Below are 70,475 nucleotides of genomic sequence, written 5' to 3'. Positions count from 1 at the left end.
TGGTGGATCCACGAATTCAAGTTACCAGGGGCGAACATTTAACTTAAAAAATATGAAGGCACTTGCACTCCGGAAACCAACATAACTTGAGAAATGTGAAGCTACATGCACTTTGAAAACCAGCTAATCATCCAAAGTAGTTCAGATTATAAACACTAAATGATGCAAGCACCAAAAAACACAAAATGCAACATGGTGGACTACAAACATGGTCTGTACCTGCTTGAATTATTCGTTCTCTGGCTGAAAATATCGAAGTGTAATTGCACCTATAACCAGTGCGCAAACTGCATATCAATATATCTATCCTGCACAAGTATGCCAATAGTTTCAAACAACAGATTAGAAAAGTATTTATGCTATGTTGTCATGATACGGGGACTTTCTGGTAGATGGCCTCGACGTTCCTCAAGCTATGAAAATGCACTATAATTTGCTTGTCATCAATGCCTGCAAATCTCTGTCTCTCTCAACATAGCAGATCATCATTAGACACTAAATCCTTCAATGAGCTTGCAAAATGCTTGCATTAGATCCCTCATTAGACACTATATGTTCATCACCAGGAGCATGTAAAATGTTTGCATCAAATCCTTCATTAGCAGTCTGTTCATTAGACACTTCAGGCTCAAGAACAACATGAGCTTGTATGTTTGCACCGGAAACTTGATTAGATACATCAGATTCAGTCAGTTCAGTATTGATTGGGGAGTTATAAAATAAGTAGAAATTGGTTTCATTTCTCATAGATTCCCTACATACAAGCAGTTTTACAACACCGTCAGGTTTAACTATTGGCCAGAAATTGAAGAGTTGAATTAGATATAATCAGGGATGTGATGTACCTGCTCGTTGCGCATGCTACTCTTGCAAGCTGCGACTGTCTGTTTAAGCAAGCTCGATGCCATGCCCGTGCTGCCGCCGCTGCCTCCCACGCAGGCTACACCCAGGGTTGGATCTTCATCTTCTTGTCCTTCCGTTCGCTTGAAGCCCGGCGACCGCCCTCCAACGAGGGTGCGAGGAAGTGCTGTGTCGGTCTGTCCAGTGGCAGCTAGGTTAGGAGCGAACCAGACTGGAGGCTGGAGCGAATGAATTCGGATTTTTTCCTGCTATCGATCGATATGGGAGGCACTCGTTTGGGCCGCGAGCCTGCTATAGGGCCTGCCTTGCACTTATGTTATTGGCCCATCCAAATTGAAACATTTTTCTTCATTTTTTACATTGCCTGCTCGTGCGTTGGGACGAACAAAACTAGCATGGGCCAACCTGGACGACTCAAACTAGGTGCACACTTTCCAGCCACCTGAGGCGGCCGCCCATACCAGCCCCTATGGTGGCATCACCCCTTTTTGCATGTATGATTGGGTAGTGAAAAATATTGCAGTGGTGCTTTTGATTTACCCACAGAATGGTTAAATTTCTTGTTTCTATTAACTGAGTTCACCAATAATGTGAAGGATGCCAGTCTTTTCATCCTATTGTAGATTGCTTAGATCTTGATATGCCAAAAGTAATCACATGAAATATACAGTAAAAGCCAGTGTGATGTGTGTGGCTACAACTAGTCTGACTACACGTCCTCATATAACATATCGAGGGTGCACCATCTTACCAGATTAACCATTCGACTTACCAATGCATTGTGGGAAGAAAGAAGTATTGGGACTGCGTATCCAAGCAATTGATGCCATGGACTCCTTCGTACAACCTTGTAAGTGAAAAAGAAGTTGTAGTGTGCCTGTACAAAGAACTAGCATAAGTTCAGTTACCTACTTCTCGGAATTTTAGTTAGCCACTTATTGAAAAATTGTTCAATTACGTTGCTTGGCTTAATTTAGTTTGCTACTGATTACATAATGCCACAGCCTGTTAATTCCTATTGTAGACTGCGCCTATCTATGTGTTTGATACTTACTGTTAAGAATTACCTGTTTGCCTTAACTTAAATAGCTACATGTTTGTTTAACTTCTTTGCTGCTGCAACAGCGGGTTACAATGATGTTAATAACTACTTTTCATCATCCAATTGAAACTCTTTATTCCTTGTTTGTTTAACTGGTTTTTGTTATAACTCCCAGTTGAGATGTTTTGCTAACTTCAACTTTTCTGAATCCAATCAGAACTTTAATGGCAAAACAGGTTAGCCCAAGATCAAAGAGCGAGGTCCCCATGGACGTTGCATCATCCCACAGCAGTGGCACCGGCCCAATCATGCATTATGAATTTCCAACTGCTGATGCTCTAGAGGCTAAACTAGTGGTAGAAAGAGATTCTGCTTTTGCACTTAGAGATGAAGTTGACATGTTGAGGAAGCAAACAACACAATCACAAGCAGTACTCAAGACAACCATTAAATATTTGGTGGATTTCAAAATGAAGCAAGCTGAGACTGACCAGATTGTTAAGGTCCTGAAGGAAAAAAGGAAATTAAATTCCTACTTGGTAAATCATAGGTGAAATGTTCTTTCCATCGTTGAATAACCTTTGTGTTGTTTGTTCATGTAATCAATCAAACCATTTGTTTTAGAGATCATGTAATAATTGTTTTTTTTTTGTTTTTTGGTTTGTAATTTTATTTGAGCACAAGTCTGTATTAATTGATAAGACTCGGAGACATTTCATTTGGATTGCTGTGCCAGACCTACAAATATGCCAATCGGGCTGAATGTGCATTCAGCAATAATAGTAGTATAGATGGACCATAAGTGGCACGCATCGGAAAGGGCCAAGATGCTGGCTAAAAAAGGATGTTGTTGTAGCCAAAAAAAGTACAGCGGCCTGGCTTATGTATGTTAGTTGATATTATTGATCCATATACTCTATAAGTGTTTATATGTCTGTTAGTTCTGTACATTCTTGGTTGATTGACTCGGTATTTGAATCTTGATACATCGCTTGTGTACATATCTAAATGGGAGTACACATTATGCTGCGTGTGACATTTGAGTTGGACATGAAGTGTTCCAAATATTCGAATTCACCTTAAACTGGATTCTAGCTTCTGAATTTGAGTATCGGCATTTGTAAACCATATTCATATATGACAGTGGAATACATCTTTGTCGTCCTTTTGAAGATATATAAAAACACATAGAATGATTTATAAAGATTCATATAGGAATACAAAATGGATTCGAATTTAGTTGCCAGGGTAAACGTGGATGCTTATTGTCCCAAAATTCGAAAGAAGCGGCAAAATGTCCACTCCCACGTCGGCTGCCCGAAGCCAAGTGTTTGGGAGATGGAAATTACTGTCTACCCATTACACGGACAATCCATCGGCCGATTTCCACTGCTCTAAATAGGGGTAGGTTAGTAACTTCAATTAGACGTGACACGACCGCCTCTGAGCCCATTCTGACACGGTGGGCGTCAAACATGGGCGGCAAAACACATTTGATTCAAGCTTGTCCGAAAGACCTCTGTTTCTCCCTCCATTCCCCATTCATACACGGTGGGCGGCAAAACAAACTTGACTCGGCCGAAATCGATGTAGGCAAATATTTTCAATAGGGGCAGGTTTGTAACTTCACTCAAACGTGACACAACCGCCCTACCTGTCAGCCCCGTTCATACACCGTGGGCGCCAACCATGGGCGCCAACCACCCTCTCCTCGCCTGAAATCGCTCTGGGTAAATATTGGCGAGATGCGAGATTACCGTCCTATCCCCAACCGACGAGACGTCCAAATTTTAAACTGGGGCTAAGTTCGTAATTTCCCATATTTCAGATAGGCGCGTCCCAAAAACATGGTTCCCCGTACCTCTTCGTCCATTTTCCCATTCATACACCGTCTATGCTAGAACACCATCCCCACACCAGCCTCCGTCCGCCACCCCATCCATTGCCGCCGTCCTCCACCACATCCATCGCCACCGTCCTCCACCATGCTGGAGCGCCTACCAAGACTGCGTCGTCCACTGCTAGAGATGGACGTTTCTCATCCATGGCGACGAACCAATAGCCTTGCATCGCGTCCTCTCGCTTCATCAGTGCCATCGTCCTCTTTGCCAGGGCCGCTCACACGACCTTCTCTTCCACCGCAATGGGACTTATCCCCCGATGCACCCATCTACCGTCGCAGATCTGCTTCAATGCCACCGATAGACATCGCAGCCCAGATGCCTACACAGCGCCGCAAGAGAGGTGGTACTTCTTATCTCCTCAATTTTTGATCACAACTAGAAAATAGATCTTAACTTGGTTACCCTACTTTCTTTTCAGCTCTTAGAATTTAGTTCTTAGTTCGAAGCAAACAATGGGTGCTAAATATCATTTCTCCGGTTTGCAGCTTCAAATCTGCCATGGCACAGTCATAATACGGTTTAATTGATCATGCTTAGGGCTTAATTGATCATGTTGGTTCCATGGTGGTTTTTTTAATAGAAATCGGAGGGGAAACCCTCTTTTGCTAAAAAAATATGCTTAGAGTTTCCCCCTTTTATGATCACTATACGATTAGAATACGTGCTTCGTGTCATAATAACACTGCTCCACCCATAAAGCTAAACAAGCTTAGTTGTTCAAATATGAATCTGATATTATTAAAATAGAGTCGTTTAATTGGTCAGCTAAATGTTCCTAAATTAGTTTTGAAAATGCATGTTCGCTGCTCGGGTGTGTATCTCTATAGGGTGCCCACGGTGGGCTGGCCCACCCTGGGATTTTGGGTTGTCCCAGGCCCCGATTCCCCTCTGTTCCACTGCGCGCTTCCGATCTCTACTCGCCCCCAGCCGCCTGCCTCGCCGGCGACTTGCCGTCCCCAGACGGCATGACTCTAGGAGGAGACGCCGGACTAACAGGAGGTCAGGAGCCGCTCGCCCAACAGCGTTACCGCTGCCCGGGTGTGCCGCCGTGCCTACCTTCCCAGTCTGTTCAGGGCTCAGGCGTGCAACACCCACCAAGCCAACCCGATTTATCCTGAGATACGTCCTCAACACTCAGCAGCCACTCCTCATCACCCATTTTCTAATTGATTCATTACTCATTAGGCAGGATTGTCATTAGGGTTTGTTGTGTGCTGAGTGCTACCTACACTTAATGGTTCAGATGTATTTTGGTAATCTTTAGTACCTCCAAAGTTCACAGGGTTTTCAAAATTCTGGCCCTCGGAACAGACACTAGTAATTTTGGGTTGTTGGTCGTAGTGACATTGACCCAGATTACTATTGCAAGCCAGGTTTGTTGACAATTTTACTTTTCTTTCTTACTCATTCGATATTATAACTGAGACCCAGAATTGACAATTTTACTGCAGTTACAATTCTGCATACTTGTCCTAGTAAGCTCACAAGTAAATGATTGATTCACTACATCTATGCTTGCCTTGTCATATTTGTTGTCAATATTCTTTTAGGGTGGACCACCCTGTTTTTAAATACTGGAACCATAGACATGAGTGAATAGTATTTCTCTATGTGATCTCTTCCATCATGTGTGGGCAATGAACACTGCATTGTATAGAAAGAAAGTGTCATTTCCATCTTTTACATAGGTTTCGATCTTTTACATGGAATACAATTTGCCTACTTGCTTGGTGTCGCACTACCAACACTCCACCCTTGAAGCTAAACATTATACCACTCATAATTCCTTAGTTTATTTGTTCAAATACGAATTTCATATGATTCTAATGTTCCTACTTCAGTTTTGAAATGTGTGTCTGCTTGTTATAGAGACATAAGGGGTTTGTATTTCTCTGTGTGGTCTGGTCAGCACGGTTGGGGGTGAACTTTGCATATGCAGGGGTTTATAGGGAGACACTCTTCGAGTTGAATCCGCAATGCTTTCCATAGATAATCTGACTACTTTTTATGTTTTCATGAATCTCAGATTCTGAACAACATCATAATGATTATGAGCTTGCGCGCATGAAAAGAATAAAGTAGAACAATGCCATGGCTGTCAAACTTGGCATTAAGGGACTGAAATCAAGTCTGGATGCAATGCAATGCAAGTGCTCTCAACCTACAGATTCATGCTCAGAATATGATCCTAACAGTGATTCTGAGCTAGAGGGAGACCTAAGTCAATGTAGCACCCTAGTGGAGGAGTCAGAGGAAGATGCCCTATATTATTCACCCATCAAGGTGCTTGCTCTAACTTTCCAAGGTTGCATTGGTCGCATATATCTCGCAACTGATGCTTTGCATTGCTTCTACTTTGTTGAACTGCCATTAGCTTAGTTTACACATCGTGTATGTGAATATGCCTTGCCTATCCATTTTTAGTACATATTCCATCTGTCATCATACCATATTTATCCATTCAAATTATGTTGTTCTTGTGTATCAGACGTTTAAAAGGAAGAGGGCGATTGCTGATCGGGGAGGAGCACAAGCAAAGTATTTGGAAAAGGTAGTGGCACCTGATAAATCAAATAGCCCATTAGGTGTAGTTGCAATATCACCTGACCCACAAAACACCCCAACTCTAGCAGACTCTAGCCCTACTACACTGGTCATTTCTGATGCCCCAACTAAGCAGACCTGAACTGCAGCAAACAGTATGATTATGCCAGTTGACATAGCACCAGCTCTACGATGCAAAACCCCCATTCCAGCAAAGAGTACACCAAATCCAGTTGCCAGATCCCTTTTCGAACCAGAGAGAGCCCCAATTACAACAAATAGGACCCATGTTCCATTTCTTCCCAGTTTAGAAGACGAAGCTTATGTTGTTGTCAGGAACTTTGTGCGCATCTTTCCTTCATGGGAAGATTATACCGCAGACACAGAAAAATTTCCAGCCTTCCTCCGCAACTTACGCGTAAGTAATATACTAATATTATTCATGGTCATTATTGCATATATTTCTGCTGACAGAAGACACAAGATTTCATTCTTTTAAATAGGCGAGGAGCAAACTGGATTGTGAAGATGAGCAAGGGTTGGTTGCGCTTTTCAAGCACTCGTCGATGAAGTATCGTACCTACCTGAGGCAAGCGCACTTCGATGGTAATCCTCTGAACGAAATTTCTGTAAAGTATCCGGTGCTACATTTATCCTACGGTGACTGGAATAATCTTGTTACACATTGGTCTCGGCTGCAGCGTCAGGTACTGTCTATGATATCACATCACAATTTGAACTACATTTCTGCATTTTCCTTAATGTCTCACTTGTACGAAAACTATTAGCAGAAGAACATTCGTTCTCAAGGACCACAGAATCTCGCAACTATAGTGCACACTGCATTGCTCTTGTGAGTACCTCTTGCCCTGTATGACCATACTTACTTTCATAGCTGTTTGATTATGTAGCATCACTGCACATGTTAGCCTCATAATCGTCCATTTGGTGGACATTATAAGATCCGTATGGACTCTTACATAAATTTAGAATGAAGCCAATGCTTTTGATGAGGTTTAGCTCTGCAGTCCTCTTGTAAGGACTGAACATGGTCTATCAATGTACTTACATTAACAGCTACTCCCTCTGTCCCATAATATAAGAACGTTTTGTATAGTACACCAGTGTTCAAAACACTCTTGTATTATGGGAAGAGGGATTGGTTCATTGTGTAGAATTCTGCATCTTATCTCTCTCGCCCACTGTCGGTGTCAAAACCGGCGGATCTCGGGTAGGGGGTCCCGAACTGTGCGTCTAGGCAGATGGTAACATGAGACAAGGGACGCGATGTTTTTACCCAGGTTTGGGCCCTCTCGATGGAGGTAAAACCCTACTCTTGCTTGATTAATATTGATGATATGGGTAGTACAAGAGTAGATCTACCACGAGATCAGAGAGGCTAAACCCTAGAAGCTATCCTATGGTACGATTGTTGTTCGTCCTACGGACTAAAACCCTCCGGTTTATATAGACATCGGAGAGGGCTAGGGTTATACAGAGTCGGTTACTGTCGGCGTTCTGGGAATGGGGGTCCCCAAACTTGCCTGCCTGCAGCCTGCGGCGTGGCTCAAGGGGCGGCCCAGCACGGCCCATCTTCATCAGCACGAGCTCAAGACCCCCGCGAGGGACTGAGCCTCGCGGGGTGGACGACAGGGAGCTTCCTCAGGCACGGCCTCATCAGGCTGGCTCGCGAGGAGGCAGAGAGATCAAGGTGGGGTACCTCACGAGGTGCCCATGACGCAAGCCATGACGACCAAGGGCGCCAGGCGGGTGCTAGCCCGCGCAGTGTCCTCCTTTCCTCTTTGGTGCAAAGGGAGCAAGCGCAGGCGAGAGCATCAAGCAAAGGCATCCGTTTCGGTGCAACAAGACCAAGACCGTCGCAACGGCAGGAAGGAAGTCATTGTGGAGCCCAAGCCGACATCACCACCAGAGCCTTTGACAGGCGAGGACCAACTTTATTCAGGATAAGTGTACTGGATGTTCCCCTTCAAAATGGCCAATTGTTGGCGCCCTTCCCGCTCAATATTTGGGAAGAGGCCCAGGGCCTTTGCCTATAAATAGGACTAGCCACCCACAAGGTAGAGGCATCATCTGAAAACCAGCAGAAAGAGCGACTGAACTCCCCCTAGCAGTTCATCGCACCAGCCAAGAACAGGCCCTCGCGAGGCTGTTCTTCCTTGTATTGTTCATCATCAGCCCAAGAGGCAATCCACCACACCACAAACTAGAGTAGGGTTTTACACCACAATGGTGGCCCGAACTAGTATAAACCATGTGTCTCTTGTGTTGTTCCTTTCATAGCTTAGATCCTAGCGAGGCAACGAGGTGCAGGTAGGTAGAGGGCGAGATCTCTGTGTGCACCCCAGTGTTCGAACCTAGAGGGTCTGCCGGAACCCAAAATCCGACATTTGGCGCGCCAGGTAGGGGTGCGCTAGAATTCATCTTCTGCCGCCCTGTTCTTCACCGACCATCGCATCCATGTCAGACCCTCATCGGGCCCGCGCCGAGCGCCGAGCCGCTCTCACTTCCTGTGTCGCCTAGACGGCCCCCGTCGGCGGCCGTCCCCGCCGTTCCCTGTCACCTGGCATCAACGCCATCACCGGCCCGGCGGGGAACGAGCAGAAAGCATCGTCCCAGCATCCGTCCGTCAGGCGAGACGGCCGCACTGCTACTCCCTCACTCGCCCCAGCTGGTTCTTCGTCCCGCGTACTCCGCGCACCCATGGAGGCTCGAGCTGCGCTCATCGCGGCAAACGAGCTCCTGCACTACCGCCCAGTCGACGACGTCTACGAAGAGTGGCTCGGCCGCGTCGCCGAGCTCGTCCATGCCGCGGGGGGCTCCCCCGTGCCGTCCTTCTCGCTGCACCGCACCCCGCCCTGCGCGGGCAATGAAGCTCCAGGGACGCCTCAGCCGCCTCCCCCTCAAGAAGGCACCCTGGTCCCAAGGCACGTGGCCCCTGGGCGGAACCCACCCCGTCCGGCGCCAACGCAGCAAGAGCAGAGTTGCCGAGAGGTCCCTCGCCCCCAAGAAGCTGCCCGAGTGCTACCTGCTCCGGCCCGTCGCGACCACGCTCCTGTTCCAGCACGCCAAGACCCTGCATTGCTCCCAGCTGCATCGCATGGGGACCCACAAGACCAAGCTCTTCGTCACCAAAGGCCTCCCGTGGCCATAGCAGGCTGCCGCGCCTTCACCACCGAGCTGCGCAGCGTCGCGTGGCCCGGCAAGTTCAAGCCAGACCTGCCTCCTCGCTACGACGGCACGGCCGACCCTGCGGAGTTCCTCCAGCTCTACGAGCTGGGGATCGAAGCCGCCAACGGGGACGAGAAGGTCATGGAGAACTGGTTTCCCATGGCACTCAAGGACGGGGCCCGCACTTGGCTCCTGAACCTGGCTCCTGGCACGATCTCCTCCTGGGACGAGATGCGCACCCGCTTCATCACCAACTTCCAAGGTACTCGCGACCGGCCACCTGCCGTGAGCGACATGCACCGCATCAAGCAGCAACCAGGGGAGACCCTGCAGAAGTACATCTAGCGCTTCAACAACGCACGCCTCAAGATTCCCAAGGTGACCGAGGAGGCCATCATATCAGCCTTCTCTGACGGTGTGCGTGACGTCAAGATGAAGGAAGAGCTGGTGATGCATGAAGATCTGTGCACTTCCTTGGAGTTGTTCAACTTGGCGACCAAGTGCGCCAGGGCTGAGGAAGGGCGCCTTTCCCTCCTCGAGCTGCCAGCCACAGACCCAGAAGAGAAGAAATCCAAGGCCAAGGACGTGAAGCGCAAGGGGGCTGCCGTGCTCGCGGCAGAACCAGACACCAAGCGGGGCAGAGATCAGCCCGAGTCTTCCAAGGGCAGCCGGTACTGTGTGTACCATGACCTCCACACCCACAACACCAACGAATGTCAAGAGCTCCGAGCCGTGCGAGAAGGGAGGATCGGCCGACACCCTGACCGCAACGATCGAGGCTACGGCGCGTGACCCACCTCACGAGGATTGCTGGCAGGGTCAGCCTCACGAGGGAGACTGGAGGGATCAGCCTTGCGAGGATCGTCCGCAAGGAAACGCAGGCATCCCTCCTCTGCCGCCGCAGCCAAGGAGAAACAAGGACCATCATCAGGATGAGGGGCCTGGGGGCTTCCAGGAGCCGCGCGCGATCGCCTGCATCCTGGGCGGAGCTCAAGCCCCATCCTCTCAATGCATCTTCAAGCAGTTCGCCCGCGAAGTGAATGCAGTCCTCCCCAAGCTCGAAGCCACGCGCCCTCTCAGGTGGTCAGCGTGCGCCATCACGTTCAGCTCAGCACATCAGCTCAAGTGCGCGGCCACAGCCGGAGTCCTCCCGATGCTTTGCTCCCCAATCATCAGCAACGTGCAAGTCACCTGGACCCTCATCGACAGTGGGGCAGAGCTCAACGTTCTGTCCATAGAGACATTCAACAATCTCCAAGTGCCTTACAATCTGCTTCAGCCAACCAAGCCTTTCTCCGGAGTCACCGATGGCTCCACGGTTCCGATTGGGCAGGTCCGCCTCCCTGTCACCTTCGGGGAGTGCAACAACTACCGCACCGAGCTCATCGACTTCGACGTCGCCCACATTCTCCTGCCATACAACGCCATCCTCGGGTACCCAGCTCTCGCCAAGTTCATGGTCGTGACTCACCACGGCTACAACGTCCTCAAGATGCCAGGAAGCGGTGGAGTCATCACGGTGCCTTGTGAAGAAAGAGACGCAGTGTGCTCCCTGGAGCGAGCTTTTCAGGCTGCATCACTTGAAGACCTAGATCGCGGGAGCGGGAGGTTCCCTGAGACCGCTCCCAAGAAGAAGAAGACATCGCCAGGCCCGACCCCTCAGGAGGCAGGCCCCTCAAGGTCTGCGCCTGCTCAGGGGGCACCTCCTTCTGTCGCATAGGAAGGTGCGCCCAGCGCCCTCCTCAAGCAAGGCTCGGGGGCTCCCTCCTGGAGGGCCACCGACCTTGCTAAGGTCACGAGGGAGGCGCTTGGGCACCACTTGGAGGCGTGTTTCAAAGCATGTTTCCCTCAGGAAGGAGCAAGGCAAGGAGGGCAAAACCCTTAGGAGTTCGTCAGCCAGATCACGCAGGAGTTGCAGGAGTCAAGAGTCATGAGTGGCAGCCGCCGCTTACCCGCTACAGCTCCCCATCCAGGCGAGGATGGTGGGCTGCGCATCTGCATCGACATCCCAGGGCTCAACCGGGCCGCCTCTCAGGAGCGCTTCTGTCCCTCACGCGCGGGGCGCTGCGAAGGCCCACCCCACAGCTATGTTCGCATGCCCTACGGCTTGCCGAATGCGGCCGCCACGTACCAGCGCCTCATGAGGAGCATCCTGGAGGCTCAGGAGGCCAGGCGTTCCGCAGTCCTGGCAGAGATGGAGATGGTCCACGAGGAGCCACCAGCGCCCCCGGAACCTCCCGAGGCTCCTGGGCCTGGGGGCTTGTGAAGATCGGCTTCCGCAGGCCACGACGTCCGCTACTTCAGCATCCCTTCGTCTTCAACACTATGACGTGACATCCTTCAAGTTTCATTTCTAGCTGGGAGCGTCCCCCAGGGCTGCATTATTCCCAGGCCGCGTGGGTCCATCCCTGCGGCATGTATCCCCTTTTTACTTTATGTTCCTAGCTTACTTTGTTGGGGGCGCCCCAAGGGCTGCATCATCCCCCAGGTCGCTCGGGCCAGACCCAGCGATGCCTGCCTTCCCTGCATCTATCTAAATGAACTCGCTTCTTCATGATTAACGTGCTTGACCTAGTTGCCCGCTCAACTGACACCAACCGAGGGAGCTGCTCCCCGACGGCACAACGCTTGCGCATGGGTCCATCCCTGCAATGCTGAAAAACCTGAATGGCTGAGCTCTGGCCGCGGCAGCCCCGCACAACGCCACCTCGTCAGGCCTTCAGTGCCTCATCACCTCTCCAAAGCAACCAACGGCTGACCGCCGCTTGTCATAGCGGACTCTTGTTCTTGTGGTGGGCCTGCAGGATCCCTTCAAGGAGCAGCGCCAGGCGAGGCCCTCACGGCGTCTTCTTCACTCTCGTCCATGCGAACCGCTTGCACGTTAAAGGGGGGCACCTGAGCATCGCGACTCATGCGCTCCTACTGGCTCTCCAGCCCTCACCCTTTGGCCTTGTCCACGGCATCGCGACCTGGCATACCAGCGACGGCTGAGACCCGCTCGAGGGCCGGGACCCGAGGACATAGAGCAGAAAGGGGAGCAAAGGCGAGAGGGAAGAGGCACGCGGGGACCTCGCCAGGCAACCCCTCGCCGGCCGATGCGCGGACCTAGCGCCGCACCAGGAAGCGGTTCCTGACTCTCGAGATAAGTCACCCTCTGGAAACACTAGCTATCGCAGCACCGTCCCCGCATCCAATGCAATCCCGTGTTAGCAACATCGAGCTCCTTTCTCACCGAATGATGGCTGCTTGAGCGCTAAAGGGGACACCTCCTAAGCATCGCGACTCAGGGGCTCTTACTGGACCCCGGGCCGTTCACCTCCTGGCCTTGACCACGGCATCGCGACCTGGCATACCAGCGACGGCTGAAGCCTGCCTTGGGACCGGGACCTGTGGGCGCAGAGCACCAAGCCCTCGTGAGGTTCGAAAGGAAGAACTAAGCTAAGACAGAATAAGCATCTCGCACTACTTCATGGCAAGGACTATATTAAACAGAACCACAGGCATCTTACAAGCCCCCACGGGGCGCGCTTTCTGATTCCTCGCAGGGAACAGAGGGAACAGGTCCTAGAGAACGCTAACTACGCGTGCCTCCGCAAGAGAAGCCATCATCAACAGTGGGCCGTCAGGCACCGGCGCCAACCTCATCCAGATCAGAGGCGGCGGTGGCCTAACGAGCCCGTCCTGCTCCGAGAGCGGCGCAGGCTCGGGGGCTCGTAGCTGTCATCGCTCGTCTCCGGAGTCGCGAAGAGCTCGGCGGAGTCGCTGGATCCTCCGGCGCCCCTGCCGCCTGAGGAGCCGTTGAGGGAACGAACGGCGAGCCTGGTCCTTGCCGCGGCAGGGCCCCGACCACCTCTCTCTGGGCAGCACTCCAGCCGACATCTGTCCGCGTCGAAGACCTTGAAGAGCATCATGGAAGCGCTGTCGTACTCCATGTGGATCACGAGGGCGCCCCTCGTCCTACAAACCCGGGCAATCTCGCCCCAGCCTCGAGTCATGAAGACTTTGCCCGGGGCGACGATCGCGACCTCAACTTTAGTCGCGAGGGTATTGCAGTCGGCGTGCTACAACCAGAGCTCAAAGTATCCCCCCTGCAGCATCACGAAGGCGAAGGAGGGAGGAAGGCGAATCCAAGACTGAGGAGGCATGGCGGCATGGAGCACAAACTCTCGGGAGGAGCCCTCGACAATAACTCCAGGAGGGACAACGCGCACCACCGTGACCCGCCGGCGTCGACAGCGGCGTCGTCCATGGCGCCCGACATCAACTCCTGCAGGGCCCTCAAGGTGGGCGTACAAGGGCAGCGGGAACCCTGGCGGCGGCCGCTCGCACCAAGGCCTCGACACCTCCTGCAGGACGCCCTCACCTCGACAGCACAGGGCTAGCCGTTTCTTCGGCGGAAGCGGGTGGGGACCCTCTCGGGGAGCCTTTCCCTTCTCTTCCACGGAGAACCGGCGGATCGGAGCCATTGCGGCAAGGTGGAGCAAGGACGGAGAAGAAGGAGAAGCAAGAAGAGATGGACTGGAAGGGCACGCGCCATTCCGTACTTATAGCCGGAGGAGGCCAACCGCCGGCCTCCACGATCGCAGGTAATCATGACCCGCTCTCCATACTGGGACTTGTCAATTCGTGCAGTCACCGAGGCGTCGTGGGGAAGCAGGGCCACCCATGACCAACCAACCGCCATGCGGCGCCCGAGGCCGCAGGCTGTTAGGGCCCGTCGCGCTTCGCACTTGCCCCTTCGCTTCTCCGCTCAGCCAAGTCCGGGCGCGCCTTGGGCCCGGGGGCTACTGTCGGTGTTCTGGGAACGGGGGTCCCCAGACTTGCCTACCTGCGGCCTGCGGCGTGGCTCAATGGGCGGCCCAGCACGGCCCATCTTCATCAGCATGAGCTCAAGACCCTCGCGAGGGACCGAGCCTCGCGGGGTGGACGACAGGGAGCTTCCTCAGGCACGACCTCGTCAGGCTGGCTCGAGAGGAGGCGGAGAGATCAAGGCAGGGTACCTCACGAGGTGCCCATGACGCAAGCCATGACGACCAAGGGCGCCAGGCGGGCGCCAGCGCGCGCAGTGTCCTCCTTTCCTCTTTGGTGCAAAGGGAGCAAGCACAGGCGAGAGCATCAAGCAAAGGCATCCGTTTCGGTGCAACAAGACCAAGACCGTCACAACGGCAGGAAGGAAGTCATTGTGGAGCCCAAGCCGGCGTCACCACCAGAGCCTTTGACATGCGAGGACCAACTTTATTCAGGATAAGTGTACTGGATGTTCCCCTTCAAAATGGCCAATTGTTGGCGCCCTTCCCGCTCAATATTTGGGAAGAGGCCTAGGGCCTTTGCCTATAAATAGGACTAGCCACCCACAAGGTAGAGGCATCATCTGAAAACCAGCAGAAAGAGCGACTGAACTCCCCCTAGCAGTTCATCGCACCAGCCAAGAACAGGCCCTCGCGAGGCTGTTCTTCCTTGTATTGTTCATCATCAGCCCAAGAGGCAATCCACCACACCACAAACTAAAGTAGGGTTTTACACCACAATGGTGGCCTGAACTAGTATAAACCCTGTGTCTCTTGTGTTGTTCCTTTCATAGCTTAGATCCTAGCGAGGCAGCGAGGTGCAGGTAGGTAGAGGGCGAGATCTCCGTGCGCACCCCAGTGTTTGAACCTAGAGGGTCTGCCGGAACCCAAAATCCGACAGTTACAATGGGAGGAGATCTACATATCTGTATCGCCAAGCTTGCCTTCCACGCCAAGGGAAGTCCCATCCGGACACGGGACGAAGTCTTCAATCTTGTATCTTCATAGTCCAGGAGTCTGGCCAAAGGTTATAGTCCGGTCATCCGGACACCCCCTAATCCGGGACTCCCTCAGTAGCCCCTGAACCAGGCTTCAATGACGACGAGTCCGGCGCGCTGATTGTCTTCGGCATTGCAAGGCGGGTTCCTCCTCCGAATACTTCATAGAAGATTTTGAACACAAGGATAGTGTCCGGCTCTGCAAAATAAGTTCCACATACCACCATAGAGAGAATAATGTTTATATAAATCTAATCTGCTGACGTATTCTGCAGTGTGACATCATGCCACGGCCAAGCTTTTATTCGAATCGTTTTACTATCCCACCTCAGCGCGTTTAGCGAGGCGGTTTCCTTGGCACGTCTTGTCAAAGCAGAGATCGTGTCCCCTTATTCCGGGATTCTCGTCAATATGGGCGTGGGTAACCCAACCGCGCAATTAATCACGGCGCTTGGAAGATAAGCGAGTTTTACCACGCTGGTGGGGGTACATAGTTTCGTCCGCCCATATAAGGGGATAAGGATCCACTCTTTCCATTTACGCCTTCTTCCTCCTTTGCTTATCCATATCCGTGCACTCGAGCTCCAGCGCCCAAGTCCGCACTTCCCACCTTAACCTTCTCCAGCCATTTCCGGAGCGGGAGGCACGTGGATGGCCTCCTCCGTCATAGAGGGGAACATCAAAAAGTTGAGGAAAGCCGGATACTTGTCCAACGACATCACGCACCGGCTCCCAGATGAGGGGCAACTCATCCCCACCCCTAGGCCCCATGAGAGGGTGGTGTTCCTCCCCCATTTCCTCCGCGGACTAGGCTTCCCACTCCACCCATTTGTCCGGGGGCTCATGTTCTACTATGGCCTAGATTTCCACGATCTGGCCCCAAACTTCATCCTCAACATCTCGGCGTTTATCGTCGTGTGCGAGGTCTTCCTCCGCATCAAGCCCCACTTCGGCTTATGGTTGAAGATCTTCAATGTCATGCCGAAGGTAGTGGGTGGCCAGCAGGCAGAGTGCGGAGGCGCCATGGTGGGCAGGATGGCCGACGTCACATGGCTCGAGGGCTCCTTTGTGGAAACCATCAAAGGGTGGCAATTGGGGTGGTTCTACATCACCGAGCCGCGTGACCCTGAATGGGCAGCGGCCCCCGAATTCCGATCTGGCATCCCCACATGGCTCACCTCCTGGAAAGAGACGGGCCTGTCGTGGGGTAATTCGGCAGAGCTGACCGGACTCCAAACCTGCGTCAAAGACCTGATTGACAAGAAGGTTAAACTTGTCACCGTAGTCTAGGTCATGCTCTTCCGTCGGATCCTCCCGTGTCAAAGACGGGCTTTTAACTTGTGGGAATTCGACCCGGCCTAGCACCAAACTTTGTCCAGGCTCTTCGACACAACACATGAAGATGCCTGGAAGGTGCTATTCAAGGGCTCCGAGGTTCACCCTCCCACTACCGAGGATCATGGATTCTGCGGGAAGCGCCAAGCCAGCGCGGTAAGTTTTTTTTTACCCATCACAGGATATTTGTTTTTCATAGTTTGACTCTATGCGGGATCTAAGCTCCCATTCCTTTAACACGACTGGCAGAAGAAGTCCGGACAGATCGACTGTCCGGCTCCTTTGCCCGAAGACCCAGCAAATGCCCGCTTGGCGAAGCTGCTTGTCCCGGCACCTCACGTGGTGTCGGAGAAGAAGGCCAAGAAGAAGGCCACAGGAAATCGAAAGAGTTCCCGACGCCTGGTAGTGTCGGATTCCTCGTCCGATGACTCTGAAGCACACTCCTCCCACGAAGGCGAGGAGGAGGAAGAAGAGGCCTCTCCCCCTCCAACGGGGGGAGGAAAGAAAAGGAAGGCCACCCCGACTAGGGGGGCCGGAGGGTCCAAGAAGGGAAAAACCCTTCTCCCGGATTACTCCACCAATGCCGCCGACGACGAAGAGGAGTGGCCATCCAGGGCCAAGCCCCTGGCAAAGTCATAAGTATCCGGATACCAGTATAACACATGGTGTTCCTTTACGGCACAATATCTTCTAACGCTGAACATAATCATGCAGTCCGCCCAAGGCCCAGCTCGATGCTTCATTGAGCGGATCCCTGGATTCGTTGGATGTGAATAGTCTTTCACTTCTGACTGCTACCTCCCCTCGCCCCATGGATGACGCCAAGGTGGAGTCCCAAAAGGGGACGAGCCAGGAGGAGGTAGCCCTGGAGGCGCCACAAGGCGACCTTCCGGATTCTAGGCGCCAAGGGGATAAAACCCCAAAGGGCTCTAAGTCCGGCCTTGGGCCGGACGCCAAACCGGAACCTTCAGGGGTTCCGGAGTCCGGCAGGCGCCCCCTCGTAAGAAGGGCAAGCCTACGACGTCGGTGACCCTCGTCCAACCGGGGGCACCGGACAATTTGCTGGAGGTGCTTAACGGCGCATCCATCGACGAGGAGCATCGCACTATTATGAGTACGGTGGTCCAGAAGGTTCAGTCCGCCAAGAGCGGGCTGACAGAAGCCTGTGCCAGGCTTCTAACAGGCTTCAAGGTATGTATTTAAGACATGTAAAAATATTACCGCATAGACAGTAGCCCCTGATGCTCAGTTTGGTGTTCGGGAAGAAAAGCTGGACTGAGTATCTAAAAAGATATACGCAGGAGTCTAAGATAAATATGTCAATATGGGAATGCAGGATGCGTTGCTGACCTCTGCCGCACTGACTGCGGAGGTCGATGCATTGAAGCAGAGCCTCGAGCGGTCCGAGAACAAGCTCGGCCTTGCCAAGAAGCAGCTCGAGGACAAGGAAGGTAAGTAGTACCTGATGTTAGTATATAAAAAATACCTGGTTGCAAAAAATGACAGGACCAACGTGAGTGTTAAAGGGGGCACAATCGAGGTGGCGACCCTAAAGGAAGCACTGTCCAAGGCCGAAGACAATGCGGCCGTGGAGCGCACCAAGCAAGAAAAGCAGGAGGCGCGGGTGGCGGAGGTGCGGCAAGAGCTCCATGCTCTTGTGAAGAAACACGAGAGATTGGAGCTTGACTCAAAGACTCGAGAGTCCGAGCTTGCCTCGGCCCTTGAGAGCGCCAAATCCGACAAAGTCGAAGCCCAAAAAGCCCTCCAGGAAATTGAGGCGATGAAGAAGATAGCGGCGGGTAGGCATTCTTTATGCAAAGCAAGCACGTGAAAGTGAATTACTTGTTACTTACCCGAGTCCGGAGCTCTCCAGGAGCATTCGTAGATCTGCCCCGCAGTGTGTCCGATGCTGTCGCATTCTACTGAGCCGAGGAAGGGAGCTCGACGGAGAAGGTGTTCTGGTCCCAGTATGCTGAGGCCGGACACCCGGTGCCCTTGAGCGACCAGCTGAAGCAGCTGGTCGAGCTCCATAAGGTAGCCTAACAGGCCATGAAGGGCCTTATAGTCCGGCTATGGCCTGGCGAGGTCATGACCGGTAGCTACTTTGGGCTGGTGAGGTGGCTGGTGGATGCCTGTCCATGGCTTGAAGTCATCAAGCGCTCCGTATGCATCGAAGGCGCCCGTAGGGCCCTTGGTCGTGCTAAGGTACACTGGGGCAAGCTGGATGCTGAGAAGCTGGTGATAGATGGGCCACCGGAGGGGAAGGAGCATCGCAGGCCCGAGATGTATTATGAGGGCGTCCTAAAGGGTGCCCGCCTTGTGGCGAATGAATGTTCCAAGGATTTAATTTTTGAGTAAACTCGCTCGTGTTTATCCTGTGCGCTGAAAACTTGTTCATATGCGCTAAGCAATGCTTTTTGAATTTAAAATATTACCTTCTGTGCGGCCGTCTATTAAATCTGAGAGATGCAAGTCGTCGGCTTCTGCCCCCATGCCACGAGTGCTAGGGTGTTCGGGATAAACCTGAGCACTCTTGTTCCCATTCTTGGGTCCTTCGAGGGAGGCACTCAGCACAATGAACAAGGCAATCGGACTATAATGCTTTATCACTCTCACTTAGCCATAGAATTATATAATTTTAAATTTCGGTGAAGCCCCTAGTATTCGGAGAACTGAGTTCGGGGCGCTATCCACGCCTAGGCCGGACAAAGCCAGCTCCTCGCTCTAAGCAGCATAAGTCTTTAGGGACTCAAAAACCTCTCGAACAGCGACCGGCTCTCGCCCTATCATGACGGTCAGTTTTAGCTTTCTCTACTGAGGTGCTTAACCCAGCTCAACTGGGGCACAATCGCAGTAGTTCTCCCAGTGCTACCTTAGCCGATATAATGGAACGTAAGGTACCAAAACATGGGAGCCGGGCAAACCCAACTATTGACCCAAGACATGATTCAGAGCCGATGCATATAATGTTATAAGTTCGGGGTGCCGCACTCGTGAGAGTGTTTAGACTTCTCACACCATATTCTGGGGTACTTAAGCCCCTGGTGTATTAGCCGTACCAAAGTGTACAGTTGCGTAATGTCATAACTGAACATATTTACATAAAAAATGAATGCAATAATAGACAAGAGCTATGTATTGTTTATTAAAAGGCTGCTGTGAAAGCAGAACGATACAAATAGTGCGATAAGCAAGAGATGATATTATTTGACATGTCCCCCTCCAGGGGCAAGCTGCGAGACTTTATGTAAGACAGGTATTTAGCTCGTTATAGAGACCACCTGAACGTTTGACGTAGCTTGCTGCCTCCCTGGCTGTTGCATCGTGTGCTCAACAATTGTACTGCCGGACAGGCCTTCCGGATAGTGGAGTCCTGAAAGTAAGAAAAAAGAAATGACAAATTTTGGAGCCCCTAGTGCGGTTGAGCCGCATGTTGGGCGTGCCGTGGTTGTTCCCCTCCCCTTATGCCCATGGTACTTCCAGAGCGTAACTATGTACGCGTAATACTGGTTTCACAATTTCCCGAGGGTTGGGGTCGGGGCCGCACTGCTACGCTTGCTCGGAACGTGCCAGGCGGTCTTTTTGTAGGTTACTCCGGGCGCGCTTGACGGTGTCCGGGCGTTTAATAGCCAGACTGGGGAATTGCCTTGAGAGGCTACTTTGTACTTCCACCGCTAGGTCCGCCGTATGCTCCTCCGTTCGGAGAGAGCATTCGGTGTTTCCGTTGACCGTAATGACTCCTCGAGGGCCTGGCATCTTGAGCTTGAGGTATGCATAATGCGGCACCGCATTGAACTTTGCAAATGCGGTTCATCCGAGCAGGGCGTGATAACCACTGTGGAACGGGACTATGTCGAAGATTAACTCCTCGCTTCAGAAATTATCCGGGGATCCGAAGACCACTTCCAGTGTAACTGAGCCTGTACAGTTGGCCTCTACACCTGGTATGATGCCTTTAAAGGTCTTCTTTGTGGGTTTAATCCTTGAGGGATCTATGCCCATTTTTTGCACTGTATCCTGATAAAGCAGATTCAGGCTGCTGCCGCCGTCCATAAGGACTCTAGTGAGGTGAAATCCGTCAATGATTGGGTCTAGAACCAATGCGGTGAATCTGCCGTGGCGGATGCTAGTGGGGTGGTCCCTTCGATTGAAAGTGATCGGGCAGGAGGACCATGGGTTGAACTTTGGGGCGACTGGCTCCAACGCATATACGTCCCTGAGTGCACGCTTCCGTTCCCTTTTAGGGATGTGGGTTGCGTATATCATGTTCACCGTCCGCACTTGTGGGGGAAAGCCCTTCTGTCCCCTATTGTTCGGCGGCCGGGGCTCCTCCTCGTTATCGCTATGCAGCCCCTTGTCTCTGTTTTCGGCGCTTAACTTGTCTGCCTGCTTGACCACCCAACAATCCCTGTTGGTGTGATTGGCTGGTTTTTCGGGGGTGCCATGTATCTAGCATAAGCAATCGAGTATTCGGTCCAAATTGGATGGGCCTGGGGTACTTCTTTTGAATGCCTTTTTCCGCTGACCGGGTTTAGAGCCTCGGAATCCGGCATTAACTGTCGTATCCTCTGCATTGTCGCTGTTAATGCGGCGCTTGTGTTTGTTGCGATGCGACCTGCCATTATTGTCCTTGGTATCCGAATTACCAGGGCTCTTGGTCATGTTATTACTACGGGCTAGCCAGCTGTCTTCTCCCGCGCAAAAGCGGGTCATGAGTGTTGTGAGGGAAGCCATGGATTTCGGCTTTTCCTGTCCTAGGTGCCGGGCAAGCCATTCGTCATGGATGTTATGTTTGAAGGCTGCGAGGGCCTCTGCATCCGGACAGTCGACTATTTGATTTTTCTTGGTTAGGAACCGTGTCCAGAATTGTCTGGCCGTTTCATCTGGCTGCTGAATGATGTGGCTTAGGTCATCGGCGTCTGGTGGTCGCACATAGGTGCCCTGGAAATTGTCAAGGAATGCGGCTTCCAGGTCCTCCCAGCAACCAATTGACTCTACTGGCAGGCTGTTAAGCCAATGCCGAGCTGGTCCTTTAAGCTTGAGTGGGAGGTATTTGATAGCGTGTAGATCATCACCGCGGGCCATGTGGATATGAAGGAGATAATCCTCGATCCATACCGCGGGATCCGTTGTGCCATCGTATGATTTGATGTTTACGGGTTTAAAACCCTTGGGGATTTGATGATCCATTACTTCATCTGTGAAGCATAGTGGGTGTGCGGCGCCTCTATACTGGGCTATATCACGACGTAGCTCAAATGAGCTTTGTCTGCTGTGTTTGGCCTGGCCGTATTTGCCATATCCGGCATGACGGTTGTCGTCACATGCCGTGGGGCGCCCACACGATCCGTAGATCGATCTTGTTTGCCTTGCCTTGTCCTCCAACATGTCTCGCAGGTCTGGCGCATTTCCCCGTGCCTTGGTATTTTTTGAGCGACGCCAGGGTGCGACTTGAGTGGATGGCTGAGAGGCCTCTCTGTTGCGGCCACGAGGTGGCCGGTCGACCGCGTCATGCGCTGGTGATGTAGGTTTAGGTGCTTCCTCCTCTAATCGAGGTAGCAGCCTGCGCTTTGGGTAGCTCTTGGAGGGGTGTTCGAGTTCATATTCCTCAGCCTCAAGGACTTCAGTCCATCTATCGGCTAACAAGTCTTGGTCAGCTCTAAGCTGCTGCTATTTTTTCTTGAGGCTGCTCACCGTGGCCATAAGCCTGCATTTGAAACGCTCTTGTTCGACGGGATCCTCAGGCACGACAAATTCATCATCGTCGAGGCTTGCCTCGTCTTCGGAGGGAGGCATGTAATTATCGTCCTCTACCTCTCTGTCTGCCGCTCTCTCATGAGGGCTGGCTTCTCCATCCTCCTGTGCTGAGTCCAGCTGGAGGGGGTTGTCTTTGGCACTGTCCAGGGTGTTATTATCTCCCGTGCCGGAATCGCCGTTTTTGCTTTGGCGGGATTTAGAGCGGCGCCGCTGACGCCGGCGCTTAGGCTGCTTCTTGGAGGGGTCATCCTCCGTTGTTCCATCGCCATTCCCTTCTTTTGGGGTGTCCACCATGTATATGTCGTATGACAAGGTGGCCTTCCAGTGCCCTAGTGGCGCTGGGTCTTGGTCGTCTCCTGCATCGGTGTCCATACCGTCGATGTCTTCGGAGTCGAAGTCGAGCATGTCGGTTAAATCATCGAAAGTGGCTACAAAGTGGGTGGTGGGTGGGCTTTGAATTTCTTCGTCATCCGCATCCCAACCTTGTTGACCATAGTCCGGCCAGGGCTCTCCTGATAAAGAGAGAGACTTTAGTGAATTCAGAATATCGCCAAAGGGCGAGTGCCGAAAGATGTCCGCGACGGCGAACTCCATGATCGGCGCCCAATAGGGTTCGATCGGCAGGGGCGCAGAAGGTTCGGAGTCCGGAAAGGAGTCCGGCACCTTGGAGTCATGAGCTTCGCAAAGGACAAGGCTGGTGTTCGGCTCGATCGCCGTAGAGATTGCAGCCCCCGAGGCGGTGTCCAGCCACTCGTCCTTGATCGGCGCAGCCGGCTCCGAACTAAGGGTCGGAGCGGACACTGGGGCGGCCTCCCGGGCAATGTTTGGCGGCAGAGCTAGATCATGCCCATCGTGACAGTGCAGCGCGCTCGGTTGTGGCTCAAACCCGTCGAAGATAAAGTCTCCGCGGATGTCAGCCGTGTAGTTCAAACTTCCAAATCTGACCTGATGGCCAGGGGCGTAGCTTTCGATCTGCTCCAGATGGCCAAGCGAATTGGCCTACAGTGCAAAGTCGCTGAATACAAAGATCTGTCCGGGGAGAAAAATCTCACCCTGGACCGCGTCGTTGTTGATGATCGGAGGAGCCATCGGGCCTAAAGATGACGACACAGAGGAACTCTCAATGAAAGCACCAATGTCGGTGTCAAAATCGGCGGATCAAGACCCAAGAGTAAAGGGGGACTCGGTGTCATTGATATCAAGACCCAGAACGCGGCCCTCCTTCTAAAACATTTATTTAAATTTTATAATCACCATGATGTTCCCTGGGTGACCTTGATCTGGGACACGTATTACTCTGATAGGGTTCCGCATGCTGTGGATCAATTGGGTTCTTTCTGGTGGCATGACGTGATGCAGTTCAATGATGTTTTCCGTGGGATCACCAAGGTTGTTCTGGGCAATGGATCCTCCTCCCTGTTCTGGAAAGATGCATGGTCCGATGATCGTGACATCCCTCTTATGGAGCTCTACCCCATAGCCTTCTCTTTTTGCCTGAATGAAGATGAACCCGTGGCTGATATTCTGACTGCCTCTGACCCCAGCTTGATCTTCCACCTACCTCTCTCACCGCAAGCCAGACAGGAAATCAGAGATATTCAGCAGGGATCCATGCATGTTGTGCTTGACAGGGCTTGCAATGATTCTTGGGTTTGCAACCTTGGCGGATCTTTCTCCTCCAAGAGATACTATGATCACTGTTTCAGGAACACGGTTGCTGACAAGGCTTTTGGGTGGTTGTGGAAGGCCAAGAGTCCAATCAAATTCAAAATGTTTGGCTGGTTGTTGATGGTTGATCGACTGAACACTAGAAATATGCTGAAACATCGTCATTTTAACGTGGCTGGGAACATATACACGTGCATGCTCTGCCCAAGCCCCCCTGAGGAAACTGTCGAGCATCTATTCTTCAGTTGCCCGTTCAGCCAACATTGTTGGGGCAAAGTTGGCATACTTTGGCCAAGCTCTGGTGATAGACTAACCCTGATACATGCTGGCAAAGAGGGTTGGCGCCGGCCGTTGTTCATGGACATTTTCCTACTGGCGGCTTGGAGTTTATGGAAGGAGAGAAACAACCTTTATTTCAGGGGGATCCCACATTCCTTTCATTCGTGGCTAGCTAGGTTTAAAGAGCTCTTGTGTTTATTAGCTCACAATTGCAAGGAGACCCTGCGTCCCTCCCTAGAAAATTACATACAAAGTTTGTAGCTACTGCCTTGATAGTATCCCGAAACACATGGCCGGGGGGCCTCACACCCCATCTTGTAACAATGTTGTAATTGGTCCCTTGTGAGTAATACAAAAGTCAGTGGGAGCCTCTCCCACTGTCGTGCAGTTTCAAAAAAAATGGCGGATCTCGGGTAGGGGGTCCCGAACTGTGCGTCTAGGCGGATGGTAACAAGAGACAAGGGACACGATGTTTTTACCCAGGTTCGGGCCCTGTCGATGGAGGTAAAACCCTACTCCTGCTTGATTAATATTGATGATATGGGTAGTACAAGAGTAGATCTACCACGAGATCAGAGAGGCCAAACCCTAGAAGCTAGCCTATGGTATGATTGTTGTTCGTCCTACGGACTAAAACCCTCTAGTTTATATAGATACCGGAGAGGGATAGGGTTACACAGAGTCGGTTACAATGGGAGGAGATCTACATATCTGTATCGCCAAGCTTGCCTTCCATGCCAAGGAAAATCCCATCCGGACATGGGACGAAGTCTTCAATCTTCTATCTTCATAGTCCAGGAGTCCGGCCAAAGGTTATAGTCCGGTCATTCGGACACCCCCTAATCCGGGACTCCCTCGCCCACCATTTACTAAAAAAGATCAGATCTATATTTAATCTTACCAATAAGTAGAATACACAGACAATGCCAGTGCAGAAGTGTAGCCCATTGCTCTTGTCAGTACATTTTGTCCTGTAACGCTTGTACTTCCAGGGATTGGTAGTTGATTATGTAACATCAATCTGCATCTTATCTTCATTATCCTCTATCCCTTCTAGTATTATCATATCTATAATTAATCTCTACAAAATGTAGAGTACATGCAATGCTTATGAAGAAGATTATGTGCTGAAAATTCTTGAGTTATCCTTCCCTTGACATGGAGAAGGGCATTATAAAGTCGGTGTTAACTATTAATGTAAGTCAGTCCTTCTAAAGCCTTTATCCTCAACTGTTGTTTAATTTTCTCATACTCCCTATCGTTTACTGCTGTTTAGTTTGCTGTTTCTACCAAAATGCATGTTTGTAAGAACCGTAGGTTCTAAGTTTTACTTGTAAAACCAAATTCCTTATTCATACCATGCACATTACTTAATACTCCCTATATGTATGCTTGCTTTTGTGGATTTATAATCCAGTGTGTGGTGAAGCAGCCCATGTTTGCACCTTGTCATCTCTTGTTTTATCTTACTAATGTGGCTGATGATATGAACAACATGCCATGCACATTATCCAAAATAGACACAATGATTTTCTTTGCCCTTCATCTATGCTTGTTATGTTGACATGGTAATCCAGTAGTGTGGCGAAGCTCCCCGCATTATGAACAATGCCAAATTATGCTATTGATATTTTCAACTTACTCTTTATTTTTTAATTTGAAATTGGATAGAATTGATAGAACAGTTATCATCTTTGTTTATACACGTGCAAAACTTGTCATCTCTCTGATTTGTTTCAGGGTGATATGCCTGATGGCATGCACAAGTCTGTTGAAGGCTGTGAGACAAACCCAACATATATTGCAGCAAAGAAGGCAAAACATCTTGAAGATAGCGAGACAACCCCAAAGTCTTGTCTTGATGCAGTGTTCAAGTTACTTGGGACTAATAGTCAGACAAGCTCACAGAATTCGTTGTCTGAATCAGTTCGACTTCTTCGGTTCCAAGTTCTAGTAGAAAGGCATTCTGCAACTCAACTTCGACTTGAAGTCCTATCTCTAAGAAAGATTGCGGAGAACACCAATGAGAACCTCATCGCTAAACAACTACACCTGGAAGCTATGACCGACATGCTAGGACGGTCTCACAGCCTTGCTCAGCAGCTTGCGCAGCAGTTCCCCCGCAAGGCTAACCTTTCTTGAACTGTCCTAGAAGTGGTCTCGGTTCAGTATTATTTTGTTATGCTGCAATGGTGCCCGGTTTTTGTAATCTGCTTCTTCGTTGTGCTTTATGATCACTGGTGGCGAACTTCGATGCCTAGTGGATGTAATATACCTTAAATCCTTTATTGTATAGTGTAGGTTTATTCTTAGTTACTATGCCGTAATTTCTTTATTGTATAGAGTATGTTTGTTCTTAATTCCTACTAGTTACTGCCATCATTCGCTATCTGAAAAAAAATCAGATGTAGTCGACTGGACCGAAACATTCGACTCTAACGGGCCAGGTTTTTAGCGGGCCACAATTGGGCCGGCCTGTGTCTTTCTTGGGCCCGAATGATTGGGGCCTTCACACATTGCGCCAGGCCCAAACTTACACCGGCCTATATTTTAGTTGGGCCTTTTGTCGACCCAGTGCTTAGTTTGGCCTAGGTAGCGTTGGGCCATTAACAGGTTGAATATTGTACTGGCCTGTTATGGCCGAGATGAAACCACGGGCCTTTAGCAGGACAAAATGCATGTTGGGCCTCAATTTTCACTAGTCGTCGACGGGCCTTCAGCAGGTCGAAATGTAGACCGGGCCGTTTTGGGCCTAGTTAGCTCACGGGCCGTTACCAGGCCAAAACATATCTCGGGCCTTAGTTGGCCCACTAATATCATGGGCCTTTAAGAGGCCGAAAGCTTAGCACAGGCATCAACGGGCCGAATTACGTGACAGGCCTTTAACAGGCCCAAAGTCACATTGGGCTTAATTGTTGCCACCTTTAGCACGGGCCGTTAGTGGCCCCAATGTCCCGTCGGACCATATATGGGGCCCATGGGCAGCATGGGCCATTCCCAGGCCGAAAGTCACACCGGGCTGAAATGGGCCCATGTCTACATCAGGCCTCTAATAGGCAGAAAGTCACTGGGCTGTAGTTGGGCCCAAATATCCGGCAAACAATTAACGAGCTAGATCTGGCTTCGGGCCGCAAATGGGCCCAAATATTGGGCGAACAATTAACGGGCCAGATCTAGCTTCGGGCCGTAAATGGGCCCAAATATTGGGCGAACAATTAACGGGCCAGATCTGGCTTCGGGCCATAAATGGGCCTTTATTAAGCAGGCTGTTATTGGGCTGGCCCACTAGTACCTGATTAAGTTCTACGGGCCTTTGACTGGGCCGGCCTTTTTAACCTATATGGGCCTTTGTTGGGCCCAGCCACGTGTCGACGTATCATAGGCATGTCTCCTCCAATGGACGGGCGACATCTGGCCCACTGACGAGCTGACAGGTGTTCCCTTCGGCCAATCAGAATTTTACACGTGGAAATTTCCCATTGGTCAGGGCTGTTAACGAGTTATCGGATCCAAAATCCGACCCGATAGCTTAACGGCGTTCCGTTACGGTGGATGCCACGTGTCGGTCACCCTTGACGAAAGCACTTCTGTGACGCGTGATTTATTGTCATGGAAGTGGACACTTCCATGATGATAATTTTGGTAATGTCATGGAACACTTCTACGACAGCACAGGTATGACTATCTTGATTCTGTCATAAAATCATCATGGATGTACATGCATGACAAAAAAACGCAACCTACTATGACAAACACGTATCATCACGGAAGTGTATTTTTTTGTAGTGATATATATATCCTCTACAGCATTCACTTATTGTTATTTCTTCAAGTTGCTTGTTCTGCTAAGTGAATGTGATCGGACCCTTCCCCCTCTATGCTAAACTCAACCCAGTCTATTCACAAATTCTTCATGCGCATTCTATTTGAAACTCGTTCAAAATCTTCACTGTGTCCTTGTCAGCTGAACAAATTGCGAAAGGAACTTTAAACTTATCTTATCTGAATTTTCGGCCTTTGCCGCTCAAACTGTTACACGTTCCACGATAATACTTATCCTTTTCACCCACGATCGCACACGATCGTCACCTCTCAATACGTGGGTGACACATGTCACGCGAATGAGAAGGGTCAGGGGCACGTTCGTCCTATTTCCTTGGGCGACCAGTTTTTCACTTCGCCTATAAATACTCCTCTCCCTTCCTCACTTCGTTTTTACTCCGGTCGACCTCACTCCCTTGCTCGAGCTCTCAAACCCTAGTGCCGCCACTACTTCCATCATCACCGGTGAGGAAGAGCTTCACTGCCTCGACCTCGTCATCGCCGTACTCACGCCGGACGCGGATTTCTTCACTCCGCCGCCGCTGTAGCTGTCTTCCTCAGCCAAGTTAGGGCGTGGAAGATATGAACCGATGAGCTTCAAATCTACACTTTCCAGTTCGTCGTGTTCTTCGTCTAGGGTAATTAAAAGTTAATTTTACTACCCTTGTTGATTCGGATGTTTTCTTCAAATCCTCAAAAGGTGTTTATTCTTCAAATCCTCACACACTGGACACCTCACATATCATATGTTCTTGATATGTTTCTCTAAGCAACATTTTTCTTCAAGATTCCTCAATTGTGTGGATTTTTAATTTGCACAACTCTGGAACCTAAGTCAAAGAACACTCAGTGAAATTCTTCAAGACTCAACTGGTTAAATTCCTCAAACTTGTTCTTATTGCAAAACCTTCTGAGAACGCATATGATCTCTCCAAATTCCTCGCAACTATACTCTGTTCACAGGTACACATGTCCGTTGCTGAATCACTAGGTTCTCATCAACTTAACTCATTTGCGGCGTTCCTCGAAGAAAAGTTGCATACCTCTTCAGAGAACTCAATCGTTCAAAACCCTCAACTGAAGAAAATGGCAGATGGCAAGAAGCCACAGAAAGGAGGAAAGAGGCTTGAGGTCAAGACTGCGTTTGAAATCCCTGAGGATATCTACAAGGATTATTGCACTCCTAATGAGGCCAAACATTGCAAGGAGGACAAAAATCAGCGCAAGGTGCGCATACAAAGGATAGAGAGGAGATGGGCACGGGAATGGAGGGAGTACATATATGTTACTCCCAAGTATATGAAGAAATTCGCTCTTAATCCTCCATGCCCAAGACCTCCATTGGCACCTGGCCAAGAAGCTGATCCCACCAGCCTCAAACGTGGTGAGGACTATCCTGATGAATGGGCCAAGCGCCAGGCCAAGCTAGCCAAAGTAGCTAAGGAAGCAGTAGGGAAATTTAATGAAGACTCTGCTGCTGCTGCCGCCACTGCCGAGGCCTCTGCAATCAAGCCAAAGAAGGCCATGCCAAAGAAGCCTACTCATAAGTCAAGTGCTTCAACCCCAATGCCCTCACGGCCAAGTTCCTCAGCTATGCCCTCACGGCCAGATTCTTCAAAGCCCTCACGACCAATTCATCAAGCCACACCAGCTCCTCCAAAGTCCTCGGCTCCTCTGTCAAAATCCTCAGCACATGTGCATCTCGCCACGTGCCAAAGGACAACAAGCATCTCTATTGCCTCAGGAGCTTCTGCTAGTTCTTCAGATGCACCAAATTCATCAATTGGCCCTCTCCACTGAAGACAAAGGCCACTGCTGGACGAGGCTCTCGACCAAATCCTCATAAGAAGCAGGTCGCCTTTCAAGAACCGTCCGAAGATGATGAAGCTGATGATGAAGAACTCACTGAAATCATCAGAGATAGGCAACACAGGGCCGCTAGAGCCAAAGGCAGCAATGTGCCCTTGATGCTGGATCCGAAGTTGATCCTGGACTTCATTGACTTATGGCACAAGGACCCCAACACACCTCTGCCTGAGCTGAACCTCACTCCTGGTCAAAGTCATGTACTGACTCACTTCATTGATGAAGAAAAATGGAAATTTGAATAGGGAAGGAGGGTGAAGGAAGCGCAGTACAAGAAAGAGCGCTTTCTGAAGCAAAATGTTCTGAAGCTTTCACCTGAAGAACTTGTTGCTCTTCAATCTGAGATCAAGAAACTGAGTGATGAATTTGATCGCTACTATGCTAACTAGCTTGGAGCCAAAGTCAGATTTATAAAGATAACTGAACAGTTCACTTCCAATGTTGCAGCCCCATCGCAACCAGAAAATCCTCAGGCTGAAGCATCTGCTCAGCCTAATGAAGAAAATGCTAGAACTGCTGATGATACTCATGCTGCTGAAGAAAACGCTAGTACCAGGGCTGATGACTACATTCCAGCCGTTGAAGAAATTGCCAGGGCAACCACTAGTGTTGTGCCTGAAGAATATGAAGAAGTTAGGGCAACTGCATCAGTTGTGCCTGAAGATCTTGAACCAAATTCCTCTGCTCCTCCTGTGCCTACACCAACTCCAATCCTTCCATCTACATCAGATGTGAAGAAGACCAAGGTTGCAGAGCATGCAGCTGTGAAGAAAAGGAAGGTATCAACTGCATCAGATTCTTCAGCTCCGAAGAAGATGAAGCCGCTGACCAGCTCGTTTGAAAATCCAATTGATGTTGTTCCTATCTCATCCATGCCATCAAAGGACCTTGTACCTTTTGATGAAGAATACGTGATACCAAGCGGATACGATGACGACATTCCTTTTGTTGCTTCTTCAGAGCAGTTGGATGAAGAAATTGAAGCGGATGCAATCCCTTCAACCCCAATAGTCTCATCGCCCATGCCTCAGTTTACTGCTGAAGAGGCCGGCGTTGAAGAATTGAATGAAGAAGAGGATGTGGACATTGGATGCACAACTCCAGTGTTGAACGATGACTTTTGGGAAAGTCAGCACCCCAATTCTCTTCTGTTCACACCCCTCCAACAAATTCCTCAGTCCCATGTCACTACTGAAGTACAAATGGGATCTGAAGAACCTCGTGCCACTCCGTCTGTACAAGAAGAGATTCCAACCACTAGTGCTGAAGAAAATTTTAATGAAGAATTGAAGACCCAGGCTGCTACTGAAGAAGAACCTGACATTCCTCAGCCTGTGGATCCTGAGATTGTGATTCCTGAGGTGGTGATGCAATTGACCGATACCCCTCAGCCCAAGCCAAAGGACCCCTTCTCGAAGAAGCAAAAATTCAAGACTGATGACTTCTTCGGCGAGCATGTATTCTTCACGGACTACAATCCTTATGACTCGGCTCGTCTTAGGAGGAAGCGCTTCTGGACTGCCAGCCAAGCCAATTTCTATTCTTCACTGCTCTTCAACAAGGATAAAGTCTTCTACCACGAGCATATTCCTCACGTGGACATGGAATCACTGCCTTGCTTCTCTCCTGTCCTTAGTGTGCTTCATGATGCAGGCCTCCTCAACTTTTGCTCTGACATTGTTGATTGGAATGAAGAGCTTATTCTTCAGTTCTACGCAACACTGCACATCACAGGTGATGCTGATGATATCAACACTTGGGTATTGGATTGGATGACCGATAACACTCACTATAAAGCACCAGCCTCTGAATTACTTCATGCCCTGCCCATCAGTCCACCCCTTGAAGGAGCCTGTTGCCTGTACCAGGAGCCTGAACTCACTACCCATTACATGCAAGTGTTAATGAAGCCCCTGAAGCCCGGTCAAGCCCCAAGGACCAAATTCCTCGTGAAGGAATTGCTATATGTGCCCAGAACAGTCTATCGCATTCTGACAAGGACAATGAGTCCTATCAAAGGCCACGACTCGTCTGATGAGGAAATTGTTGGCATCATGAAGAATCTGCTATTCAACATCATACATGGCATTCCTGTCGATTATCATGATTTCTTCATGAGGACTCTGGCCAATGTTGCACTCTCTCCGTTTGAGTTGAAGCCTTATGCTCCTTGGATTATGAGATTCCTCGGAACAAGGTCTTCACTAAACTACAAGGCTGACTTTTAGAATCACCTCAGCTACCTGCCCCCAATTGAAGTCCTCAAGCAGACATATTCCTCGGTTGATGAAAAGGGCAAGGCAACTGCTATCATTGATGAAGGCATTCGTCCATTGGATGGTCAGTTTCGCAAAGCTCCATCTTATTCCACCAATGATGACTCTGCCACTCATGATTCTGCTGCAAATGCATCCAAGCCAAATCCTCAAGCCACAGCTCCCAGGGTGATGACTGACCGTGAGCTGCTTCTTAGTCTTCACCAGAAGGTGGATCGAAACCATAAATGGGTTAAGCGTCAGTTTGGTTCTCTTCTTCACAACATGATTGCCACACATAATGCAGTGAAGAAAAACCATTACTACTTCCATGAAGTTTTCGGTCGCACCTGGGCTATCTTATGACATCAGTATGGTGAAAAAGATCTGAAGCAAATGGGTCTCAAGGAGAACTTTGATTGGTCTGCACCTCCAGCGAAGAAATTCAAGAAGGTCAAAGTTCCTTCCCTGGTGTCCAGATCATATTCTTCATCCTGCGACACCGACGAGTATGAAGACTTGGACGACACTGCGGCAGGCCCTACAACAACAAACGACCCCAACAACGCTGGCGCTCCTCCATCAACTTGATATTCCTCGGGGGCGCTAGTCCTCATTTTTTGATCCTTTTGGTCATTCGATGACAAAGGGGAGAAATTTGAGTTAGTCTTCAAGCGGGTCTACTTATATGGGCGTTTTTTCTAAGTTACAACTCTTGTTCTTTTGAAGACTTTGCTGGATCGAGTTGTAAACTTAAACTCTATGGTAGTCTGATACTTTTGCTGAGTTTTTCTGCATGCTTATTCCTCATTAATGTTAATGCACACATGCTGAATTACATCAGTCACCATATTTCATCATGCATCTCAAATTCTTCATATTTTATGTTAAATGCGTGTATGAATTACAAGATATAGGGGGAGATCTCCATGATTCTACTCTTCAAGTGTGCATTGCTTCAAAAGCAAATTCCTCATTATGCACATCTTTAGGGGGAGTTCTTCTATAACTTGCAATCAAATTCCTCAATGTCAGTATTTACATTCATATGTTTATCCCCGTTGAAAACTTAACCTATATTGTCATCAATCACAAAAAAGGGGGAGATTATAAGTGCATCTAGTGCCCCTTAGTGGTTTTGGTGTATTGAAGACTTATAGGTTAAGGGACTGATGCGTTTGTGAGTGTACACAGGTCTATAAGTCTATGAGGAGTTTGATATTTACAGAGAAAGTTGACCCCTAAAAATGAAGTTCTTCGACTGAAGACTTTGGATTTCTGAAGACTTTGAAAGTGAAGAAATTGGTGTAATCCTGAAGACTTGGTATTCATTCGAGGAACATGAAGCATGAAGACTTTTGTTTTCGTAGTTTCTTTTTCTCTTTCTTGAGTCATAGGAAACACCGTACTGTTAAAGGGGGTCGAGGAAATACTAAGGAAAAATTTCCATGTGATGCTCAACTCAAATCCTACACCTACCAATCCCTTCAAGTGAAGCCATTGGAAATCTCATAAAGCTCAGTCAATTTCTTCAGTGACAGAGATGAAGTTCTTCTTGTCTCTGAGGAATTTGTTCTGACTGAGGAGTTAGGAATTCGCCAGCGCGGATTGCCTGCACAATGAGGAACATGATAGCCCTGAGGAATTTGCTACTCAAAATTCCGACCGTTGCTGTGCTATGCGCTAGCTGTCCCAAAATATCTACCCACCTAACGGTCATATCATTGAAGGGCATTTATGTCTTATCATGTCGGGCTGCTCCCTAGGCTATAAATATCCGCCCCCTACAACCACTAGCTGGTTGGCTGCTCCGAGAAAAACTGACACTTGTCATTTGAGAGCATCCCATCCTCCGAGGACTTTGAGTGAAAATCATCAAGTGAGGAAAACCCAAACCCAAACACCTACAAACCCAAAATGATTGAGCATCACTGAAGAGATTGATCCTGCCCGGATCTGGCGCTTGTTACCTTTGAAGACTGTGCATCTTCCAGACGGTTAGGCGTCATGGTCTAGAGCATCCAAGAGGAAAGTGTGGATCGCCGAGTGACCGAGTCTGTGAAGGTTTGGAAGTCACCTGAAGACTTACCACGAGTGATTGGGCGAGGTCTGTGTGACCTTAGCTCAAGGGGAATACGGTGAGGACTGAGTGTCCTGAGCTACGTGTTCAGGACTGAGTGTCCGGGACTGTGTGTCCTCAGGTTTAAATACCTAGCCGCCCTAACCAGACGTACAATGGTCACAGTAGTTGGAATTGGTCTACCAAATCATTGTCTTCACCAAGCTACCTGGTTCCATTTCCTCAACCCTTCCATTTCCTCATTTCTGTGTTGTGTGCTTGTTCATATCTGTTTGAAGACTTTGACTGAAGTCTTTCTCCATTTCCTCAGCTCAATTTCTTCAGTTTATCCGTCTTCATTCTGTTTATCCTGTGTTTACGCTTTCTGTACTCTGTGCTTGTTTTCATTTCATCATGAAGACCATGCTTATGTTCTGTTATGTTTACATCTGAGTACTTATTCCACTGCAAGTAGTTCTTCACTCAGGAATTTCCTCACCCTGGAATTCCTCAGTGAAGAATTCATAAAAATCGCCTATTCACCCCCCCTCTAGTCGATATAACGCACTTTCATTGACCATATCACATCACAGCATGCCCTGCAAAAACAAATTAGACGTCCTCTACTTTGTTGTTGCAAGTTTTACGTGGCTGCTACGGGCTTCTAGTAAGAACCGTTCTTACATACGCATCAAAACCACAACGGTGATTTATCAAGTTTGCTGTTTTAACCTTCAACAAGGACCAGCCGCAGTCAAATTCAATTCAACTAAAGTTGGAGAAACAGACACCCGCCAGCCACCTTTATGCAAAACTAGTTGCATGTCTATCGGTAGAACCGATCTCATGAACGTGGTCATGTAAGGTTGGTCCGGGCCGCTTCATCCAACAATACCATCGAATCAAAATAAGACATTAGTGTTAAGCAGTATGTCGATCACCGCCCACAACTCTTTGTGTTCTACTCGTGCATATCATCTACGCATAGACCTGGCTCGGATGCCACTATTGGGAAATGTAGCATGCAATTTCAAAAAGTTTCCTACGCTCATGTAAGATCTATCTAGGAGATGCATAGCAACGAGAGGGGGAGAGCATCTTCATACCCTTGAAGATCGCAAAGCGGAAGCGTTTATCAATGCGATTGATGTAGTCGTACACCTTCACGATCGGTCCCGATCAAGTACCGAACATACGGCACCTCCGCGCTCAGCACACGTTCAGCTCGATGATGTCCTCGCCTTCTTGATCCAGCAAGACGGGCGAAGTAGTAGATGAGTTTCGGCAGCATGACGGCGTGGTGACAGTGTTGGTGAAGAACAATCTCTGGAGGGCTTCGCCAAGCACAACGGAAACTATGATGGAGGATAAACTAGAGGGGACGGGGTTGCCGGCACACGGGCTTGGTGATTCTTGATGTGTTCCAGGTGCTAGCCCTGCCCCTCTATTTATATGTTGCCCCTCTATTTATACGTTGAGCCCTGGGGTCGAAACTTGGAGTAAAAGCCTCCTCAAAGTCGGTTTTACCCGCAAGGAAGAGTCCTTCTCGGACTTCCAGGACCAGATGCCACGGTCCTTGGTGTCTGGCCCAGACTCCATGGGCCTCGCCGCCTGGCCCAGGGCCATACGCTAGGGTCTCCGGCGTTTGGCCCCCTGGCCTCCGCAAAACTCCTTTTGCATCGACCTAAAGCCTCGTGGGCTTTACCCCTTGGCCGAACCATATCATCCTATATATCAATCTTTACCTCCGGACCATTCCAGAGCTCCTTGTCATGTCTGTGATCTTATCCAGGAATCCGAACAACATTCGGTCACCAACATACATAACTCATATAGTACTATATCGTCAACGAACGTTAAGCGTGCGGACCCTACAGGTTCGAGAACTATGTAGACATGATCGAGACACCTCTCTGGCCAATAACCAATAGCGGAACCTAGATGCTCATATTGGGTCCTACATATTCTACGAAGATCTTTATCGGTCGAACCTTATGACAACATACGTAATTCTCTTTGTCTATCGGTATGTTACTTGCCCGAGATTTGATCGTTGGTTTCTTCATACCTAGTTCAATCTCGTTACCGGCAAGTCTCTTTACTCGTTCCGTAATGCATCATCCCGTAACTAACTCATTAGTTACATTGCTTGCGAGGCTTATTATGATGTGCATTACCGAGAGGGCCCAGAGATACCTCTCCGATACTCAGAGTGACAAATCTAATCTCGATCTATGACAACCCAACAAACACCTTCGGAGATACCTGTAGAGCATCTTTATAGTCACCCAGTTACGCTATGACATTTGATAGCACACAAGGTATTCCTCCCGTATCCGGGAGTTCCATAATCTCATAGTCAAAGGAATATGTATATGACATGAAGAAAGCAATAGCAATAAAACTGAACGATCAATATGCTAAGCTAACGGATGGGTCTTATCATTCACATCATTCTCCTAATGATGTGATCCCGTTCATCAAATGACAACACATGTCTATGGTTAGGAAACTTAACCATCTTTGATTAACGAGCTAGTCTAGTACTGGCTTACTAGGGACACGGTGTTTTGTCTATGTATCCACACATGTATCAAGTTTCCGGTTAATACAATTCTAGCATGAATAACAGACATTTATCATGATATAAGGAAATAAAATAACAACTTTATTATTGCCTCTAGGGCATATTTCCTTCATGCGCATGACACATCCTTGATAGATAATTATGTAAATTTATTGACACAAATTAGGACTTCATTGAAAGTAGTTTTTCGATGTAGTATTTAGGCAAGATAGCCTTGGTATTAGGCATTATAATCTATGGAGATAGTAGTTACTAACATGGCTTAGCCAAAATATATATTGACAAGATACTAAAGTTGTTTGGTATGAAAAAGCTGAGGTCACATAAAAAGAGTTCTAAGTAAGAATTAGTATCATGAAATATTGATGAGAAAAATAAACACTTGAGGTTTCATTCAGACCTGCATTTTGAAATTAATCATGTATTTCATGGTATGTAAACAACCAGATATGTCCTGTACGGTAAATTTGGATGTCACGGTTGCGAGGGGGCATCGATTCCTCCTTCACGTCCTTTGTGTGGGGGGTGTGTGGCTTCTCCTTCATGCGAAGCACGGTTTGGATGCCACAATTGTGTTGGGGGATGCGTGGCTTCTCCTTCATGCGGAGCATGATTTGGATGTCGCGGTTGTGTTGGGGGGGGGACGCCGTCTCCTCCTCCATGTGGCAGAGAGGCGACACCAGCTCTTGCTGGACGCGGTAGCACAATGGGGAGTGCAGCTCCTCCTTGACGGCAGGCGGCAGCGAGGGGGCATTAGGCCATGTTTCTGGAGCAACTGTTATGTCAGCAACTCGATCTGATGGACGAACTCCTCGCCCGTCCCCGCGGCCTATGAGAGGGGGTGCGACTGCTGACGGAGCGGATGATGATGATGATCTCCTCCTTGTCGGGGGAGCCGACAGCCGTGGAACCCGAGGACCTCGAAGAGCAATGACGACAACGCCAAGATTCGTCGCCATCGTTGCTGCCTGTCGATACAAAGAAGTACAACTTGGGCATGGTGTGGATGAGGAGAGGAGGAGTTTGGAGAAGCAGTTGAACGCGAAGGTGTGGATGTGGACGTTGTTGGAGCATGTATTGAATAGGCACAACCAAGCCAGGTGAACGGACGGTCAACCCGCTTCAATGCGACGCAGCGTCCGAGGTTGGTTTCTCGGGACGACACGCCCGCTTTAAAGCATCGACACCCATCTAGTTGCGTCAGGCCTACCGTCCGGTCACATCACGCGGCATCAATTCACAAGAGCGAGTTGAAAAATAAACTTCACAAGAGCTAGTTGTTCTGCTTTGGTAAGGCCAAAGAAGAGCAAGACACATATAGACAATTGTTTGGGTGTGAATTAGGTTCTTTGCCCTTCAGTTATTTGGGCACACCGATTCATCACTGTAAGTTATCTAATAAAGAATGGAAGTGCATTGAAGATCGAATTGAAAACAGTCTTAGTTGCTAGAAGGGCAAGCTAATGTCTTATGGAGGTCGGCTAGTGCTGATCAACTCAGTACTTACTAGTATGTCTATGTTCCTACTATCTTTCTTCGAGGTACCGAAAGGGGTGCGGAAGAGACTTGATTTCTTTCGATCTCGATTTTTCTGGTAGTCAAATGAGGCCAGGAAGAAGTATCGTCTCGCACGATGGGATATTTTATGCCGACCCAAAGACCAAGGGGGTCTCAGTATTGAAAACCTAGAAATTAAGAATAAATGTCTTATGAGTAAATGTCTCTACATGTTAGAGACAGAGCCAGAGAGTATGTGGGCACAGATACTATGCAATAAGTATCTACAGTCGAAAATGCTAGCCCAGGTCACCGTGAGGCCAACTGACTCGCCATTCTGGAAGGGACTCATGCGAACGAAAGATTTGTTCTTTCGTAGGGTCAAATTCTTGGTTGGCAATGAGATGTCAACAAGATTTTGGGAGAATACGTGGTTAGGGGAGACACCACTAGCCATACAATACCCCATCCTATATAACATTGTTCAACGTAAGGAGGATTACGTAGGCACAATATTTCAATCGAATCCCTTGAATATTCAGTTTAGACGTGCGTTAGTTGGTGAGCGATGGAATGCCTGGATGCACTTGGTTCGGAGATTGATAGATGTTCAGTTATCCGACCAACCCGATTCGATGCACTAGAATTTAGCTAGAAATGGGGTGTTTATGGTGAAATCTTTTTACATGGATTTAATTAATCCTGGCCCAATCTCGAGATCGTTACATATTTGGAAGGTTAAGGTTCCCTTGCGCATTAAAATCTTTATGTGGTTCGTACACAAGCAAGTGATACTCACCAAAGATAACTTAGTAAAGAGGTGGTCGGTAGGTAGTTCCCGTTGTTATTTTTGTGATCATCATGAAACAATACAACACTTGTTCATAGAGTGCCCACTCGCGAAATTGCTTTGGAGAACAATCCATATAGCCTTTAACATTACTCCTCCAGTTAACATTGAATCGCTATTTGGGACGTGGTTAGCTGGGGTTGATCATATTACTGCGGCTCGTATTCAGATTGAAATATGTGCGCTTATATGGGCTATATGGAATTGCAGGAATGATATGATTTTTAATAGACAACATACTTTAACTTTCTCGCATGTCATTTTCAGAGCTACCGCATGGATCCGTACGTGGTCCTTACTCACTCTTACGGACTCCAGGGAGCCTTTGGTTACTGGGTGCAAGCAGTGCGAGATGGTAGCACGGGCTATGTTCAATAGGTTCGGATGATGGTCGCATAATAGGATATGAGTCTAGGGAGTTTGTCCTTTACATTGTCATACCGGTTGCGATTTTGAGCATTCACTTTTCTTTTACTTTTTGCTCCGCTTACGAGCTGTAATACTTTTATGACTTTGTGCTACTTTGAGACTAAGAGCATCTCCAGCCGCGCCCCCAACAGGCCCCCAGGCCACTTTTTCGGCGCCGGCGCCGAAAAAACGCTCCAGTCGCGCCCCCAGGACGCTGAAATCTGCCGATTCGTCCCTTTTTTGGCCCGGCGATCGCAGGCCGAACCCGACGCACTGGGGGGCACTCGGGGGCTTCGGCGCAAGAGAAAAGCACGGCTGGCCCACACCATCAGGCAAAAAGTCAAGTTTTTCTTCCTCGGCTCGCCTCCCACCCCCCGCGCGCTCGGCCGCCAACAGCTGTATCCCGGCGCCGCCCACCGCCCTTCACCGCTAGATAGCCAATCCCAGCCAAAAAAGAGCAGAGGTTCGCCGAGGCATCCCCTCCACCAGCAACTGAGCGTTTTTCACGCTGTTTCTGACCGCGGAGGGACGGTTTAGCGGCGGGTACACGCCCACCGGGGCGCAAGGTGTTCGGCGATTTGCCTGCCTCGGTGATGGACTTGGACGACGAGGAAGCGCTCGCCGTGCTGCTAGAGGAGGAAGCCGAGGCCGACGTCCAGGAGAGGAACATCTCATGGTCCTCGCCGCCCTGCTGGCGAGCAATGAAAAGCCGCGACGAGGTGGCTCGGCGCCGAGGCGGATCAAAGCAAAGAACCGGCATCGTCTTGAAGGCTACTGCATGCTCTACTCCGACTACTTCGCCGACGCTCCACTGCACGGCGACAAAACATTTCGGCGTCGTTATCGGATGAGCCGAAAGCTTTCCCCGGGATTGTGAATTCCATCCGGGAGTTTGACAACTACTTCAAGTGCAAGAAGGATTGCACCGGCAAACTTGGATTCACCTCGATCCAGAAGTGCACGACAACGATGAGGATGCTTGCATACGGAGCTCCCAGTTATTCACTCGATGGCTATGGGCGCATGGCCGAGTCCACCATCATTGAGTGTTTCTACAAGTTCTGTCGGGCAGTGATGGCAGTGTTTGGACCACAATACTTGCGAACACCCAATGCGAAAGACACTGCTCGGATCCTAGCACAGAATGCAGCAAGAGGATTTCCTGGGATGCTTGGAAGCATCAACTGCATGCATTGGAAATGGAAGAACTGCCCATTTGCTTGGCAGGGGATGTACAAAGGCGCCAAAGGCGGTTGCAGTGTGGTACTTGAGGCGGTGGCCACATAGGATCTTTGGATTTGGCACACCTTCTCTGGTATGCCAGGAACTCACAGTGACATCAACGTGCTGCAGTGTTCCCCTGTCTCTGCCAAGCTTGTTGAAGGTCATTCTCCTCCGGTGAACTTCGAGGTCAATGAGCGGCACTACAACAAGGGGTACTACCTAGCTGATGGCATCTATCCGAGATGGTCTACATTTGTGAAGACTATCTCAAACGTTGTGCTAGGAGGCAAGAAGTCCCACTTTGCCAAGGTGCATGAGGCTTGCAGAAAGGATGTCGAGCGGGCTTTTGGTGTGCTCCAATCTCGATTTGCTGTTGTCCGCTACCCTGCTCAGACCTGGTCGAAAGATCAAATATGGGAGATCATGACTTGCTGTGTCACCTTCCACAACATGATCATCAAGAGCGAGCAGGAAGAGCCAGTGTTTGACACTTAACCATACTACAGGCAGGGTCCTCTAGCCGAAGTTGATCACCAGGTACCGGCAACCTGGACTGCCTACCTCAGTATGCGTCAGGAGATCCGAGACCCACAGGTGCATCATCAACTGCAGCAGGATCTGGTGGAGCACCTATGGAGGCTCAAGGGCGACGCGGGCTCGACGTGTGATGAAATATGAGTTTTTATTTGTTGAATTATATAATTTGTATTGAACTATTTGTTGTTGCACTATTTTGTTGAACTATTTGATTTTCTGTGATGAACTATGTGATAAAAAATATTTATGTTGATAATTGAACGCCGAGCCATGCCAAATATGGGCTGATTCTCGCCCATACGAGGCCTTTATTTGCCGAAAGTGGGTCGAAAACTGGGCCAATCTCGACGCCTGAGGGGCGACCTGAGGGCGACGACTGGATGCCCAACCGCCCCCAGCGCCGATTGTATCACCGGCTCGCCCCCCAGGGAGCAATTTTTATGCCTCCTAGGAAGGCAACGACTGGAGATGCTTTAAGATGGTTGCATGCATCGTTCCGATGCAGAGACCGAGGGCAAACCTTCTTTTCCAAAAAAAGAAAGAAATGCGGCATCAATTCAGCCCCTGCTGCTCCGGGCCAGCATGAATGCGGCGCGGAAATATTGCTCATATTACCGGCCTAAGAGCAGCTACAACGGGGACGCTTAGACTGGGCGCTAGGATCAAATCCCCAGTAGTTAAGCCTAATATCCCGGCCGTTTTTTCCTATTCCCGGCTAAGCCCAGGATTCAGGCTAGCGTCGACGCTACTTCTGGCCCTAGGCGCTAGCCCGTTTTTTCTTTCGAGGTATGACACAGAGTGCGTCCTGTTAAGCACCTGTACCTTGTCATTGCCGTTGGAGGACTGGATGCTAACACCGCTGCTACATGATTTTTCTTTTCTTGTATTTCCTTAAGCGCCCATGCAAGCGCCTAGGCATTGAACATGCCCTAAAGGCACATATTATTCCTAGAGGAAAAACAAGCATAAATGTTTTTTTCTTTGTGCTCAATCATCATCATCAACGCCGCACGACACACGCCCGAATGGCCGGATGGATATGCAGCAGCGTGGAGTGGTGGGCGTAGCAAATCCCTCTCCCTTTTGACGAAAGTAGGAGCGCACACCGCACCAACTCCGCTGCTGCGTGCGCTGCCGCTCGTTATTCTCTGCTCTCTGCCAAGCCTCCCCCTCCCCCCTCTCCTCCCTCCGCAGCTCTGAGCTGTGCTGCCGCCGCTTTCACCTCCACTAATCATCATCCCCATCGTTGCCTCCTTTCTCCTCTCCTCTCCCTCCCTCCCTCCCCCCGATCCTTCCTCCTCCCACACGCACCTAGCCATCGCGAGGCGGCGAGAAGAGCGGGACGCGGGGGCTGCGCTGGTCAGCGACGGGGAGGCGGACGGGGAGGGGGAGGGGATGGCGGCGGCGTGGGGCGGCACCACGCAGAAGTGCGCCTCCTGCGGCAAGAAGGTGTACCCCGTCGAGGAGCTCGCCGCCGACGGCCGCGCCTACCACCGCCCCTGCTTCCGCTGCCACCACTGCAAGAGCACCCTCCAGGTCAATTCCCTCCCCCCTTGACCAGAATGAATCATGCGAGCCAACTAGAGTTCCACTGTTCAGATGATGGTACAAATAAAGTGCTAGTACTAAAGTAGGACGGACGCTATGATTTATAAGATGCTTGCATGCTTACCCCCCGTGATTCGGGCTATTATTGCGAGCTTTATGGGAGGTAAGTACTAGTAATGCGTACCTGGGCATCATTAGCTTGCTTATGATTGTCTGTCCCTGTTCAAATTGTTCAGTTGAATGATGCGTTGGTTAGTGCTTGTACTTGCTGTGTGGGTTTCTCCTTCTCAACCACAGCCAGTTATGAAGTTAGGCTGCGTGTTCATGTCAACCGCAACGATTTTGTCCATTTCACATCCTGCAGGTTGTTCAGCAGGGAGTGGTAATGAGTGCCACGCGGTTTAAGGCATCTCTAACGGCATTCCTTTTCTTCTAGAATAAAAGACATGATGTTATATTATGCATTTAACTTTATTCGAGGAGTCCATCTTCGTTGCACAATGTGTCATACTATTTAGTATGATTAGTTCTCTGTACTTGCCTTTCCTTAAAGAAACGGGCAAGACAGCATAGCACATGCAGTTCAGTGATGATTTGCCCATGGGTGGAGTGGACCCCTTGAGCCCTGATCTGTTTTATGATCCCTGTAATTCTCTTTTAGTGGCATAAAAGCAGTTTATAGCTATGATAAAGATGTAGCCAGTTGACATGATGAACTACCGATAAAGCCAAAGACAAATTTAAGTTCATATGCGCTCTTAGTCCTAGATTGGAAATGGGCTCCTTGCATTATTGAATATTCCTTCGGACCACATGCTTGACATAGTCTATACTCTATTATTTGAGAACTTAATTGTTTTGCTGAAAGCAGAAATGCTCGCATTAAATCTTTTATGCTACATCATATTACTTGGCACTGGTACCATGTTTTCCTGTTTGTGGCTAAAGCTACATCTTTGAAACATAAAAGTAAAGTAACATTTTAACTAAACCTTTTCTTTTCTTTCTTGTTTGTTCTGCAGTTTAGCAATTATTCTTCCATCGAAGGTGTCCTGTACTGCAAACCTCACTATGACCAGATATTAAAATCAACTGGCAGTTTGGAAAAAAGTTTTGAAGGTACTGAAGGCAACACTTGATCATTCGCACTCAGATGTCTTTATTTTCAGGATTATTTTGTCATACTATTCTCTAAATTTGGGAGCAATTCCGTATTATGTCAGGTGTGACAAGATCAGCTAAATCAGAAAAATCAAATGGACCCAAGGTATTGAGCTTCTGTAGGACACGCCTTTTGTGTGGTTGAAGCATATTCGTAGTATTGAAATTGTTTGTCTTATGTTGCGATATACACAACAGTATGTCCATTTCCTCCTTGATATTTTTCCAAAATGCAGGGCCAGCAAAACAGCAGATTCTCTAGTATGTTTGTTGGCACGCAAGACAAGTGCGTAGTTTGTAACAAGACTGTGTACCCTCTTGAAAAGGTCAGTATTATTTAATCTTTGGCTGCTACTTTAATGCACATTAAACCATCAACTGCCCAGAAAAATAAGTATTCTGTGTATTTGGTTCTCTCTATAATGGCCGGAGTTACTGTGTCTGTAAGTTGTACAGAAGAATTGTCGTTTGTCCTGTCATCTTGCTAAAATTTTCATAATTCATGACAAGACTAGTTTCATGGCAATTGCAAATGTAATAAAACGTGTCATGTTTATTATTAGAATTACGATCTGGCAGATTCCCACATCTAATGCAGTTCTCTAATCCCACTTGCAAGTACTCCCTCTGTAAACCTTATATTAGTTTACGGAGGGAGTAGCAGGGAGGAAAAAAGAACTAATCAATATCTCGCCCACGAGCCAAATCATTTTTTTTTTGGTGAAGAGATGTTATACCAATCCAATAGTATGTGTTGGGTCTTTAACGCCTTCTTATAACATAGTGCACAGCTGCAGAAGTGACATCTAATTATCATCAGCATCTATGGCAGATCCAATAAATGCCTATAATGTTTGCATTTTTAGCAATATTTTTTCTTTGAATGTCTTTCCTTTCTCATTCTATCACTTCCTGTATTTACCTTATTGAACTTGTTTTTGATTCAACTAATTTCTTTCAGGTTGATCTTAACGGGGGCGCGTATCATAAATCATGCTTCCGTTGCACCCATGGTGGTTGTACACTCAGCCCATCCAACAATGTCACGCATGAAGGCAAACTTTATTGCAAGACCCACCATTCTCAGTTGTTTATGGTCAAGGGAAACTTCAGTCAGTTCGAGGAGAACACTGTAAATGCAAAAGTGGCTGTCGAGAAACTACCAGAAACTGGAGAAGCCACCAACAAGCCAGGTCAAGGTGATGAAATCGGTGAGAAGACCTCAGAAAATGAGCTCACAGCTGACAAACCATCCCAAAATGATGTTGCAGCTGAAAACCCATTGCAGAGTAGCATTGATGTTCCTAAACCATCAGAAAGCACAGTCGAGAAGTCAGCAGAAAGTGAAAGTGTTACTGAGAGTGAGTCAAAGAGTCCTGTAGTTAACAATAAGCCATTTGAAAGCAGTGCCGAGAAGCCACATCAGAGCAGTGTGGTTGATACTAAGCCATCAGGAAGCAGTGCGGCCATAAGAAAACCATGGCAACGCAGTCTTCCCACAAATAAGCCGTCAGTGATTAGTGCATCAACTGAAAAGCCATCACCGAGCGATGCAGCCATTGAGAAGCCGTCATCCAGTAATGGGTCTAATGGGAAACCGTCGGACAGCAGCACAGGGGTAAAAAAGTCATGGCAGCACAGTGTAGCTACTGAGAACCCACAGCAGAGCATGTTACCATCGGATAAGCCAGCATCAACCAGTGCAGATGATGTGAAGCCATCAGAAAGCGGCAAAGTGGTCAAAAAAACATGGCAACGCCCTGTGGTTGCTGAGAACCAGAAACAAAACAGTGGACCAACCGAGAAGCCGTCACCGACGAGTGACACAAAGCCATTAGATAGGAGCACAACAATTAAAAGACCATGGGGCCGCAGAATAGCCAGTGAGAAATCTCTGCAGAGCAGTGAGGTTGATATGAAACCAGTGGAAACCAGTACAGTGGTTACTGTTCTACAGCAGCCCAGTGAGGAACCTCCACAAACCGATGCAGCTGTGCTACAGCAGCCCAGTGAGGAACCTCAACAAACTAATGCAGCTGTGCTACAGCAGCCCAGTGAGGAACCTCAACAAACTAATGCAGATGATGTGAAGCCTTCGGAGGACACTGCAGTAGTAGTGAAAAAGCCATGGCAATTCAACACGAGAACCGAGAAGCAACCCCAGAGTAGTGTAGTTGATGCAAAGAAAACTGAAAGTACTGGAGCGATCAAACGGCAGTGGAAGCGTAACACGCCGTTTGAGAAGCCATCACAAAGCAGTGCAGCAGCAGCTGTGACAACAACACAAAGCAATGTGACCGTCACGAAGCCAGCCCCGAGCAACATGGCTGTGAAGAAGTCATGGCAAAGAAGTACAACTCCAAAAAATCTGGCAGCGAGTGATATGGCTACCAATAAAGCATTGCAAACCAAGGCAGTGATCGAGAAGCCATCACAAGAAAGTTCTCAAGAGAAACCATTACAAGAAAAGACACCTCAAGTCACTGTGATCACCAAGAAGCGATCGGAAGAAAGTTCTCAAGAGAAGCCATCTCAAGAAAAGGCACCTCAAACTGCTGCGATCATCGAGAAGCCATCACAAGAAAGTTCTCAAGAGAAGCCATCTGAGGCAAAGACACCTCAAATTGCTGCAACCGCCGAGAAGCCATCACAAGGAAGTTCTCAAGAAAAGGCACCTCGAAAAGCTTCGATCACCGGGAAGCCATCACAAGAAAGTTCTCAAGAGAAGCCATTACAAATGAATGAATCTTCCAAGGAGCAACTTCAGACTGAAGATATTGTTGAGAAACAACTTCAAAGTGAAGATATTGCTGATGCTACACCACAAAGGGACCTGATGACACAAGATGATGTCTCCCTCAAGAAGATACCAGAGCCTCAAATTGATGCCTCTTCTGCCGAACTGACGAAGGATCCATCAGAGCAAGATGGGGCTGCATCTGGTGAGAACTTGTCAGAGTCTCAAAGTAAGCTAACTGTTGAGCAGACGTTGGAATCCCAAGACGCTGTGGTTCCTCAAGAGGCAACTGACCAGATAATGGAATCTAAAAATGATGCAGGCATTGAGCAGTCATCAGAATCTCAAAGTGTTGCACCGGCAGAGGTTCCAGTGGAGCAACCATTGCAACAACAAAAAGATGCATCTACAGAGCAGCCATTGGAATCTCAGCATGAAGCAGATGACAAGGATCAAACAGAGCCTAGTAGTGATGCAATTGCTGAGGAGTCATTGCAGCTTCAATTTGACACAGCTGCCGTGAAGTTATCAGAACCACAAACAGATGCAACTGCTGATCAGTCGGCTGAGCAGCTACCAGAACCTCAAAGTGACGCATCAGTGGAGGAACCAGTAGTCCATCAAAGTAACGTGTCTACTGAGAAGCTATCTGAGTCTCAAGGTGATGCAGCTGCTGTTGAATCATCCGGACAGCCATCAGAGCCTGAGGAGCGATCAGAACGTCAAATGGATGCAGCTCCTCATAATTTAACTGATCAGCCATTGGAACCTCAAAAGGATGTATCTATTGAGAAGCCACTCGAAACTGAGACTAACGTTGTTACTGATAATCCATCAGAAAGTAGCTTAGCTACTGAAACACTGCCTGAAAGCACTCCAAAGATCAGCACTGCCACCGAGGAACCTGCACAGCGTGAAATTTCTGATGAGACACTGCCTCAAAGCATTGCATTAGATACAACACCAGAAAGCGCCACATCTGTCGAAGAACCCACATATGTCGGTGAGGCCATCGTTGAGATATCAGAGGACAGCTCAGCTCCCGAGAAGCCATCAGAGGATGCCGTTACTCCTGAGAAGCCATCAGATGAAGGTGATGTAGGTGTGGAGCCAGCAGAAGACAATGCAGCTCTTAAGAATCCTTCGGAGGAAGATGAGGTGAGTGCTGAGCCATCAAACAACACAGTGGATCTCGAGAAGCCATCAGAGGAAAAAGATGATGCTATGAAGCCAGTAGAGGACAGCGTGGCTCTTGAGAAACCAACCGCTGACAAACCTTCAGAGGAAGACAAGGTGGGTGCTGAGCCATCAGACGAGAGAGTGGATCTTGATAAGCCATCAGAGGACAGCATGGCTGTTGAGGAGCCAGTCACCGACAAACCATCAGTGGAAGATGAAGCCAGTGCTGAGCCATCAAACGACAGAACAGATATCGAGAAACCATCGGAGGAGAAAGAAGACGCCACTGTGAAGTCATCAGAGGATATCACGTCTCTTGAGAAGCCAGTCACTGACAAACCTTCAGAGGAAGAGGAAGAAGGCGCAGCCAGCGAGAAGCCGTCGCACGACGATGCTGTCATCGAGGCGCCATCGCACGACGACATGGACTCGGCCACCGACAAACCCTCACCAGCCACAGAGACAAACACATCAGCCTGAGCTCACCGGGACAGTGGTTAGCCGAGCACAGACATCCCTGTTAGTGAGCTTCAGTAAACAGTTTTTAACCGGGAGAAGGATCGATACTACCGTTGTTTGATAGTTTTGCGTGCCATTTTTATTTGTTTTTGTCTGTACAATGCTTGAGTTGTAAAATTTGAGGGAGAAAAGAGAGAAGGATAGGGAGGGTATTTACTTGGTTTACTCACTCACAAGCAATAAGCCCCTCCCCACATTAGGAGGAGGGCAGCATTGTGGCCTTTTACCTTTCTACGACAGATATTTCTGTTGGTGTGGTTTGGTTTGTTGCTCATATTTTTGTTGTATATCAGATGATGTACATGACAGTTTGGTTCAGATTTGTTTGTGCTTGCTGAACCTGAGCTGTTTCAGAATTGCTTTGCCTGTGTGCTATGGCTAGATAGATAGATATTTGAGTGTTTGCTCTGTCCTGTGGTCGAAGACTCGAAGCTCAGCAGCAATGTATGCCCTCATGCAGATGTGCTGTGGCCAGATAGATATTCAGAACAACCTTCCATAAGGAAAAAGTGCTAGAACAACCTAAAACCTCAAAACCCCAGCGGCGACGGAGGGAGGGAGGGAGGGAGCGAGGAGAGCTCCGATGGCGCCGAAGCGGAAGCCGGCGGAGCCGCCGAGGGACGCCGAGGGGATATTCCGCGGCGTCTCCGCCTTCTTCGTGCCCCACGGCGTGCAGTCCCGCCGCCTCGAGGTCGCCGCTTCTCCCCCCCTTCCGCCGCCCCTCCGATTCGCCTTCCATTCTTGCTTAGGTTTTTTTGGATTGCGGCGGGCCCTCGCAGGTGTGGAAGCAGAAGCTGGTGCAGATGGGGGGCCGGCTCGAGAAGAAGGACGCCGACGCCAAGGGCGCCAGGATCAACCACGTGCTCGCCGCCGACGCCAAGGCGCTGCTCCGGGAGCTCACCGCCGACTGGCTCCACCGTTTCCAGGGGGTAATACTAGCCGCTCTCTCCGGCCCCCTTCGGCTCCGTATAACCCTAGTCTCTCCACTCTCTCCTATGCGCAATCGTGCATCTGCATTGAGCTGTGAAAGTTTTGCTATTAGTCCTTTGGGGCACTTGCCAAAGTAATGTGGGTGTCAAATATCCCTGCTAGTATGGGAAGCCTTCTGAGAGGCTGCAGCGAGTGCCTGTATTCACCCGAGCATTGGATTTTCATCGCAGAGTGTTGTGTCCTTCGATTGGCTGGAGGAATGCCTCAAGTCTGGCGAGAGGCTGCCCGAGCACAAGTTCACCATCAACTACGAAGAGGAATTTAAACCCAAAAAGGCAGCTGGTGCCGGAGGTACAGGCGCGTCCAATCCCGCGAAGAGGAGCAAAATGTCATCCGAGGATCCTGAGAATCACAAAGGAACTGGTGGACAGGGTGTGAAGAAAGAGCTAGCTACCGGAGAGCATCAAGACGCCAGTACACATGTGCATGATGGTTCTGGTGTCCAAAAGGGGCCTGGCCAGCTTGCACATAGCCAGACTAGCTCTGGGGATACCAAGGACACCGTAGGGTCTCTTGATATTGAGGTATAAGCATGACCTGATAAACCAATGTGCCTGAACCATCTTTTCTCTAAAGCTTAAATTAGCTTATTTTGACACACATATTCTTCTATAGTTTGTCAAAGTTTATACACGGTGAGCCATCAAAAAAGAAGAATATTATTTCTAATGAACTTTGAGCTATAGATTGTACTTATGTCTGTTGAATAATTGGAATTCAACCCTGTTGCCCATTGGCAAGCAACTTTATATCTAATCAAGTTTTCATCCATGGAGTGTGCAAACTTGAAAGTCTTCACTTCTCAGTTCTGGGCTTTATCTCATTTTGGCATAGATGGGGTTTTCTGCTTTGCATGCTAATTCATTAGTCATACAACCAGGAAGCTTCTTCTGGGGAACCCACAACATATGCTCCACCAGACCTCAACAGGAACATCACTGAGATTTTCGGAAAACTTATCAACATATATAGAGGTAAAGGACATTGACACATTGTACAAAGTAATGTTCTCATCATTTTGTTGATTGTTGTGAAATTTTATGTTTCTCTTGAAGCCATGGGAGATGACCGGAGATCATTTAGCTATTACAAGGCCATTCCCGTAATTGAGAAACTGCCATTCAAAATAGAAAGTGGCGACCAAGTTAAAAACCTCCCCACCATTGGGAAATCTTTGAAAGACCATGTATGTATGTCTCATTCTATCATTTTTCTTGCTGTTTGTTGGTGATTGCTAGTGTAGTGCGCAACTCTTTCAACATTTTAACAAGCCGTCAAGTGTATTTTGGACTCCAATGTAAAAGAAACTAATACTCCTTCCTGTTTCATAATAATATGATGGGCTTAATTTCTTTGTCTTTTTTACTGGAAAGAACTGTTGCCATTTTTCGCTGATAGCATAAAACCTAAAGGTGCCAGATGATGCTGAACAGTTGTAGTATGGGCCAAATGGAATTTGAACATAGAAGTTCCAAGAAAAGATTGATTTTGCATTCATCATTTGATTCACAGATTAATGAAATAGTGACAACAGGGAAGCTTTCCAAACTGGAACACTTTGAGAATGATGAAAAGGTAACCTAATTATGAGCTAGGACTACATTCTTAAGCATTATTCAATTGCATGTCCTGATAATAGATTTGCATAATTTTGAAGGTACGGACTGTCAGCCTATTCGGTGAAGTTTGGGGTGTTGGTCCTGCAACTGCTCTTAAGTTATATGATAAAGGACACCGTACTCTTGATGACCTTCGGAAAGATGACTCACTTACATATGCTCAAAGGACTGGCTTAAAATTCTTTGATGATATCAGACAAAGAATCCCTCGGCATGAGGTATGTAATTCGTGGACTTGTTTTCCATTAGTTAATAGATTTTTGACTCAGCCATGCAACACAGCTCACATTACATTCTTTTCTTCTCTAGGTCAGTGAGATGGAGAAGCTTTTGCAAGATGTTGGGAAGGATATCTTGCCTGGAGTGAGTTACAGAGACCATTTTGAGGAACTATTTGTGCAGAACACACATAAGCTGTTAAGGCCAATCAATTTCCTATGGTTATTTCTAAATTCGTCATGTGTGATTATTATTTGAAGGTGATAATTGTATGCGGAGGATCATACAGACGTGGAAAATCATCTTGCGGCGACATGGATATTGTAATTACTCATGATGATGGTAAAAGGTATACTTCAAAGCATGTGCAACCAGGTTTAGAACCGGACAGACCTTGTCTAATGATTTTATATTTACATATCGGGAGAATGTATGCTACTATGGTCTACTCAGTGTAAGCTATAATATTCTATTGAATTCAACACTAGCTAGGAAAATAAAAAAAGAGGATAAGACAGAACCTCACAATCAGTCTGAGGAGCAGTTTAGTTATACAACATTGTTATCTCATTCTTGTAACTTGCAAGTTTAGATTGATGACATATTCTCCGCTATAAGGATGGCAATTCGTATTTATGCAATTACAGTTTGGTAGTACAAGAAGTTGTGATTCGACTCTACAATTCTTTGCAGTCATGTAGGTTTCCTGCCGAAGTTTGTTCAGAGGCTGAAGGACATTAATTTTTTAAGGGAGGATCTTATCTTCAGCATAAACAGTATTGAGGTATGTAGCCACCAGTTCCACAGAATTTGGGAAGATATATTATATGGAAGAGATAGCATATAAGTAATAATCCGAAAAAACAATGTGGTGATAAAAAAGTAAAAAGTTATAGTATCTGATAAGGTCTTTTCTAAACTTCCTGAAGAAGTGTGTTAAGAAGGTCTGAAATGCAGGGAACTGACAGCGGGGTTGACACATATTTCGGTCTTTGCACATATCCTGGACGTGAGCTGCGGCATCGCATTGATCTCAAGGTATGGAGCGCTTCCACTATTCCAGTAGGGATACATTCAGTTATATTGACGTTTTTATTCTTCAGTTAGCACGATTTGTTTCTTTTGGAACTGAAAACCATAATTCATTTTGTATCGCTGTCTGCCTTTTGGTGTTGGCAGGTATACCCAAGGAACAGGTATGCATCCGGGCTGCTAGCCTGGACTGGAAATGATGTTCTAAATCGACGGTATAAATTCGAGCTCTATGCATACGTCATGCCATGGTTATGAAAATCCGACTTTATTCTTTTGGAATAACTTGTACAATTACAACGTGCAGATTGAGAATACTAGCAGAATCCAAGGGCTACGTGCTTGATGACACTGGTTTGTATCTTGCTACACAGAGCAGTGGTGGAAAGCGCGTAAGCACACACACTTGTTCGTCGGTCATTACAATTCTGTCTTCCTTCATTTCTCTGTCGGCATTTCATCGTTTATCGTGAATTTCACAGGCGGGGAGATCAGAAGCTATAGTTAACTGCCACGAGGAGAAGGATGTGTTCGACACACTCGGGTTCCCGTACTTGGAGCCTCATGAACGAAATCTATAGCTCTGAAGAAGAATGTAGCTTTCCCAGACCTGTGTAGTTTTGTTCTCCTTTGTACCACAGGCCCACTGGTAGCTGTTTCCAAACCTGTGTGCAGCAAACGTAGATTTGCGGGATCGTATATATTTTGTTGTTCTGTGTTGTATTGTAGATCAGTAGCTGGAATGTTCGTCGTGGCACATGAATCTAGGGACAAGTCTGTAACTATTTTGTTATACACAACCGCTTTGCCTTCACAATGGACACTTGTGATTTCTCTTTGTGAGACATGGTTTTCTGCAACTACATGGCCATATAAGATGGTGCTTTTCTGGAATTTAACAAGAAAGAAATGCATTTCAAAGTACTTAATACAGAGTAAAGTTGCAGGCAAAATGTCACAAGCACATCGTGAGAATGTTGACAAGCCCAGGGCATTTGAAAGCCTGTTGCACTGTAAGATAATCCAGATCCAAAAACTATCCCCTTCCTTGGAAGTTAACCGGATCTAAAAGTTAGCACGCAAAGTGGGAACATCTGACCGATGTTGCGATATATGCTGCATTCCAGCCAGCACTTTTAGCTACTTACTGAAAACGGAGCTCAAGTTCCAGGCTTCAAGTCAAACTAACCACAATCACCTACATAATTGTGAAGATTACTTACATCTCCTCTACCTACACCTACCGAGAAGCAAACAGCGGCAGCAACAGCTGTGATCAATAAGAACTGTTGCTGGGACCGCCACCGAGCATTTCCTCCCTGTCGATGAAACGCTCGAGAAGCTCCCGGTCCTTGATCACCAGGCACTTGTCATCTTTGCCGAACCAGTCGTACCGATTCCTTGCAATGTAATCGTAGGCTGCGTCACGCAGTGGGACGGGGATGATCAGCAAGGAGCTCAGCGCCGAGTAGGGAAGAGGCAGGTATGATGCAACTTTCAGCGCAGCTGCAAGCCAAAAATGTTAAGAATGTTCAGTGCCATGACAACCAAGAGATCAACTGCCATGGAATAATTGTACTCGAATTGTTTTTGCTGAACTGAGTATGTTTTTCAGTTCAGTGCAGTAATATCCCACATAGCTCTTGTTTATAATTTGCAACAAGCATATGGAAATCTGAAACTATTTGTATACTTTCAGATTTCCGATGCCTCAAGGACTGATTAAACTACAAAATAAATTAATTAAGTATTTACATATCTCAAATTTTACACAATTGCAACAACAGTTTAACACTGCAATAACGTTTGGTTGACCAAGGGATGGGCCAAACAATAGCATAAATAAGTTCAGCAAAACAAGCTGAAGTATAGATGGGTTCAATGATAGGTAAGGTGCTTCCCTATCCTTCACAAGCCTATCGAAAGATTAATTCTGCAAGTGCCCTGACTCATAAGAAACAACAAGGGCAAGGTAATTGGCTCCTAATTCATTAGATATGACAAATACTACCATATTTCATACTCTACTAGTAGATAACTGAAATAGAAACCAACTCTAAGGATTCAAGTGGACTCGTGTTAGCATTCTGCAGAAAATGACAGGAATTCACCCTTAAAGCAAGAATTCCATCTCAGGTGAAGCTACCTGCTACTATTCTCAGCACCGAAAAATGAAAACACCTCAGCATCACATTGCTAGTAACCTGTCAGAAAAATCTTGACAGGACACACTTACCAAGAAAAGCCTGCTCTGAATCTGAAGGAGGAGGATACTAACCAGTGGAGCCCTCGTAGTAGGCCTCAGGGCCCTCGATGAAGAGAACGCGGCGGAGCACGTCCTCCCGGTCCATGCCCACCAGCCTCAGGTACGGCTCCGCGGCCTTGGACTGCAGGCAGCAGAACCTGATCTTGGCGTGCTTGTCCGTCCTGAACACCCACTTCACCCCTGCATTGCAAAAACCGCGAACAGTTCAACATCACAAGCGATTCCCAGGCGCAGCAAAGCAGTACCGTCGAACGCGAATCGCTCGGCCCAAATCAGGCCACGGTTCGAGCCCAAATGGTGCCCAGGAATGAGGAATCGAGGAGCGTGTGTCCTAGGTCTGGGCCGCGTGCGCTCACCGCGGTGGCAGAGGTGGCAGACGCCGTCGTAGATGAGCACGCGCGGCTGCAGGACGGTGGGCACGGTGGCCGCGACGGCGGCGGCCCCGACCCCGGCCGGCACGGGCGGCCCGAGGGGCCGCGGCGCGTCCTCGTCGACGACGATGTCGGTGGCGGCGGCGGCGGCGCCCGCCGACGCGCGGCCGCCGAGGCCGGCGAGCGACGGGGCGAGGCGGGGGCGGAGGCGGGCGACGAGGGTGCGGGCGAGCATTTTTTTTTTCTTCCTTTACTCCCTCGCGGCGAGGTGGCGGTTCTGCACAGGTCTGGGTTTCCCTTTCTTGTTCCTTCCCCTCTGCTTCAGGTTGCTGAACACTTTCTCTTCTGTTTTTTTTTCTCACCGTCCCCTTTTCAACGCTGACCGCGGATCCCCGGGGCTGCTTCGCTTGGAGAGCAAGTCGAATGTGGTGGGCCTTTTCCTTTCTGTCCTTTTTATGCATTTTTTTATTATTCTCTGGTCTTAAATGTAAGTCTTCACGTGAACTTGAATTTTTTTTGGAATAACTCGACTTTGGGGTTTTTTTAAGAGGTAAATACACCAGGAGTCATAGAACTTGCACGTGACGGTCAGTTTGGTGCACAAAGTTATAAAATACGTGTTTCTGGTCATCAAACTTGCACAAACGTTCATATACGGTCGCATTCCATGTATGCAGATGTATCTATGGCCTATGTGGCATACCAGCATGGCCAGGGCCCACTGTAAGCCCACCACGCATGGTAGATCTGTAGGCTTTTTCTATATTTATGTATTATGCACCTATTTTTTAAATTATTAAGCCCCTAAAATAAAATTTTTTTTTATTTACGTATAAAGCCCCTAAAATAAAATGGAAAAATAAGGGATGGTTCGGTTACAAACTAGGAACGTGTCCTTACTAGGCTTGGGTTAACAACCGCCAAACCAATGACCATTCATGTCTAGATATCACGAATAGTTTTTATATCATATAAACACGGCCGAAAAATCAATTTTGCAAGAAATGTAACCCCAAAAAAGGGAGCACCATGGCTCGACTATGTGACCTCATGGTCAACGTTAACTAAGATTACCACCGGGCTTCGACAACACAACATATCAAATGGGACAAATATTTTTCATGTTGTTATTCCTTCTTGTTCTATGTAAGAAAAAAAATTATATTATTGTGTTTGTGATATTTAATAAATGTTTATGTGTTACAAAAAAAGGTGTGTGACATTTAAAAAAAGTAAACATTGTAAACCACATTTGCGTAATTAAAAATGATACGTTGCATTTTAAAAATGTTCATGCATTCCAAAAAAACTGGTCATGACAATTTTTAAATGCCTATACGATGTATAAAACAGTTTGTGTAGCTTTAAAATGTTTCGCACCATCCGAAAATGTTAAAAACATAGTTGAAAAAAGTTTCAAAACTTTTCAAAACTTGTATTTGAAAAAAATGCCAATCATACACTTAAAAAGTATTAAGCATATATTTTTTAAATACTCCAAACATAGATGTATACTGGAGTATTTAAAATATATGTGTATCAAAACATAGATGTATACTGGAGTATTTAAAACATCAAAACATATATGTATCACATGGAGTATATGTTTCAATACACATAAGTTTCAAAACTTGTATTTGAAAAAATGTTAATATGGACGTGTTGTGTTGATTAACATTTTTCCAAATACAAGTTTTTGAAACTTTTAAAATGCTGCGTACCTTTTTTGTAACACATAAATATTTTTTGAATGTCACAGACACAAGAATATAAATTGTTTTCTTACATCTGGACGTGTTGTGTTGTCGGTGGTAATGTTAGTTAACCTTGAGTACAAGGTCACATGGTCGAGCCACGGTGCTCATTTTTTCCGTGTTACATTTCTTGTAAAAATTATTTTCAGTCAATGTTTATATGATACAGAAATTAGTCATGCTACATAGACATGAATGATCAGTAGTTTGGTGGTTGTCCGTGTGACTACTAGGACACGTTGCAGCTTCAAGACCCCACATCGCTTGTTTTTCCATTTTATTTTTAGAGGCTTAATACGAAAATAAAAAAAGCCAAAGGCTTCTCTGCAAATCTACATGCTACAGCAAATGACAATGGGCCTTGGCCACACTGGAATGCCACATAGCCTATGAATACGTCCGTGTATATGAAATATGATCGTATATGAACGCTTGTACAAGTTTGATGACCGGAAACATGTATTTTATAAGTTTGTGCACCAAACTGACCATCGTGTGCAAGTTCTATGACTTCGGGTGTATTTACCTCTTTTTTTAAAGTGGAATATATTAATATCACGAAGATACCAATTACATCCAGCTTCTGCACCAACAAGATACCGAAAGACGATGCACACAGCCAAGAACAAAAAAATAATATAAACAAAGACCCTATTGTAATGATGAAATACTCGCAGCAACAACAACACTCTAACCACCATCAAAGACATGAACCAACCTGTGGTTGAGATGGTTAGGTGGACAGTGATATGTCGGCTCAGTCTCTCGGAGGTGCTCATAGGGGTAGGGTGTGCGTGTATGCGTTCATAGGGATGAGTGTATGCGCGTGTATATGAGCGCTTGTGCCTGTACTGATGCTAAAAAAACCACCACCAAAGACAACACCCGAACCGCAAAAGTCCTTGAGCGTCCCCAAAAAATCGTCGTATCTCCGGCGTATAAGTATAAATTATTTGCAAATTTAAGTATATATTAAACCAAAATTCACAAAAACTTCCAGCTAATCTGATTGGAACAGTAGTTCAAGAGCAAAACTTTCCACAGGCATGTCCATATAAATGTTAAGCACGAAGCCACACCATACAATTCTGAATTCATAGCATTGCAGCTGCTCCAAATTAGCCAGTAGATGACTCGCAAGTCATGGCTCAAGGAAATATACATTGATTGATTCGCACCTATTTGTTCTTTAATTACGATGACTGGGAGGCACACAAAGAACACCATCGAGCTGTTCTACTATCCTGCCCAAAAAAGGATGTGACTAGGGACAAGAATGAAATAAAACCTACTCCCTCCGCCCACAGTGTAAGATGTTTTTTGCAAGCTAAAACAACTTGCAAATCCGTCTTATATTGTGGGACGGAGGGAGTAGTACATAACAACTAATGTTCAACAATATTTCTATAACAGATCAGGTTCTGAATCCTCAAACGTTCGTCAGGAAGCTACCAATGCAATTTGCTATGTCTCACAAAGTCAAGTCAGGACAACAGTAGATTTAATGGGAAGGGATCATGCTGATGGTTTCCCACTTTTCCTTCTTTCGTCAGGCCAAAATTAGTCACAGCTCAGATTACACTTCTGCAGAAACATTAGTCACTACTATGACGATGGGGTGAAAGATGACTCTACGGCTTCACATACTCGCGGATGAACTGCTCAACTGCTGAAACATCACCAGTCAGACCAGCACCTTCATCAACTATCACCTTGTTCTGGCACTGGCTGAAGTTGAATGCCTCTCCAGGTAACCCAAGTTGGACTTCATCACTGATGTCAGCGGATGATATGGCGTTCCTTGATTCCCGGAGCTTGTTTCTACAAAAAAAAAAATAGCACAAGTTTGTGTCAGTCAGTCAATGCAAATGGTTCTGTTATGCTCCCTCAGGTGTTTCAAGATATACGAGTGGTTACAGAGTGACCTCCAATGTTCCAGGATCAGGGAAATATCAGTAGAATATACATGTATGTAAGCATTTTTTTTGGCAGCATAATATACACAAAAAACAAACGAGTTCATTCAAGCTGCACTATTAATCTAGCCAATACATATAATTCACAGAATTTACAGAGCGACCTCAACTGTACCAGGATCACGGAAATATGGATAGAATATACATGTATGTAAACATTTTTTGCAGCATAATATACACAAAAACAAACAAATACATTCAAGTTACAGTACTAATCTAGCCAATACCTATAAATTCACAGAATTATTAAACACGCCAACCCAAGATGATGCATTCTAAGTTCCAACCATGCAAGAATGTTGAATATGAAAAATGAAACATACACTTCTTTCTCCAACTGCTTCTTGATGAACTCCTTTGAGTGAGCTGTAACTTTATCTGTCTTGTTGCAGAATATCAGAACAGGAATCCTTTTCTTCACTACAGTTGCCTTCGTCAAAATGTCATACAAGTACCTGTCGTGAGAGTTAAAGAGAAAACTGTCAGGCGGTACGAACTGCATCAGATCAAACATTTTTATACATGTTTGAATATGAAATAAGGTCCTAGTCACACTCCTAGTTTGAATACAGCATATGATTGGGTTGACAATCAAAGTTTGCGAAATTGGACACCATCAAATTTTCCAAACAACACCAAATAACAGAAAGTAGGTCAGCAAAATTACTCCGCAGCAGCTTGCATGCTAGACAAGAAATCTAGAGCATCCACGACAAAAACAATCCCAGCTGCCTGAGGCAGGACTTCATCAAGCTTCGATTTCAGCCTTGCATGACCAGGAACATCGATAACATGAACAGGTTTTACTTTGCCTTTCTGTTGAGTGGAAGGGAACAAAGTAAGTAAAAATCTTGCAGTCAGCAAACATATGTTTCTATAAGAAAACGGTAGCCTTGATTCTACATAGTTATATTAATATCAAGGTGTAGCAGGGATTCATCTCCAAAAAGTTCTAACCCTTTCCAGCTCCGAGTGCAGAACAAATGTAGCATTGTTATGTGTCATCGAAGTCACGGTTCCCTGATGTGATGATCCATCGCGAAGCTAAAAACGAGAGATGGAAAATTAGCACAAAACCAAAAGATAATACAAAGAAACTGTGTAATTCCTCCACTGGAAAGATAACTAAAACTAAAAAAGGAAATGAAAAGTAGTCTTTGTTCTCCAAAATCTTGCCATGCAGGCATGCACTATATAAAATCATATATACAGTAAAATCAAGGGGGCGAGGCAAGAGATGCACGACAGATAACAGTATGGCACCAACGCAACCTGAGTGGAAATTCAGCTAAAAGGCCATGTCATAAGCTACTGAACAAATTGCGTCAAAGGAAGCATATACAAGAGCAAATTGCAAACAGAATATCATAACATCATTCTCGGTGTTAGTCATAGACACATGCCCCATCTTTTTTACCAAATCAGAAAACTGAAATCCATGTCAATTCACAAATGTCATATGCTATATCGAAAAAATCATTGGCAAATCAGACACCGGATGTCAGTTTTGAAATTAAGGCCTCTGTCAGAGTAACACCTGTTATGCCTAACTTCTAAAACTTGACAACACAGAGATAAACAGCAGCAATCAAGTTTGTGAGGCAAGGCATGCATGGCCATTACTCTCGTCATACTTTATGATATCATGTTAATCCATGAGGAGTTGAAAAGTTGTATCACTAGATAAGGGGATGCACAAAAGAAAGAGGACCACATACAGAATTGGAATGATACCTGATAGAAAAGAACAGTTTTGCCGCTGCCACTAAGCCCGGATAGAACTATGGTGTTAGGTTTCGATGATTTCAGACAAGAAGCTGTTAAACAATCAAACATACAAAGCAACTGCGTGTTAATTACTACACAAATAGTACCAATGAAATAATACATCGCAAAAGCAGAAACCTAAGCAAGCATAATGAATACAGCAAGACATTTTACATCATTGGGTGCACCCATTATATACACTAAGACATTAATGAGGAGTAATAATGTCACACTTTTGAATATAACTTATCTCTAGATTAAGAAACACTAGTCCCTCCTTTTTTTTAGTGCCACGCATATTATAATGTCATTGCCATTGTCAGATGCCCTGACATTTGAGAACTTGTTAACTGTAACATCTGGCAGTATTATCATTCTACAAGGCACATGCACAAATAATATGGATGAATCAACAGGGCATCACTCCTACCTTGTTACAACTTGTAATGCACAGCAAAGCATGTACCATAATCAGCTGAAGCATGAAGTTTAACTGGAGCTTCCAGTATCTCTGCTTCCACTCAAGTTAGTTCAATTCCAAAATTACCAGCCCATCACAGAATACTATGAATTACAACTGTACGACAATTCTCCGCATGATCCAAGGCACGGAATCGATTGTGCTTAATCACATTTGAACCCAGTGTCAGTATAACTACAGCTAACTACAAAATTGGTCACTCACTCCAGATCCTCAGCTAGTTAATACGTCAAACAAAAGGGACAACTATCACACATAAATTGCTTCCAGGCAAATTTGAAAGCGTACTCAAGCCAGTTCCCCGTCACTACCTTCCACATCTACCTAGGTTTCCTAACAGCAAGCACGATACCGCGGGACTCAGGGGGGTTTGGCATTTCACCTGCGACCAGCACCAGAATCGTTACAATAATCACGGCGACCGCGACGTAAATCTGCTCCGGGGGTTGCTGGCGGATCCAGTGCTCTGCTTGGCCCGCCCACGCCTCTGCTTGGCGAACCCACTCATCCATCGTCGCACAAGCACGGAGAGGGAAGGAGAGGCCGAGGTGGGGGGTGGAGGGAGCAGCTGTGTGGCGCCGGGAGATCTCGGGGGAGGGGAGGGGAGGTTTCTAGAAGGTAGGAGAAGCGAGAGGAGGACGACGAGGCGCACGGGAGGAAAAAGGGGGAGGCTGGGAGGAAAAATAAAAATGAAATTGAGACACAGAAAAAATGAGTTTGCGTGTAATTCAGGGAGTTCTATCCAGACCTGGCGAAATGGGCCGGCACGACCCAGCACGGCCCGCCCCCATTAAACGTGTCTGCACGGCATGGCCCAGGTCGGCCCATTTTATAAACGAGCTGTGCTCACTTCAAGGTCCACGCATGGCACGTCTGTCTATCTATATCTATACCTACTATTAAAGCAAGGTGATATTCTTGGTTTCGTCCCGCACTAGATGTTTTCTCCGGTAGTTTTGGTCGAAAGTCCGTCCAATTGCGAGGTGGTACTAAATTTTTTGTCCATCCAATTGGTCTGCATCCACATCCTCTCAATGGGCCTGCACGCACGTTTCGGCCTGCAAGCATGTTTAGGTACCTTATCTGATTTTCACACGTACTCACAATAATAATCCCACCTCGATTGCTTTCGTGAAATCCTACCAATTTATATACCTACGCAAATTGCGTGTAATATCAACAACTAGCCTCTTGGATCAACAAACACAGAACGAGTCAAGAGAAAAAGAGAAGGAGGCGGCAGACATGACCGGTAGTCCGACGCGCGGGGCTCCCGGAGCAAGGCTGGGGACAGAGATTCCCGGAGAAGGTAGGCAGTTCGGCACGAATGGCAAAGGGCTTCAGCGGCCGCTCAAGATGGCGTCGCCGGGGGGAGGAAGCGGAGGCGCAGCTCGCGGAACTCCTGGAGCGAGGCATAGGGCGGAGATGATCGGAGTAGGGAGGACAGAACGGCAGCGGGCAGGGCTCCCGCTCCTCTTTGTGAGCGTGTGTGGCGGCGCTGGGATTGGGAGGATAGGATCGAGGGAGTTGTTGGCGATCGGGGATAGGTTTAGGCCTTATTGGGCCGGGCCTGGCCGGTTGATCTTTTCTTTACAGAAATTAGATGAAAAAAGTAAATAGAAGAAGGTCGACAAAATATGAACTTTTCCTGTGGTCTGCATGATTTATACTTAGGTCCACAAAAAAAAGTTTCACCGAAATTGGAGAATTTTGGAAAAAGTTTTGGGGGCCAAACTTGTAATTGAAAATGCAAAGGATTTTGGAGAAGGTTGGAATGGAAATTGGAAAAGCAATTAAATAAAATACAAGAAAAGCTCAAATGATTTTCCAAAATGTCCATAGTTTTAATTTGGTGTGAAATATTCAATCATGATGAAATGTAAAATAAAATAAAATAAACATTATCATGAGGACAAAATTGGTCTCGGGTTGTTACAACTCCGATCTTACGTTATCTTCTTACGGAGGTTCAATCTATTCATGAGAAATCGTTATTTTCAATAATCTTCTAAGAAACTAGCAGCTAAATTTTATAATAAAACTTTATTTGATATATGAATTTTTGAATAACAAGTTAGAGGAAAATAGCATCAATTTTCATAAAAAATTAGTATGCAACTCACACAAAAAATTACATATATATAAAATAAGGGTAGTACAATTATATACACCACTTGACCTAATGTTGGAAATTAGCATAACACTAAAACCGATTATGTAATATTTGTTCTCTTTTCTCTATTTTCACATATCAACAACAACCATCGATAAGGATCAGGTAGGACAAGGAATAGGAAAAAGGTGTGTGATACTACTCAGACTCATTCTTATATTATGGGACATAGGGAGTAATCTTTTTTTTGTCCCGTTGCAACGCACGGGCCCATGCCCTAGTATTATCTAAAATAGTTCATCTTCACTAACCTATTTCCCTTGATATGCAGGCTATCCGCATCGTCAATCAACGTGCAACCATCCACCTAAGCAAGTCTGCGGAAAAATTATATGTGATCGCCTAAGCCAAGTCATCTTTATTTCTTCTATCAGGTTGTGTGGCACGCACCCACTGTACTGGAATACCAAACGGCGGCCCCTCCATAATCCATCCACCATACTGGAAGACCAAATGAGGCCCAGTTCAGTTTTCTAATGGCCCCTGCTCCTGTATACTTCTCCATACAAACCGCGGTCAAATCTTTTGCCAACTGTATGAAATCTAAATCACAGGTAGGCAGCAGGTAGCAGCGCACTTATGCCCATCGACTTGAGGAATATGTTTGGGAGGCAATGTTAGCACTCAAACACAGTTCCTCAACTATCCTCCATTATCACAGCTCGAGCTACAATTCACATATCCATGGAGAGGAGGGAGAAGGAGGTTTAACTGTTACAACACGAAAGAGGAAAGTAGCTATTCCTGCCAGTCGTTCGCCAGCCACTCACGCGCTATCGACAAGCTTAAGTACATTGCCCGCATGGGCTCATTCCGGGCCAGCCAGCCGAGCCGGCAGGCGAGGCTGTCTTCTGGGCCGGCCCACTCCTGGTGCTTGATCATCTGTAGCTTCTTCACCTTGACCGTTGCTGCTGGCAATCCCTCCCCTGTTAGAAACAGCTTGCCCCCAAGCCGGTGCTCTGGGAAACTTTTGCTTGAGTTGCACCTTGTCTTCCCATGTTGCCATCTCCACGGGAGTGTTGCTCCACTTCACCAATACTTGCACCAAAGAATTCGATGTGCGACGCACCACTTGCTGTTGCAACACCTGTTCTAGGAATTGAAACTGCATATCTGGAGAAGGCAGTTGGGGTAGTACCTCATGAGTTAGGCTGTGACGCCCCAAGACCGAAGATTCAGATGCCATCCATGGATTCCGGGTTTCGTCATGTGTTTTGTTTGCTTGTTGCTTTCCTCTTTGCATCATGTGCCTTGCATCATGTCATCATGTCAATATGCAACCCGTCTTAAAACCCACTAAATAACTTGTGTGGATCTTCGATCCATTTAAATCGAGGGAAGAGTGACTTCTCTTTATAACATTATCCTCCTAATATTTATGGAGCTATTATAAATATTCCATTTATTTGGAATTCACCTTAACACACTTGCATATTAAATCCCTTGGCCTTTTTCTTCTTCAAGTGTTGACTCTCTAACCTTGCCTTATATTTCTTTCATCATTTTCCGGAGCTCCACCAAAAATCCGAACATTTTTGGACACCTCTAATTCCTAGTCCTTGTTCAAACCATTTGAATTAAATTCAAATGACTTTGAATTAAATTCTTGCAATCAGGCCTCTCCTAATTTTCGTGGACCGTGCACATCTTTACGAGTCCGTAAAAATTGTCCCCGTGCCCGAATTCCATCCCTAACCCTCTCTTAATTTTTTTTCTTCTTCTTCTATCTATATTTATTTTTTCTCTCTCTCTTTTTGGTTAAGAGAAGAGAGTGTGAGAGAGAGAAAGAGCCCAGCCAGGATCCAGGCGCAGCCCCTTCTCTTCTGGGCCGGCCTTTTTGGCCCACCTAATCCTACCCTAGGCCCACTCTCTCCCTTCTAACCCTATCCCCTCACCACGCTCTCTCTTGTCTTCCCCTCGCGCCGCCAGGAGGCAGAGCGCCTGCCTCGCTCGACCCCTCCTCTCGCCCGTACCCCTCGTTCCCCATCTCCATCTCCCCCTCTCGATCTCGCGCGCCTCCCTCTGCGGCGCTAGTCCCCGACCGCGCCTCCTCCAGCCACCTGCCATGGCACCGTTCCCCGCTTCTACCGTCCTCCACGCCTAGCAGGAAGACCACGCCGCCTGTCCCCTTCGTTCAGGTCGGAGCTCGCCGGGGCCCCCAGCACCGGTTGCCTTGCCGCCTCGAGCACCCGCGCCCGCCGCGCGCAAGGCCACCGGACCAGCTCATCGGAGCTCTCAACGCCGGCGACCTTCAAGACCTCTTCCCTCGCGCCTCTTTTTCCTTCTCTTTCCCTCCTCCACCTCTCATCTCTCTTGTTCTCTGTAACAGGAGACCATCTCATGGCCGCCGAACCCCTGCCTCGACTCGGTTCTCACCGGGGACGCCGTCAAACGGCCGGATCAACACCTCCCTCCGTGCCCTACATCCCGGAGCCAGCCGCCTCAAGCCCTCGTTCGCGTCTGCGCCAAGTCCAGTGAGGGATCGCCGTACCGTTGACCGCAGCGACCTCCCTTGCTCCTTTTAGTGGACCACGAGGCGTGCCCCTCGCAACGTTCCTCCAGCAGGCCCAGCTCCGTCGACCTTTGCACACGCATGCCCAGTGCACCCACCACGGCCTCCCCTCCTTGCGTGGGTTGCGCCCCTCTCCATGGCCAAGACCGGGACCCCGTGAACGTCAAGTTCCTCCACGACGCCTGAACAACTACATGACGACCCTGGACATGGGATTGCAAAACGCCAAGTACATGGATAGGCCAAGTTCCTCTCTGAAACGGGTACGAATATGCCCGGCGATGCGACAAGTACCTCTACCGACGACCCAGAACATCTACGAAAGTGTGTACCACTACCGTCGTCATGTACCACTACTTCCCTCAATGGCTCGTGAATGGCTACTTCCTCTACGAACCGGTCCTCTTCGAAACACACGCTTCGAAGGTATAACCGCTGAGAACGAACGCCCGTGGACGAATGCATGAGTTGTATGAGATGCATGTTTGGATGTTGTATCCGCCCATGAACGGTAGTTGTTCCTCTTCGTTGCCACGCCGTCGACCCGTGGGAACCCGGTAACCGGGATCACCCCATCTTCTTGCATGACACACTCGCACCCACTTCCTTTTGCACCGGTATCCCCGTGAGCTATCGGATCATCGGAATGTTGCCGCGGCATCATTTCCGTTTCGTCGCCGTGGTACACCTTTCTTTCTACCACGGTGACACAAATGCTCTCATCACGCTCATGTCAACTTTTAGTAATACTTGCATAAAAACTTGATCATGTCATCTGCATCATGTTAACAACATTAAGATGGTTTAAATTGTTGTTTGCATTAATTTACTAATGCATATGGGGATTTACCGGATTTGTTGTTTGCTATATCCGGCCCCATTTAAATTGTTTAGATAAATAATCCCTTTATGTTTCACCTCTTGATATGCTTAACAACATTTAATATTTTTGGGTACATAACCGAGAGAGAACTAAATAAGTCATGTGGTGTTTCGTCAATATGCAACTCGTTGCATATTGATCTCCACTTAATTTGTAGTTTTGTTTGTGCACTTTTCCATGCCATGCATATTTAAACCGGACATGCACCATACTTGGTTGTGCATCATGCCATGTTTATGTGATGGTTGTTTACTATGTTGTGTGCTTCTTTCCGGTGTTGCTTCTTCGGGTTGGTTCCGATTACGTCGCGTTTGTGAGGATCCGTTCGTCTACGTCCGTTTGACTTCTTCATGGACTCGTTCTTCTTCCTTGCGGGATTTCAGGCAAGATGACCATACCCTCGAAATCACTTCTATCTTTGCTTGCTAGTTGCTCGCTCTTTTGCTATGCCTATGCTGCGATACCTACCACTTGCTTATCATGCCCCCATATTGTTAAGCCAAGCCGCTAACCCACCTTGTCCTAGCAAACCGTTGTTTGGCTATGTTACCGCTTGCTCAGCCCTTCTTATAGCGTTGTTAGTTGCAGGTGAAGATTGGAGCTTGTTCCATGTTGGAACATGGATATTTTGTTGGGATATCACAATATCTCTTATTTAATTAATGCATCTATATACTTGGTAAAGGGTGGAAGGCTCGGCCTTATGCCTGGTATTTTGTTCCACTCTTGCTGCCCTAGTTTCTGTCACATCGGTGTTATGTCCCTGGATTTTGCGTTCCTTACACGGTTGGGTTATAATGGGAACCCCTTGACAGTTCGCCTTGAATAAAACTCCTCCAACAATGCCCAACATTGGTTTTACCATTCGCCACCTAGCCTTTTCTTTCCCTTGGGTTCTGCAGACTCAAGGGTCATCTTTATTTAAACCCCCGGGCCAGTGCTCCTCTGAGTGTTGGTCCACCTCGTCAGCCGCCGGTGGCCACCAGGGGAAACTCTGGGCTGGCCTACTGGAAGTTTGGACAGACTGAGTGTGCCCTGAGAACGAGATATGTGCAGCTCCTATCGGGATTTGTCGGCACATTCGGGCGGTGTTGCTGGACTTGTTTTACCATTGTCGAGGATGTCTTGTAACCGGGATGCTGAGTCTGATCGGATTGTCTTGGGAGAAGGAATATCCTTCGTTGACCGTGAGAGCTTGTGATGGGCTAAGTTGGGACACCCCTGCAGGGTTTTGAACTTTCGAAAGCCGTGCCCGCAGTTATGGGCAGATGGGAATTTGTTAATGTCCGGTTGTAGAAAACCTTAAGTTAACCTTAATTAAAATACATCAACCGCGTGTATAACCGTGATGGACTCTTCTCGGCGGAGTCCGGGAAGTGAACACGGTGTTGGAGTTATGCTTGACGTAGGTTTCTCTAGGATCACTTCTTGATCATAGATTCTCGACCGTGCTTTTGCCTTCTCTTCTCGCTCTCTTTTGCGTATAGGTTAGCCACCATATATGCTAGTCGCTTGCTGCAGCTCCACCTCATACCTTTACCTTACCTATAAGCTTAAATAGTCTTGATCGCGAGGGTGTGAGATTGCTGAGTCCCCGTGACTCACAGATACTTCCAAAACCACTTTGCAGGTGCCGATGATATCGTGCAGGTGACGCAACCAAGCTCAAGGAGGAGCTCTATGAAGACCGTGTTCTTTATGTTGTTCCGTTTTCCAGTTGATCAGTAGTGGAGCCCAGTTGGGATGATCGGGGAGCTATGTAGCATTTGGGGTAGTCTTCTTTTATTTTGGTTCCGTAGTCGGACCTTGAGTGTATTTGGATGAATGTAATGCTTTATTCATGTATTGTGTGAAGTGGCGATTGTAAGCCAACTATGTATCTCTTTTCCTTATGTATTACATGGGTTGTGTGAAGATTACCTCACTTGCAACATTTCTTTCAATGTGGTTATGCCTCTAAGTCGTGCTTTGACACGTGGGAGATATAGCCGCATCAAGGGCGTTACATAGGCCGAGTACTTTCCGCAGAAGAGAGACATAAAACACTGGGTGCACACGACTGGTGACCAGCAAAGCCAACCGATATGCCACTTCACCAATGCACTCGACAACTTCAAAAGGCCCATAGAATTTCACTACAGGAATTAGCTACTTTGCCGTCCGCCAAGGCAGACGGCAAAGGCATGGATGGCGGATGACAAAGGCCTTTGCCATATGCCACGGATGGCAAAAGGCTCCGGCAGAGATTGGATCGGTAAAGACCTTCTTTGTCGTCTGCTTTCTGAAGCGGACAGCAAAGGGGCCTTTGCCATCAGCGGCTGACGGCAAAGAAAGCCGACGGCAATAAATTCGCTGTTAGTCCGTTTGGTGGCTAACGGCAGTCTTTGCCGTCCGCCAGCTGATGGAAACAAGCATCAGGCCTTTGCCATCTGCCAAATGACGTCATCCGCACGTCACTACCCACCAAAGCTTTGCCATCCGCCACTGTAGGCAAAGGCTTTGCCTTCCTCTGCTGTAGGCAAACTGACCAAATGGGTCAGCTCCCAGGAAGCACAGGTGGCTGCCATGTGGCTTCTTTGCTGTCCGCCACTGACGGCAAAGAGCCCGTTGCCGTCGGCGGCAGACGGCAAAGGGCCTGCATTGCCTCTTTTTTCTGTTTTTTTAAATCCAACAATTTTCATAGCAAATATATATGACATATATATATATATATATATATTTCACATGGCTATTTAACAACAAACATATGACATATCTAGCACATAAGTTTCATCGTACATACATATATAGTTCCATCCATTCATACATAGCAAGTTGCACATACACATTGTTCCATCCATACATATTACAATGCAAAGTTTCATCAAGATAGCAAGTTCGATCATAGCAAGCTAGAAGAATACTAGAAGAGAATAAAAGAAAAAACAAGCACTCCATCATAGCAAGCTAGCTTCCGTGAAGTGAATGAAATATGCAAAATGGCAAATAAGAAAGTTAGAAAAAGGTGACTAGAAGAAGAAAGACTAGAAGAAGAAGTATATGTCATTTATGAGCTAACTTAGGTTAAATGGATCATTTATGAGCTAACTTAGTTGAAATGGTAGTTTATGAGCTAACTAAGGTGAAATGGATCATTTATGAGCTAACTTAGTTGAAATGGATCGTTTATGAGCTAACTAAGGTGAAATGGATCATTTATGAGCTAACTTAGTTGAAATGGATCGTTTATGAGCTAACTAAGATGAAATGTATCATTTATGAGCTAACTTAGGTGAAATGGATCGTTTATGAGCTAACTTAGGTGAAATGGATCATTTATGAGCTAACTTAGTTGAAATGGATCGTTTGTGAGCTAACTTAGGTGAAATGGATCGTTTATGAGCTAACCTAGGTGAAATGGATCGTTTATGAGCTAAATTAGGTGAAATGGGTCGTTTATGAGCTAATTTAGGTGAAATGGATCGTTTGTGAGCTAACTTAGGTGAAATGGGTCGTTTATGAGCTTACCTAGGTGAAATGGATCGTTTATGAGCTAACTTAGGTAAAATGCATCATTTTAGAGCCAACCCAGTTAAGATGGGTCATTTTGGAGCTAACCTAGTTAAAATGGATCGTTTGTGAGCTAACTTAGGTGAAATGGATCGTTTATGAGCCAACCTAGGTGAAATGGATCGTTTATGAGCTAACTTAGGTAAAATGCATCATTTTAGAGCTAACCTAGGTAAGATGGGTCATTTTGGAGCTAACCAAGGTAAAATGGGTCATTTTAGAGCTAACCTAGGTAAAATGGATCATTTTGGAGCTAACCTAGGTAAAATG

At 47.5% G+C, this 70,475-nt stretch overlaps 4 protein-coding genes across 6 annotated transcripts; 2 read left to right on the top strand and 2 right to left on the bottom strand.

The window, feature by feature from the left end:
• Positions 1-42,613: 42,613 nt before the first annotated feature.
• On the top strand, positions 42,614-48,969 carry LOC123148968 (cell surface glycoprotein 1). Its single transcript, XM_044568504.1, has 5 exons — positions 42,614-43,005; positions 44,040-44,136; positions 44,241-44,284; positions 44,415-44,504; positions 45,140-48,969. Exons 1-5 carry the CDS (start codon positions 42,865-42,867, stop codon positions 48,572-48,574), a joined length of 3,807 nt encoding a protein of 1,268 aa, XP_044424439.1. The 5' UTR covers positions 42,614-42,864; the 3' UTR covers positions 48,575-48,969.
• A 96-nt stretch (positions 48,970-49,065) lies between these two features.
• On the top strand, positions 49,066-53,311 carry LOC123148969 (DNA polymerase lambda). 3 transcript variants are annotated; one of them, XM_044568505.1, is made up of 14 exons: positions 49,066-49,304; positions 49,393-49,542; positions 49,774-50,127; positions 50,484-50,577; positions 50,659-50,789; positions 51,023-51,178; positions 51,261-51,440; positions 51,532-51,585; positions 51,702-51,790; positions 52,135-52,225; positions 52,399-52,479; positions 52,621-52,688; positions 52,781-52,865; positions 52,956-53,311. In XM_044568505.1, exons 1-14 carry the CDS (start codon positions 49,197-49,199, stop codon positions 53,052-53,054), a joined length of 1,740 nt encoding a protein of 579 aa, XP_044424440.1. In that variant the 5' UTR covers positions 49,066-49,196; the 3' UTR covers positions 53,055-53,311. The 3 variants fall into 3 exon arrangements, with proteins under 3 accessions (XP_044424440.1, XP_044424442.1, XP_044424441.1); XM_044568507.1 differs by having other exon boundaries at positions 49,068-49,304; positions 50,659-50,793; positions 51,138-51,178; XM_044568506.1 differs by having other exon boundaries at positions 49,075-49,304; positions 51,116-51,178.
• A 137-nt stretch (positions 53,312-53,448) lies between these two features.
• LOC123148967 (uncharacterized protein YuxK) lies at positions 53,449-55,433 on the bottom strand. Its single transcript, XM_044568502.1, has 3 exons — positions 55,096-55,433; positions 54,752-54,919; positions 53,449-53,979 (listed from the first exon to the last, which is right to left on the bottom strand). The coding sequence occupies exons 1-3, from the start codon at positions 55,343-55,345 to the stop codon at positions 53,750-53,752; spliced, it is 648 nt and encodes a 215-aa protein (XP_044424437.1). The 5' UTR covers positions 55,346-55,433; the 3' UTR covers positions 53,449-53,749.
• Positions 55,434-58,253: 2,820 nt separating this feature from the next.
• LOC123150275 (signal recognition particle receptor subunit beta) lies at positions 58,254-61,775 on the bottom strand. The gene is made up of 6 exons (XM_044570110.1): positions 61,471-61,775; positions 60,575-60,657; positions 59,798-59,884; positions 59,508-59,656; positions 59,164-59,295; positions 58,254-58,685 (listed from the first exon to the last, which is right to left on the bottom strand). The coding sequence occupies exons 1-6, from the start codon at positions 61,598-61,600 to the stop codon at positions 58,496-58,498; spliced, it is 771 nt and encodes a 256-aa protein (XP_044426045.1). The 5' UTR covers positions 61,601-61,775; the 3' UTR covers positions 58,254-58,495.
• Positions 61,776-70,475: the final 8,700 nt, after the last annotated feature.

This window comes from Triticum aestivum, chromosome 7A (genome assembly GCF_018294505.1).
Source record: "Triticum aestivum cultivar Chinese Spring chromosome 7A, IWGSC CS RefSeq v2.1, whole genome shotgun sequence".
Classification (NCBI taxonomy): domain Eukaryota; kingdom Viridiplantae; phylum Streptophyta; class Magnoliopsida; order Poales; family Poaceae; genus Triticum; species Triticum aestivum.
This window is presented reverse-complemented; position numbering and strand designations above follow the sequence as displayed.

Bases quoted from the DNA above. Each gene is read 5' to 3' on its own strand.
- LOC123148969 (XM_044568505.1), top strand. From the start codon at position 49,197: ATGGCGCCGAAGCGGAAGCCGGCGGAGCCGCCGAGGGACGCCGAGGGG. The intron at 49,305-49,392 runs GTCGCCGCTTCT...GGGCCCTCGCAG, and splicing joins TGCAGTCCCGCCGCCTCGAG to GTGTGGAAGCAGAAGCTGGT. The intron at 52,689-52,780 runs GTATAAATTCGA...TACAACGTGCAG, and splicing joins AATGATGTTCTAAATCGACG to ATTGAGAATACTAGCAGAAT.
- LOC123148967 (XM_044568502.1), bottom strand. From the start codon at position 55,345: ATGCTCGCCCGCACCCTCGTCGCCCGCCTCCGCCCCCGCCTCGCCCCG. The intron at 54,920-55,095 runs GTGAGCGCACGC...TTTGCAATGCAG, and splicing joins CTGCCACCTCTGCCACCGCG to GGGTGAAGTGGGTGTTCAGG. The intron at 53,980-54,751 runs GTTAGTATCCTC...TTTGGCTTGCAG, and splicing joins CTACTACGAGGGCTCCACTG to CTGCGCTGAAAGTTGCATCA.
- LOC123148968 (XM_044568504.1), top strand. From the start codon at position 42,865: ATGGCGGCGGCGTGGGGCGGCACCACGCAGAAGTGCGCCTCCTGCGGC. The intron at 44,285-44,414 runs GTATTGAGCTTC...TCCAAAATGCAG, and splicing joins AAAAATCAAATGGACCCAAG to GGCCAGCAAAACAGCAGATT. The intron at 44,505-45,139 runs GTCAGTATTATT...AATTTCTTTCAG, and splicing joins CTGTGTACCCTCTTGAAAAG to GTTGATCTTAACGGGGGCGC.
- LOC123150275 (XM_044570110.1), bottom strand. From the start codon at position 61,600: ATGGATGAGTGGGTTCGCCAAGCAGAGGCGTGGGCGGGCCAAGCAGAG. The intron at 59,296-59,507 runs GTAATTTTGCTG...CTCTCACGACAG, and splicing joins AGCATGCAAGCTGCTGCGGA to GTACTTGTATGACATTTTGA. The intron at 58,686-59,163 runs GTATGTTTCATT...TTTTTTTTGTAG, and splicing joins AAGCAGTTGGAGAAAGAAGT to AAACAAGCTCCGGGAATCAA.